The sequence below is a fragment of the Cricetulus griseus genome, chromosome 4, assembly GCF_003668045.3.
Source record: "Cricetulus griseus strain 17A/GY chromosome 4, alternate assembly CriGri-PICRH-1.0, whole genome shotgun sequence".
Classification (NCBI taxonomy): Eukaryota; Metazoa; Chordata; class Mammalia; order Rodentia; family Cricetidae; genus Cricetulus; species Cricetulus griseus.
Window position 1 is genome coordinate 189790139 of NC_048597.1, and position 71975 is coordinate 189862113.

General features: G+C 39.9%; 1 pseudogene; it reads right to left on the reverse strand.

Moving 5' to 3' along the window:
* Window positions 1-49850: 49850 nt before the first annotated feature.
* LOC100753633 lies at window positions 49851-50617 on the reverse strand (annotated as a pseudogene).
* Window positions 50618-71975: the final 21358 nt, after the last annotated feature.

Here is a 71975-nt window from a genome sequence, read left to right on the forward strand (position 1 = left end):
CTAGCTTGGGTGTGTCTCAGGGTGATTTATTTTTTCTTCTTCTGTCTCCTTGTGGACCACCAGTGATTGTTTTAGGATATTTGATTGTACTGTGAAACTCCAAGATTGTGTTAATAAAATTAACCTTGGATCAGGGGGTGGAGCCAGTAATTAGTGGACAAGAATTAGCCATAGAGAGTGTGGAGGACCAGGGATATGGATAGAGAGGCTCAAGAAGGAGTAGGGAGGACTTAGAGATTTGTGGTCTTTTGGTCTGGGATGTTTTGGGAGAAATGCCCTTACTGGACCTCCAGTAAAAAAGGGAAGGTCAGGTGGTTGCTCTTCCTCTGCTTCTTTGATCTATCAGGTTTTCACCCCAATATTTGACTTCCAAATCTTTATTGGTAATAGAACAACCTAGATAAAAAGAACAGGTGATGCATGTCACATTCTTGCCTAATGCTCATTGGATAATAGCATTGTTTTCTGTCACTCTACCTTTGTTGAATTTTTTTCTGAGATAGGATAAAATATTTCTTTTAGTTGCATTTCCCCCAAACCAGCAACTACTGGAAACAGGGAAGGTGCAAGGGTAGACTCACCTCTGTGTACCTCAGAGGGATCATGGCCTACCTTCAGCTCAATTTTGAACTTCCAGCCCCCAGAACATGACAGAACAGTTGTCTGTCTTTTCAAATCCATTACCCATTTGTGGTCATTTGTTACAGCTAATCTAGGAAAGAAACACAGTTATCCAGGTCTGGCATACAAGCTTAGCACCACAAAGTCTGTTAGAATTGAGGATTCTCCTGACTTTTGTTTGGCCATCACTAGGGTGCTCTCTTTGTCCTAATGGTTAGAGATGGAGATCAGGATAAATCTGAATCTAAGCGACAGGATGGAGGTTGCTGAAGGAAGAATGCAAGGGCTAACATCAATCTTATCTCAGGGAAAGTCCTTGAGAGTCATCATAGGAACAGCTCCATGGGATAGAGCTTAAAATAGCAGCTGAGCAGAAGGAAGAAAGGGAGTGAAAAGAGCCATTTGTAGCCAGCTGATTCCAAGGCAATATTTGGAAAATATGAATGCCAACATACTGTCATTATCTGGCACAAATGATAAGACTCCTGTTCAATAATGTCCATTATGATGTGGATAGCAGGTACCTTCTTTGTTGGGACCCCCTATGTTGGGACCCCCTTTGGGACATATGAGTCCTAATATGTTGACAACCTTGACACAAATAGCATAGTTAATGGTCTGTCATACCTTTTACAAATGGCTTGGTTAGTGGTTGATAATACTAAAGCTCATTTAATTGATACCCATAAACATGTCTTTGAACAAATTTCCCTATCTTTTTGCACACACCCAATCTTCCCTTTCAATGCTCCTGTTTAGTTTCTGCAAGGTGTACAGTTCAGTTTTGTTTGCTCTGAAGGTCATCGTATGGATTGTTTTGACTGTTTCTAAGGCAAAAAAAGAGACAAAGATTTAAAAAATGTTCTTGGTACTAAAACAAACTATATTTATTTACACATCTGGGTAACCTGCCCTTCTTTTAAAGTTTACCACTTCTTCTTTAGCCGAGAAGCGAGTATTTTGCACTTTTATGAGTTACTGGCCAAGTGCCTGTTAGTCTCTGACCTCATGTTAAGCATTTTTCGGAACTCTTACCTGCTGTATTGCCTGTTAGTCACTATTATTGCTCTCCAAAAAAGGCCTCAACAGGTCAGCTTTCAGCTATTTGGACAGGATTCTTGTCTCGGAGGGTACAGGGTAAATAAGTCTAGAATCTGAGCAGGGGGATGGAGGCTTTCAGATTTTAGTGAAGCATAATTCCTTGAGATGGGACTTTCAACAGGAAGAGAAATATATGGAGAGAGACCATTCAAAGACTGTGCTACAGTAAATGACTCTGTCACTAATGTCTGGGGGTCAGAGGTTACATATAGGGACTTATAGAGATTAATACTGGGACTTTCCACAAAAGATGATTGTTTGAACAGATCCTCAAGGAAAACTTAGGGAGTAGGACCTGGGGGCAAAGATGCTGCAGTGAGGGAAGTTGATGACACCCAGGACAAGACTCCTGAGTGTACTGGTCCAGGAACTGTTCTCAGAAACATTGGAAAAGAAGCTTGGCCTTCAGGGGATGCAGTAAAATACAAGTCGCACATGGCCTCTTGAGAAGTTGTATGGTATAGGAAACGAAGGGCACTGGAGTGTCTATTGGAGGCTATAGAAAAGGATTTTCTAGTCTAAGAAGACACTTGGTAGCTTTGTGGACAAAGGTAGAGAAGGATAGAATGATGCAATGGACCTGGGTGAGGTTAAATAGAAGCTGACTGGAGTAGAGAAAGAAGCACAGAACTGAGACCCCGACTGTGCCTGCCAGGATCCTTAATTTATGGTGTTGGCCAAGTTAATTGGCTTCCCTGAATGATTTTTTTTTCATTAGTAAAAAAAAGACCACACTGGTGCAATAGACTTTAGCATGACAGCAGCCTAGGGACACGAAGAAAGATACTAGAGCTGAAGGTTCTGAGAAACTGTCTAAGACACTGACTTTATTTTACAAGGAAATGAGACCCTGAGGAGTAGAATGCCTTGCTTGGAGTTCTGCAGTGAGTTGGAGAGCTGGAGTTTACACCTGGGGCTTTTGAGTCTTAGTTTTCTTCCTTTTGGTCACAGTGCTGACTGTGAGGAGAGGTGCACAAGTTAACCATTACCAGGGGAGTTCTATGATTGGCTTAAAAAATAAAATGAGTATGGGTTGGCTGAGAAGGTGGACAGGACAGCTGGTTTGAACTTAGTTTATATGAAAAAGATGTTGTGGATTTAAATTTTCCACTGTAGCTTAAGCCAACAGTGCAATCTGGTGACAGAAGGGGTGATGGGGGAATGGATCAAGATAAGGAGGTCAAACCAGATGAAAAGTACTCCTTGCAAGCTAACCCCTCACCCACACTCCTGTTAGTAACCCAAATATTGGTTCACCAAACAACCAACTCTCTCTCTCTCCTCTCTCTCTCTCTCTCTCTCTCTCTCTCTCTCTCTCTCTCCCCCTCCCCCCCCAACAGAGGGTCTTACTTCCAGAGTCACTGGCAAGTCAGTGTTGAGAGCCGAGGTCTGTGAGCAGGCATGGAGCTCAACATACCCTCTTGCGAAGACTCTTAGGGTTAAAGGGATGATAATTAAATGATTGCAGTGATTATTTAGACTTACTGAAATTTTACAGGGGTAGTGCAGAGCTCCTTCTACCTAACAGATTTTAGGATTGACTCTGAATAAAACCTATCCAGGACCCATAGAGTAAACACTGTTTCAGACTGAAATGACAGTATTCATTCCTGCCCTTCCTTAGGCTCGAACAGGTAAGTCAGATGCAAAGTTAACAGAGGATGGTGTCCCCCACAGTCAGACAAAGGCTGTGAAGTGCCTTAGTGGCCATAGTTTGTAAGTGACTATTAAATTCCTGGGAATGATGCCTCCAAGTCTACTGTTAAATACCCAACTGTTCTTGGGGACAGCCAGTTGTTCAGCCAACCTTACTCATGGTAGCACCCAGATCTTGTTTGCCTTGGATCCTCCTCAGATCCACACATAGAACTCCAGCTTTAGAAACACATAGGTGTTTCTAAACCTCACTGTCCAGCACAGTTCTGTGTCTGCATGCCTTGGCTGCCCTCCCTTGATGTAATTTCCTGACAAGTTTGAGTTTGTAGACTGCTTATCCTTGGTGGCCATTGCTCGATTGGGTGATGGTGTCTTGTGTAGGTAGGGTATCTACTGGATACTGATATCTTTTACTCGTTTGAACCGGAGTGTACATGAATAAATTAGAATGGCATATTTGATGTGATTCTGGGGGCAACAGATTAGGGAGACATCAAAAGCCTTTCTTTGTGATTTCATTATTTCTTCTTTTATTGAAAATAGAGTTTTCATGAAATCTATTGACTGTGGTTGTCCCCCTCCTCCATGCCTCTCACCTCCTCCCCAAACCCCCCTCTTACCCAGATCCATATCTGTTCTGACTCTTGTTAGAAAAACAGACTGGCATCTAAGTAATAATAATAAAACAAAGTAAGATAAAACAAAAACAGACGTATCAGAATAGGACAAAACAAACAGAAGAAAAATTACAAGAAACTGGGGGAACCACACAGATCTTTTCCCTAAAGAACGTTAGGAAGAAGTGAAAGAAATGTGATCACTAAGCAGAGGCTCCGGTTGTTTGCCGGCTTTGGATGTTTGCCAAGGTCTCTCACCGTGTCAGAATGTCTGTGTTAACCGTGTGCCTCCACTTCGGTTGCTGAGGATGAGTCCACAAAAGCAAATGCAGAATGCACTCGTGTGCTAAGTAAGAAATTATAGATGAGGGAGGCTGAAGTGGGAGATGGGAAAGATCTTATAGAATTATGTGGCAATCTTAAATATTGGTGGAGATGGTTTCACAGAGAGTCTAAAATAGAAAAATGTGATATTTATTATAAATACGTCTGGAGCAATGAAGGCTTTATAGACAAAAGTCCTATTCTTGGCAGGAAGTTGCATTCCCTGACCAAAAAGGTCTTTTCCCATATCTAATTCATTTGATTAAATCAAGGTTCTGAGTCATGAGGAAACATACATAGACACTACCGTAATCGACTTGGCAGTTGAAGATATTCTAAAGAGACACCATGTCTCAATCTGATTGTCAAGACTATTGAGACAATGGACCCAAAGAAGTAAGGATCTCCCCGGGAATCTCCTGCTGGGAGAAGGAAAAGGCTCCAGTTAGAGGAGATCTTGTTTCCAAGAAAGAGATTTCATATAGTTCTGTCAACTTCTCAGAACACCTTACAGGATGAGACTGAAGCCCAGACAATGATGGTTAATGGAGGGCAGGGCCACATCTTGACCAAGACTGCCAATCCTTGGCCGTCTATTTTTTTTTATTTTATTAGCGCAAATTAGGAACAAGCTTGCTTCAGATGTCAATCCCTTCTCCCTCCCCCCCAACATCCCACCTGCCCCTAGCTATCCTCCCCTCCACTCCCCAGGCAGGGTAAGGCCCTCAAAAGGGGCTCCCCAAAGTCTACCACATCATCCTGGGCCAGGCTTCGGCCCTTCCCCATGTGTCCAGGTCAAGAGAGCATCCCTTCATATGGGATAGGCTCTCAAAAATCCCGTCTTTTTTTTTTTTTTAGACCTTACATATTTAATACAGTGCGTTACACCAGTACAAATGGGAAAAAAATTAAGTTCAACATTTCTAGAACAATATGCCTTGGCTGTCTATTTAAATTTTGATCTCCTTTTTAGGACCCTGAAGACCAAACCAGACTCGGTATTTGCTGGATCTCTTTGTCACTCTTCTCAATGTAGCCACATTGTATAAACTTTTTTCCCTGCTTTCCACTTTTAATTGGCTCTTTAATTGGCTTATGGGTGGCTGGACCTGAATTGGGCCACAGATAGTGACTGCCAGGTTTAATATCACTACAGCTTCAGTAAGAGACAACTGGGACTACCTTAGTGGATCTTCCTCAGTAGAAGGCATAGAGTCCAAAGAAAACAAGCAACTATGTACAAGGTTTGAAATAAGAAAGGTCTGCAGTCATTCTTCTTGTTACTTTGTATGTAAGGCAACTGTACACTTGCTCTGAATAGCAACACTTTTGTCTATAAATGTGAGATAACAAGCCTCTTACAGGGCTTTAAGACTGCCTGAAAGAAACAAACAATATATGTATATGTATTATATATGTATGTTATATATAAAACAAATGGTGATTTTAAATATTACTAAATTATCATCGAAGATGGGGCCTCAAGGTCAAAGGACAGGCAGGTAGGAACATTAGAATTCCTGCTAAGCCAAACAGTGCTTTGGAGACTTAGTCTGCTCTCTAGAGAACCAGGTGAGCACTGTTTGGCTCTGCCCTTCAGCAAGTGGACTACCTGGTGATCTAAATGGGATTCATTAACCCACCTCACTCTTCAGAACCCAGTTACAAGCATTTGTTTCCATCTATAGCCTACCCATGGCTGCTCAGTGCAGGTCAAATAAGGAGAGCCCAAGTTCTGAGATAGTATTTACAATGTAACTTAGCGCTTTTCCAAAGTCCCCTGGTGTTTCAGATGGTGTTCAGCTCACCACCCATCAGCCTACACCACCACCCAGGTTTCCAGGGGATGCCACTCCCGTGAGTCGTTTCATTGTACATTAATTTCTGCCTACCCTTTATACTAAGATATTAATTATTCCACCTGGAAAAGACATCATCGTTGCTTTGAGGTTTGGGGGTTTCATTATTGTCAAACACAGCCTCAGTGTCACTCTTAAGCACTGACAGTTCCTGCGACAGAACTCCTTCCTTTGAACCATGCAAGGAGAGGCATGGCTACTCATTGTTTCATTTGGATTTTTTTCCCCTTGCTGACTACATTATAAAAAATTGAAGAGCGTGTCTCTTACATTTGTATTCCTTTAACGTCTGTCTTGAAAGTTAATAGGCAATTGCTTGTTCAATGACTTTTTTGGGGGGGGTACAAATATTCCAATTAAAGTATGATATAGTAAAAATAATGTATTGACCAAAACCAATTTATTGACTTGATACAGAAGAAATGTAAACAGAATGAATATTAGTAATTCTCTTTTATTTACTTTGGCTTGGATTTCAAAGGATTTGTATTTTGGTGGGCATAAGTGCAAAAATGATGTTTTCTCAGTAAGGACTGGACTGGTTAATTTTTGTGTTTGACAAAACTGCAGACACTTGGGAAAAGGGAATCTCAACTGAGGAATCACCCCCCCCCCCAATCATATTGGTCTATGGGCATGTATGAGGAGAATTTTCTCAATTGCTAACTGAGGTAAGAGGCTTTCACTCACTATAGACCCTGGGTTGTATAAGACAAAGAGTTGAACATGAGCCTGCAAGCATGAAGAACTCACTGTTCCTCCACGGTCTTTGCTTCAAGTCCTGCTGCTTGGTTCCTGCCTAGGGCTCCTTCCCACAGTGCTGGGTTGTGGCATGGGGGCCACAAGATGAAGTAAATCCTTCCTTCTTCAAAGCTGATTTTGGTCAGTGTTTTGTCACAGTCCCAGAGAAGCAAATGAGGACAGACTGTATCACGGTTCTTTGTTAATCAGATGGGCTTTATTTGAGGTATGCCAACTAGAATGCCCCTGTTCTTGTTCAAAAAGACAATATTGCATTAGCCAATAGATACAGTTGAGTTTAGGTAAAGCAGCTCCTGGCTAGATTGCAATACATCCACTAGATGGCAGGCGACTGCTGGAGGAAGAGAACCCATGGTATTTTAGTGATTGGTTTATTGCCACTCAGTTGTCTCTGTCAACAGGCCCTGGTAATAGCACCTTAATTCTATAAAGTTTCTCAGCATTAGCTTTCTAGAGTTTTAAAAAGCGATTGCAACACACTCCATGAACTGTACCTGCCAGAACATTTTCCACTACCACAACTAACCCTAGGCTGACCTTTTATACACAGTAATTTTCTTAGACCATAATATTGTCCTGATCTAACTTGGAAATCAAAATACAACAATGCGGAAAATGCATTAGTTGAGTAGGTGGAGAACACACAGTTTTTTATTTATGTGTGCACTGCAATTTGAATGTGTCTAGGAGTGATTGCTTTTGAACAATGGAGCATGAATCCAGTTTTGCTCATCAGTGTGTCAGTACTCTTGAGTGGGTGCGGTGAGTACTGGCTCACGTTTGGTAGTGCTTGCACTTGTCCTGTCTAGTGAATGTTTGAGATTGAAACCATGTCTGCGCAATCTCCATCTCTGTGCATTTATTCCAGAAGCAGTCAGAAAGATAGTGCATGGTTTGTGATCTTTCTGGGGGGTGGGTATGGGGTAGAGGGGCTGGCTAAGCTCCCTCTAGTTAAGGATATTTTCTTTCTTTGCTGCATTGTTCATATGTGTTCTGTCTTGCAGGGATGCCAATAGGGTTCAAATATGAGCTTCCTTGTATGACTAATTTAAATGAAATAGACCACATTGGGGAGTGGTGCTGGTTGCCCTGTTATATTTAGAGTTCCATATTTTCTCATTGCTATGAATGACACTTGAGGGAGAAGGCCACTCAATTAATTATCCTTAGCATGTAAGTGTAGTCTATTAAAAGCAGATGCTATTAAGTATGGGCCCAATATGAGCTTTACATCTGCTGCCTTTAACCTTGGCATTTATATCCAATTTAGTTAACTGAAAATGAAGCTCTAAGAAGGGACCATTACATTTTAGTTAACAAAACTTGACAGAAAGACCACTGAAGTGTTTTTGTCAGACAAATTTTGAAATTCAGCAGGATGGATTAATAGCATGGGCACTGCACACCTGTGGCCCAGGGTTCCTCTCTGGCTGTTAAGCATTAAATGAAGAGCAAAGAAAAAATAAATGAGTGTCAAAGGTGTTTCTCATTAAAGGGCAGGGCCTAACCCTTCTTGCCCCCCTCATCTGTTAGAGATGAAAGAACAGGGTCTCCGAATTGGACTTCCCATGACCCTCATTCCCCAGTAAACAAAACACTATTTGATTTTTCTGCACTCAGAAATCAGTTTAATTCCCTAAACTACATCAACTTTCCTTTGAAATCAATGGTCTCTAGTATAAGCAGATGGATGACTTTGTAAAGAGGCTTTTTCCCAGTTGTAATTCCAACAGCAATCGTCTATGACAAACGCTGTAAATTTTTGTATAAGGAGAAATTAGAATAATTGAATGGCAGTTAATTCGATTACTATTTAACAAATATTTATATCATGCCTACTCTTGCAACCCCCAGTGCCACACAAACAAAACCAAAAATAAATACATAAATAATTGAAGACAATAGAAAGTAGGAAGCTTAACGTTCTTGGACTAAATTTCTGTTCTTGTCTTAAAGACTTACTTGACACTAAAGAAATAATGTCATCGGAGTGAGCCGGCCCTGTCTCAGGCCTAGTCACAGTTGTCTTGCTTCACAACTATGTGTTTATAATTGCTGCGGTTGAAGGTGTGTCTTCCCAGCAGTCGGCACAGCCCAGTCACCTTTTGGGTGCTAACTGAGAATGGAAGCTACTGGCTTTGAAGTGGATTCTGTACCTTTGCTCTTACTTGGAGCTTTCGATGGGAAGTCAGGTATATTTTGCTTCATTTGTTGTGTTCTTAGTTTGAAAGCTGATCTCGTCCCGGCTAACAAACCTGCCTCGCTGTTTGTTATTGCGGCTTCAGTGATTTCAGTTTGCTTTTTCTGCAGTTACCAAGAAGACAGAGTATCTTCTTAGGTTGACTGAGCATATGACCATGAGCATATAATGTTTTTTTTTTTCCAAATTAGGATACCTTTGAGAATGAAAGGAGAGTTAATAAGGATAGCAGGCAACAGGTGTAAATTGGAACTGTCCCGAACAAGCGGATGGAAGATTGTCTACATAATTGCCCACACCTGGACAGCGTTTTCCCTCCACTTTCTCTTCATATTTGAGGATAAGTAAATTTAGATAATCAATTTTAAGATGGGAAATGATCTGCTACAGACTGATTTTTCTTACTAACTCATTAGGGATTCTTAGAATTATAAGTAACTGGCCTTTTCCATTTAAAAATGCTCTCATTGAAGTATAATTGTATAATACATGTAACATTGTACAAGTTTAAAGTGTGCACATATTTATATCCAGTCTCTGTCTCTCTCTGTCTCTCTGTCTCTGTCTCTGTCTCTCTCTGTCTCTCTCTGTCTCTCTCTGTCTCTCTCTGTCTCTCTCTCTCTCTCTCTCTCTCTTACACACACACACACACACACACACACACACACACACACACACACACACACACTTCAAGACCATGAACCTCCCAAGAACATGTTTCCTGGTATCTCTTCTGACAGCCTCAGGCAACTTCAACCTATTTTCCCCCACCCTTCCAATTCTATTTAAACATTTTGAGAATGAATACACACATAGCACTAAATTTCATTATGGTATTTTTAAAAAAACATAGTTTTTGTTGATTCTTCATCCTTCTCTTCTACCTACCACCCATAACCTTCTTCCCAGCTTTTATGTCTCCTATGTAATATTTACTCATCCCTCCTTCTTCAGCATCACCCCATGGTTTCATTCCTGCTTTCCGAGCTGTACCCACACCCACGCCAACAAAATGTAGAAATAAGCAAGCAAGAACATGTATATAGAAGAGAACATGTGATTTTTGTTTGAGTAGGAGTTACCTCAATGTAATGCTTTCCAGATTCATCTGTTTCCATGCAATTTTATTTTTATTTACAGATGGATAAAATTCCATTACATGCACATACGTATATACTGCTTTTTCATTATCCGTTCATGTGGGGCTGACATCTAGGACTGTTCATTTCCTTGCTGTTGGGAAAAATTCGGCAATAAACACGGACATGCAGGTATTCTCTGGTAAGAATTTGGGTATATATCCAAGAGTGGAAGAGCTAGGTTATGTGGAAATCCTATTTTTAATTTTATGAGTCATTTCCATACTGATTTCTGAAGCGGTTGTGCCGATTTGCACTCCCACCAGCAGTGAATAAGTGTGTCTCTTTCCCAATATCTCGGCCAGCATTTGTTGTTTCTTTCTTTCTTTCTTTTTTTTTTTTGAATTACAGACAAGATTGAATTACATGACGCTTCCAGTTCCCTTCTCCCTCCCTTCCTCCCCTACCACCCCCCAACTAAAACCCTACCTATCACATATCCTTTCTTCTAATCTACACCTGACTCAACCTTTCTGCTCCCTCATGACCTCTGCACCCTTCCTCTTCTGCATTTGTTGTTTCTTGAAGATAGCCATGCTGACTGGGGTGAGAGGAAATCTTAAAGCAGTCATGACTTGCATTTCCTTAATGACTAAGAACAGTTTTAAAGTACTTATATGCTGTCTGGTTTTCTTCTTTTGAGAACTGTCTGTTCATTTCATTGGACTGTTAATTGAAATAATTGATTTTTGTGTTTAATGTTTCCACTTCTTTATGTAGTATAGATATAACCATCTGCCTTATGTGTGACTGGCAAAGGTTTTCTCCCATTGTTTAGGCTGTCTGTTTGCTCTGTGGATATTTTCTTTCCTGTTCAGAAAGAATTAATTTCATGTAGTCCAGTTGGTTAATTCTAATGGCTAATTCATGTGCATTAGAATCTTGGTGAGAGAATTCTTGCCTATATCTGTATTTGAAGTATACTCCCTATGTTTTATTCTAGCAATTTCAGGTTTCAGTTTTAAATTAAAGTCTTTAATCCACTTTCATTTTTTGTGTTCAGTTGAGAAATAGATATGGATCTAATTTCAGTATTTTGCATACAAATACCTAGTTTTGCAAGATCATTTTTTTTGAATAGGCTACTTCTTTTCCAGTATATTTTTTGATTCCTTTGTAAAAAAGTTAGGTAGCCAGTGGGTGTCCTTCTCTATCCCTCTTGTTCTCTTGAGACAGGGTCACTCAATGGGAAACTCTCCCTGGGGCTAGGATGGCTGTTCAGCAAGCCCCCAGAATGTACCTTTCCCCACCCCTTTAACATTGGGAATTGCAGGTACACTAGGTCATGTGGTAGGATTAGAACTCAGATTCTCATGCTTGTGCAGAAAATGGTCTTACCCACTGAACCTCCTTTGCAGCCCTTCTGGAGTGTAAATTGAGGTCAATTTTTGTGATACTTCCAGCAGTACCATCTCTGCTAAGGGTTTCTTTGGTTATTCACAGTCTTTGTGTTTCCATATGCATTTTAAGATTGATATTTCTAGGTCTGTGAAGAATGATGCTGGGATTTTCTTGGGGAATTGTATTGAATCTGCATATTCCTTTGGGCAGGATAGCCATTTTACAATGTTGATTTACAATCCAGGAGCATGTGAGGTGCTTTATCTAGTATCTTTAATCTTTTTTTTCAGAGTTTTGAAGTTTTCATTTTTGTGTTTTTTTTCACTGCTCCGTAAGGTTTATTCCTAGGTCCTTTGATTGAGAGTGGGCTATTTTTCTTACTTTGTTTCTTGGCAAGTTATCTATTGGTATACATGAAAGCTACTGAGTTTTGCATGTTAATTTGTATCTTGCAACTTGAAGTATTTATGAAATCTAAGGTTTTTGGTGGAGTCTGTAGGGTCTTTCAAGTATAGAATCATGTCCTCTATGAATAAGAATATTTGACTACTTCTTTTCATTATTTTCTGTCTATGACTTCAGACACTATCTTGAGTTATTTCTCTATGACCTCAGACACTATCTTGGGGTGAGAGTGGCTACTGTTGTCTTATAACAGGTTCTGGGGGTAAGGTTTTCAGATTTTTCCTTTTGACAATGTGAGGCATAGGTTTGTTGTGTGTGTAGCATTTATTATTTTGTGGCATGTCTCATCCATTACTAATTTATTGAGGACTTTTTTTTTTATCATGAAAGCATCCAACTTGCTATTGCCACTGTAGGTTAATTCGTGTTTTCCAAAATTGCTCAAAAAGTCATGTGGTATATTATTATTTTGGAGGGGGTTGACTTCTTTGATGGCCTTCCTTATTGGCTATATCAATAGTTCAGTCCCTCATGACATGTAGCACCAGCCCACTGTGTAGACATTTCAGTTCATTTACCCATCCAGATGTGGGTGGTCACTGTGTTGTTTTTAGCTCTCAATTTTAAGAAGTAAAGCAGGTATGGACATTCACATATGTGTTCTTTCAATGAAAAGTGTTCTCATTTCTTTAGGTAAATCCCTTTGTATAGGACTGTTGGCTTATGTGACCAGATTTTATTTATCTCTGGAAACTACTGAACTGTTTTTCAAGCTAGTTCTAGTGTTTGCATTCCTATCACTCACATAAGTAGGTGACATTGCCTCTCAGCCTGATACAGGATGCCAACACCAGAACAGCCAGGAAAACTTCTAGACACTGTAATACAGCTGAAATCATCTTAATTTGTAGTTTTAATTTGCATTTTCCTTACAATTAATGACATTGACCATTTTTTGTCTCCTTTATTGTCAGGCATGCAGAATTAGGCAAAGTGTTTGCTCAATCTGTCTGTCCTTTTATTGGCTTGTTTTTTTTCCTTTTTAAATTTAAATTAGAACCAAGCTTGTTGTACATGTCAATCCCAGTTCCCCTCCCCTCCTCCCCTGCCCCACACCAACAGCCTATCTCATTCCTTTTCTGCTCCCCAGGGAAGGTGAGGGCTTCTATGGGGGATCTTCAAAGTCTGTTATATCATTTGGAGCAGGGCCTTGTGTCTAGGCTGAAAGAGTATTTCTCTATGTGGAATGGGCTCCCAAAGTCCATTTGTACACTAGGGATAAATACTGATTCACTGTCAGAGGCCCCATAGATTGCCCAGGCCTCCTAACTGACACCCATGGTCAGTCCTATGCTGGTTTCCCAACTATCAGTCTGGGGTCCATGAGCTCCCCCTTGCTCAGGTCAGCTGTTTCTGTGGTTCATCAGCCTTGTCTTTACCCCTTTGCTCATCACTCCTCCCTCTCTGCAACTGGATTCTAGGAGTTCAACTCAGTGTTTAGCTGTGGGTGTCTGCTTCTGCTTACATCAGCTACTGGATGAAGGCTCTAGGATGGCATATAAGGTAGTCATCAATCTCATTGTCAGAGAAGGGCATTTAAGGTAGCCACTCTACTATTGCTTAGATTGTTAGTTGGGGTCAACCTTGTAGATCTCTGGACATTTCCCTAGTGCCAGATTTCCCTTTAAACCTATAATGGCTCCCTCTATTATGGTATCTCTTTTCTTGCTCTCCTCTATTTTTTCCCCCGACTTGATCTTCCTGCTCCCTCATGTTCTCTTCTCCCCTCCTCTTCTCCCCTTCTCTTTCTCCTAACTCCTTCTCCCCTCCCCCATGCTCTCAATTTGCTAAGGAGATCTTGTGCCTTTCCCCTTCACAAGGGGACCATGTATGTCTCTCTTAGGGTCCTCCTTGTTTCCTAGTTTCTCTGGTGGTGTGGATTGTAGGCTGGTAATTCTTTGCTCTATGTCTAAAATCCATATATGAGTGAGTACATACCATGTTTACCTCTTGTGACTGGCTTACCTCACTCAGGATGTTTTCTTCTAGTTCTATCCATTTGCCTGTGAATTTCAAGATTCCATTTTTTTTCCCCACTGAGTATCTATTCTTCAGTTGAGGGGCATCTAGGTTGCTTCCAGGTTCTGGTTATTACAAATAATGCTGCTATGAACATAGTTGAACAGATGCCCTTGTTGTATGAATGTGCTTCTTTTGGGTATATGTCTAAGAGTGGAATTGCTAGATCTTGTGGTAGACTGATTTCCATTTTCCTGAGGAATCACCATACTGATTTCAAAAGTGGCTGTATGAGTTTGCAGCAGTGGAAGAGTGTTCCCCTTTCTCCACATCCTCTCCAGCATAGATTTATTTATTGGCTTGTTTTTTATCATTGTGTTTTGTAAAAACATATTTACTAAGCATTAGTTTTTAATGAGATATGTGATATGATTTGTCATTTCTTATATCATTGCTTAACAATGCTTTTTGAAGATGTAGCTGAGTAGTTCCATTTTTTTCCTAATTTACAATTCAGATGTCATTTTGTATTGAACTGGATCCATAAAACGTTACCCAATGACCTAAAATTTGCTTAGTCATTCAATTCTCTACATGTAACACCAAACTTAAAGCTTTTTGTGTGCAGGGGAATTGTATGTTCCTCTGAATATATCCAGTCTTTATAACAAGTAGCTATTAAATGCTTACTGACATATTAAGATTTAAGTCAATAAGAATTCTTCTGTTCTTAAAGAATCCACAGTTGGGGATATAGTCCAGTCGTAAGACACTGGCCTAATATGTTGAAAAGACTGTGTTTAGTTTCTTCGAAAGCATGCATGCACCAGAACCCAGAAACCCATAATCTGAAACACTAGCAACCAAACCCTGGAGCACTAAAGTAACTGAACTGTCTGTATAAAAATACAGACCCTTCCAAAGATTGAGTAAAGAAACTGATAGGGATTGTGCCAATCTGAGGTTCTAGTATTCTCCTTTCCTGTAATATTTAGCTTTTCACTACATTTCCTTATTCTTAGAATTCTATTTTCCTCTATTTGTGCCTTAAAAGATGCAAAACTTATGTTTTGCATAGCTGAAAGACTGGACTTTTTTTTTCTAATACAATGACCAATGATAATCTAAAGATAGGAAAAGCCCAGGGAAGTAGCAATACTATACAAATACGCACTGGGTTGTGTTTTGCATTGCCTTGTTCCCTACCCCTTGACCACGACTGTATAGGTTCCCAAAGTTTTTTGTCTGTTGGCATAAGGAAGCTTTTGTATTGTTTATCAGCATTTGGAACATACTTAGTTTGGGTATCCTGCCCAGTTTAAGGGCAAGTATCAAGTTCTTTTACTTGTCTTTTCTTTATTCATCTAGTCTCTTTCTCTTGGACTAGGTTCTTGGTGTGAAGAGAGAACCACAATGGAGCTGCAGATTGCTAGTACGGGACACCTGGCTTGTCTAGCTTTCCTCTGAAGTCTGGACTGCCAGCTCACAAATGACTCATAGCACATTTAGTTATGCAACGCTAGTACACAGACACAGGAGATAAACCCTGTTCAAATTTAGTTAATGCATGAGAAATTATAATAGCCTGGAGGTTATAGCTACAATTTGCATAAAATTAGTTTGACATCAATCACCACATATACTATCCAGTATCCTGATATAAGCTCCTTTGAATTGATTTGCATGTTAGGGAGAATGTGGCAAGATGTTCTTAAATGGTAGATATCAAAATATGGTCTCTAGGTCCACCTTGTCACCTTGGCCTGAGGATTTGCTTCAATACACGTATTTATGCTCCATTTCAGACCTGCAGGATCAGAACCCTGGAGTTGGGACCCAGATCTTTGCAGATCCTTCAAGGGAGTCTTCAATTTTCTATGTCCGAAAGACTTTGCCTTAGAATAAGCATTTCCATTTTAGAAATGACACATGGAGAGCTGATTGTGTTTAACCTCCGAGTGCGTTGATAATAGGAAGAGCATTGAATAGAAGCTAATGAACTCCAGCTCTTGCAGCAAGTCTCTGCACGCTCGTGAGACATTTTTCCATTGCCAAAAGATTTGGCAGCAATGAGTGAAGTTCAAGGAGGCAGATTACAATCTCTGAACCAGTGAGTAAGTGAAAAGTCTCCTACCCTTGTTGCAGTTCCAGCCAAGAAAAAAGACAGGGAGAGAAGAAAAATTCCCTCAAAGCCAGATCAAAACCTGTAAGAGGACAGGGGCAGTGTGCTCCTTAGAGGGCAGTGGTTTCTAGTCATGGCCACAAGGAGAGAGGAGGCCCCCACCCACCCAACACATGTTGTGAATTGTGAAATACTAACTCTTTCCACATTTGCCTCACATTTACGTGGCTTTTATTTGTGGCTGAATCTGCCTTACAGGTGCCCTGTGTTCCAGAGAATAGAGATCAAAAGAATTAATTTCTCAGGATTCAGCAATGCACAGCCAAGGCATGAAACACCCTTTCATATCGTCTTTTCTCCCCTACAAATGGGGCACTAGGTTTCTCAGGGGGAAGATATTCCCTTCAAACAGACAGCAGCAACACCAGCCATACCAGCAGTAGTAGCAGCAACAGCAACAACAGCTCCTTCTCTGGTGGATGGGCTGCGATACAACATCTACTCTCAAGTGTTCAGGGTTCTTTTTTTTTTTTTCATTTTTTAATTTAAATTAGAAACAAGATTATTTTACATGTCAATCCCAGTTCTCTCTCCCTCCCCTCCACCCCTGCCCCTAACTAACACCCTACCTATCCCATCCCCTTTCTGTTCCCCAGGGAGAGTGAGGTCTTCCATGGGAGGGTCTTCAGAGTCTGTCATATCCTTTGGGATAGGGCCTAGGCCCACCCCCGTGTGTCTAGGCTGAGAGAGTATCCCTCTATGTGAAATGGACTCCCAAAGTCCATTCCTCTGCTAGGGATAAGTACTGATCTACTACAAGAGGCCTGTAGCTTTCCAAGATCTCCTCACTGACAGCCATGTTCATGGGGTCTGGATCAGTCCCATGCTGGTTTCTCAGCCATCAGTCTGGGGAGCATGAGCTCCCCCTTGTTCAGGTCAGCTGTTTCTGTGGGTTTCACCAGCCTGGTCTTGACCTTTCTGCTCATCATTCTTCCTTCTCTGCAACTGGATTCCAGTTCAGTTCAGTGTTTAGCTGTGGGTGTCTGCTTCTACTTCCATCAGCTGCTAGATGAAGGCTCTAGGATGGCATATAAGTTAGTCATCAATGTCATTATCAGGGGAAGGCATTTAAGGTAGCCTCTCCTCTGTTGCTTAGATGGTTAGTTGGTGTCATCCTTGTAGATCTCCAGACATTTCCTTAGTGCCTGATTTCTCTTTAAACCTACAATGGCCCCCTTTATTATGGTATCTCTTATCTTGCTCTCCTCTATTCTTTCCCCAACTCAACCTTCTTGCTCCCTCATGTCCTACGCACCCCTCCTCTTCTCCCCTTTCAATATTGTTAATACACCAAATTCCATAATTATTGCAGAACGCATGAGCTATAATAAACCCATTGGTAGATTCAGTAATATTTCATTTCTCAAGAACTTTTCATTGGTGTGTGCACATATCTTGCATAGCAAACACTAAAGTCCTGGCCTGGGCAGGCAGTTGATGCACCATGGGAACTCCTGAGATGCTGTGGAAGCTTATTGAGTTTGCGCAGGGTGTCCTGACACAGTCAGATTGACCTGGCAGGGGAAAGAGAAACAATTTTTTTCTATCTCTATGTATAGAGTGCCACCATATCCTGCCTGGTGCAGTCTTTCCCTTGCAAGACTGGAAGCTTACTTTACCCCCATATGACCACTTGTTTGGACCTGAGCATACTGGATCTATCCCAACATGTACTACTTGTTTTGTTTTTGCTAAGTCTTAGCATTTCATTTGGGAATTAGAACAATGTTAGCTTCCTCTAGGAACAAGCATTTTTGTTAGCTTTATGGAAACTACATCTGGATGAGGGTTTCTCAGATGGTACTCTTCAAGCTCCTTGTTTTAAGAATGTCTGGTGATATATTACCTCTGACACAGCTCTGGGATTCCTCTGCTGACTTCATGATATTTCTCTATGGGGTGTTGGTGGTGTTGCCATAGTCACATCAGATCCAGATATATCCATCACTTATTTATTTCTGCAGAAGTTGAAGTGTAAAAATGTGAATTTTAAAAATTGAAACAATTACATATACTGTCTACAATGTGATCTTCTGTGATACTTATGAAATGGTCGAATCAAGCATGTTGGCACTTGATCTACTTCTTACATCTACCATTTAACATTCATCATTGTTATTGTTATTATTCTCAATGTGTGGGGGAGAGGGGGCTTCATGGTGTACATGACCACAGCTCTGTGGAGCTAGTCCTGCCTTTTCATCCCTATGTGGATTTCAGAGATGAAAGTCTGATTGTCAGGTTTTTGTAGCTAGCTGTTTCCCCAACTGATTGACTGAGAACACTCCAGACTCCCTTCATGCAACTTTCTGTGCCAGTATTATGATGCTTTGTAGTAAATTTTGAAGTCAAGAAGCATGATGCCTCCTCTAGCTTTGTTCTTTTTGCTGGAGATGGGTTTGGCTATTTGCGAGTCTCAGTAATTCCATTCAAATTTTAGGAAATTGTTCTATTTCTGTGAAAAAATGCCTTAGACACTTTGAGACTGTGTTGAGTACAGTCTTGCTTTGGATTGTATGTACATTTTAACAATGTTGACCATTTCAGTGTGTGAACATAGGATATTTTCCTATATATAATTAGTCCTTAGTATCTACCAGTGATTGGTTCCAGGACTGTACACTTAACAGAATCTCTGGATACTCATTTATTTACATAAAATTTCACAGTATATATAGTCTTTGCATATATTTCTACTTTCTTCATATAATCTCTGAGTTACTTATATTACAAGCACTATGTATCTAGCCATTATATTGTACTCTTCAGGGGAAGAGTGACACAAAATTAAAACCTGTGTGTCCCCACGGCCTGCTAATTGTGGTCTTTGGTTGTTGGAATCCAAGGAGCTTGGGCAGAACCCATGGGTGGTGGAGTGGTGGTGGTTGACATGTATTTGTATTTTCTTCACTTTCTTCCATCATTGTCTATGAATGCCAATCTCCATGGCAAATATATTTGTAAGAAGTCTTGAAAAACACGAGCAGACTGAACGTAGTCGTCCATTAAAAGCATCACTCGCCATGCTGTTCTCTCTTCAGTAGGTGCCGATTCTTGTCCCCACACCCTCAGTCACTGCCATCTGACTTCACAGGAAGTGGCTTCAGTGGACATGCAGGACTTTCACCTACCATACCAAAAGTACAGAATGTGCTCTTCTGACTTCAGCTGTTGGCTTCTCCCCATTGTATTGGCCTTTGGTATCTGGACAGTCTTGTTTGACCACAAGGTTTGCACATCCTCAGCAGTTCAGACTCCAGATCTCTTGGCCATAGCCTCATCATTCAGTGCAGTTTTTCCTGTTTATGATCGTTTAAATCTTTGAATTTCTACGAAGGATCCACACAGAGGTTGACAAACAAGAAAATATACTCTCCCAGCACTGACAATTTTAGGTCACATAGAGAAGTTGTTCAAGGATATTAGTTGTTTGGTACATATCTCCCCTGTGAGTATGAGAATTTAACAAGTGAGGTATCTTAGAACTCTTAGAGTCAATCACAGCAATGAAATGCGTACAGGGTTTTTATTAATAGGTAATAATTGCATAGAAAACCACCTCATCAGAGCTAGTGGGGGAGTTGATTAGTTGTCTGTTTGAAAGACATGGAATTGTTTCTGAGTGCTTTATTAGTTTGTCTAAAAACATCCCCTTAAAAGACGTATACATTAACTTTTGTGTATGTTTTTTAGTTTTTAAGTATTGTGGTAGTGATTGATATAAATTTAGTTCATTAATTAAATTATTAAGCCAGAAACAATTAATTTGTGTAGAGACAAGTGGAATAACGATATTAGATTATGTTTTATGTAGTTAATTGTTCAATTTGTTCTGGGAGAGGAGCAATATTTGGTTTTGACACTGAAAGGCTTTTTTTGATTCTTATTAGTACTCACAGCTACTCACTGTGAATATGGCAAGTTTCACACACACACACACACACACACACACAGAGAGAGAGAGAGAGAGAGAGAGAGAGAGAGAGAGAAAGAGAGAGAGAGAGAAACAAAGAGAGAGAGGGAGAGAGAGAGTCACTTATCTCATGCTGGCTTTGAACTTAACATGTAGCTGAAGATGACCTTGAACTTCTGATCCCCTTGCTTCTACTTCCTGTGTGCTGAGACTAGAGGCATATGCCACTATACTCAACTAATGTAGTGCTGGGGATCAAACCCAAGGCTTTGTTTAGAATGAGGCAAGCACTCTAGCAACTAAACCACAGCTTCAGACTTACTTTTATGTTTTAAGACAAGGTCTCTCTATGCAGTCAAGGTTGACTACACAATCTTCTTTCCTTAGCATTATAAATGCTAGAATTGCAGGCTTGTACTACTCAGCTTTAGTTAAGGTTGTCACATTGAAGCAGTTTCTTAACAGCTTAGCTATCAGAGTAAAGGGCATAGTTAAAAAAATCATAGGATTTATTTGGGTGTTTGGAAGTTCTTGGGGGAAGTTATTATTGTTCCCAGTGGCATGTACTCAGTGAATATTTTGATATTTGAGATAACCATGTAAGGTTTATTGATTGCCCTAGCCCTTTGACCTAGTGCCAAAGAAACCTTATTTCTAACATACACTTTTAGTGATGTTAAATAGAACTCTTTGGAGCACGGATTCTTCTGGACTTCAGATTTAGTGTTTAGTAGAACTGATTGCAGAGAGTTATGGAAGACTAAGGCTAAAAGGGTCTTTTGATCTAATTAAACACAGACTTCATTTTAAAGTTGGAGGAATTGAAACTCGAGAGGTTAGAGGAGTCACTCAAGGTCACACATCTTTTTAGCAGAAGTGAACATAGAATTGAAGACTCTTGAGACTCTGACTTTGCAGCATCTATTGGAAAGGATTAAAACCAAATGAGAAAAACACAGCCTACTGCACTGTAGCCTTAGGTATCTTTGTATGGATTGCTGGTGATGGAGTTGAGACAGAATACGGAAGAGGGATTTCACTCAGTTCCTTTTAGTGTCTTAGCCTCCTCTGATATGGGTCTGCAGTAGCCTGTTCTCTGTGCTCTTAGATTAATACTTGGACTCCTTTGAATGTTATGCATAGAGATGGATGCTGCCTTTGGAGTTAGAAACGGTTTTGTTTTCTGTCAGTTTGTGGAGATGAGAGCAGACAAACGAGTTCAAATGAATGATGTAAAGTTTCTGTGAAGTGAGGGGTAACTATGACACATGCTAAGAAAACATGTCTTTGCTTGATGACGACTGACTGTGCCCACCTAATTATGTACCGAATGTGCGGTTGAGAGCAACGGTCTGGACACACTCCTCTTAGGAAAAGAAAGGCTGTGCAGAGGGGGTGAAACTGAGTTGGGAACCAAGCAGGAGACCTCTAGAGGGCAGTGCTAACTTACACTTGTTAAGAGCCAGCATGAGGATAAATGGGGGAAAGCAAGTCAAGTTGTCTTGGGTATCCACACCTCTTGGGGTTCCACATTCAGGAAGAAATAAATGGTAAAGTGATGGCATTTTGAGCAGTGATGTTTTGGACTCATTTCAGAGTTTTAATCATTGAGGAATAGAGAAAGGATACTAGATGGGGTATCAGCACATCTGGGCTCTTCTTCTCCACAACAAAGGAATTGTGCACCCTTAGGTCTTCTGACTTTAACTGAAAAAATTAAGTAGTTTTATATCTTCTCTCAAAACGACTGAGTAAACCAGTGGCTCTTTCTCCGTCTCCCTAAGTCTTACTTATACTTAGTTTCATGCTAAGGGCTCACCACAGTTTTTACTGCTGGTATTGAAAGTGATATATAACAAGGTATTCTCTCCACAGACACATCTCCCGTGTCTACTTTGGCTACCAGGTCAGACTTCTATTGCATCATGGCTTTCTGATTACATTACCCTTCCAAGGTAGTCATTATGGCTTATTATAATGTGAGAGGACAATCAGTAATTCTTAATGTTGGCTTGTTGACCCTTGTCATGGGTTGAATTGTGGCATGCCCCAAATGAACATGTTGAATGTATAGTTCTCAGTGTGACCTCATTTGGAAATAGGGCTGCTGTAACTGTGATAGCTAAGTTTATGTTGTCCCAGAGTAGATCAGGCTACTAGCTCAATATGTCTGGTGTCCTTTGAAAATGGAGTTTGCATCTACATATGTACCCCAGAGCACACCATGTGAAGGCTGCAGTGATGAGATTACAAACCAAGAAAGGAGAGCTGGGGCAGATACTTAGCATTCCAAAGGAATGTGCTCCAATTGATATCTTGATCTTGAGATTTTAGCCCCTGTCTCAGCCACTTGGTTTGTGTTACTTTGTTACAGTAGCACAAGTAAATGGAAATCACCCTAGCGAACCCTAGTGCCATGTGTTAAATGCAGTTTTCTTTCAGCTGGTTATGACATTATGATGACCGGATCCTGCTACACGTAACCTCACCAACACCAATATCAGTGGGTTTTCCAAAATGACAGCAATTTCCATGTCTCTGAAGGCACATAATAAATTTAGTAGGAGATTGTACCTGTCTGTATTATACCTTTGTGTGACTACATATTGACTTCAGGAGCAGTTCAGTGTCAGTTCAGTATACAGAATAATTTTCATCCTTGTCAGTATTTGGAATGCTGACACTCATTGCTAAACAGAGAATACAGGCCATTTTTAACAGAATAGGACAACTCATAGGTTCTGAACAGAGTAATGGAGAAAGGAATTAACTGTGGTCACTTAAGTTCCTAGAACTTGTCACTTACATCTTTCTCCACAGATAGATGCCAAACAAAATATATTGAGAAAACTAGAACAGAAGCTGTATGCTAGAGAGTGGGACGTAAGGTGTGTTATAGCAGCATGGAGAAAAAGGCTGGTTTGGTCTGGATCTAGATTTCATCTGGAGTCTCATTAACACATATAAACAAGGACCACCACTAGGTCTAGTTCTTAAACATGCGGAATACTTTAAACTAATATATGCTGTCTAGATATACCAACTTAGATATGATTTAGAAATTCAGCAGTTGGTTCAGTTGGCTGGTGCCTGCTGAAATTCTCTCTCCATGTTCAATTAAGTTCATTTCTGATTTCTGCATTACTTTGGTCCCCCTCATACCTCATTGGATGCTGCCCAGTTCCTAGGCAACTGTAGTCTAGGAGGCTGACATTGGCAGCCCAAGAGATTTACATCCCAGGCATGAGCATAACATGGACAGTGCTTTTATTTTTTTCATTTTATTTTTCTTACTTTTCAATTGTGCTTTTGAACTTGAGATTCATTTTTAGTGAGTTCCTATGCCTTACCAGTGGAAAGCAAAAGACAAGCATTAAGTTTGGTTTATACTAAAGAGAAGATATAATTTATTTAAAAATATTTCTAATAAACTATAGACCAATTACCAGAAGAAAAAAGGAGGTAAAATATATTTTCATGCCTTCCCAGCAAAACCAATGAGATAGTTTAAATATATTGTCTATTAATTTAAAATAGTTCTTAAGATTTATTTTTAATTTTATGTATATGAATGGTTTGTTCACATGTATGTCTTTGTACCACATACATCTCTGGTGCCCATGGAGGTTGGAAGAGGGTTTTGGAGTCAGCCCATGGGACTAGAGTCATTGATGATTGTAAGTCACAATGTGGGTGCTGGGAATTGAACCCAGACCCGCAACAACAACAAATGCTCTTAACTGCTGAGCTACCTCACCTGTCCCCAACTGGGTAGTTAAAAAAAATTTGTCTTTGGATATATATGACATAGATGTAAAGTTTTATTTTTCTGTGTTAACATAAACTCCACACTTTTTAAAAGGACAAATGAAGATGTCATGGTTTTCAGTTTTTTTTTTTTAATAAAGAAGCATTGCCATACATTCCACAAAGAAAACATTGAATCATTAGCTATGGTTTTATAGGAAACATTTGGGAATTCTGAAGGCATGCACCATGTTAACAAATGAGGGTTTTATCTAAGTCAAATAAATCTTAGAGACACTATTTTACAAAGTAGGTACAGATTTATGAATTATCAGGTATAAAAGAAGGGGATGCCAATCTCTGTGGCCTGTTCTAGAGTCTGCTTTCATTCCGTGGACTCCATTTGCCTTTGTTCTTCTGTGGGGAGAGACCCTCAATCAAGGGCTCCTGGAAATTGATAGTTAATTATAACCCATCATTTTCAAGCATCAAGATATCCTTAATTGTTTCCTTTTTTCCACACACAAAGTTCACTCTCAGTTATATTAGTTATCCATAGCTTCATAAAAATATCTCATAATAGCTTGGTTCAAATAACACATATTATCCCTAGTTTCTGCGGAACAAGAATGGAAAGGCAGTCTGGGTCTAGCAGTGTTTGCAGCTCCGATGTGGGCAGGGGCTGTGTCACCTAAGGCTTTACAGCTCACTAACTGTAGATGGCCATAGGACTCATTCTTTGCTGGCAGTTGCTTTCCATACAACAGCTTTCAAGATGGCAGTGATTTCCACTAGAAATCTAGAGTCTTTGCAGCATGATCTTGAGAGTGATATATCTTCAGTTTGTTACATTTTATTTGTCCAGTCCTCCACAAGAAACAAGAGGGGAGCGTCACTGAGACTCATTCAGAAGCTTCCTTCCTCATGAATGGTAGACCTTGTGTTAATTCTACTTGTTAAACAGAATGATTCTCAAGGTAGGTTAGTACTTTATCCCACAGGAGCTTTTTAGGAAAGTATATGTTTAACTAACTATTTTCCTCTAAAATTTCTTAATTTTTGTGTGTGTACACATATGTGCTTGTTAGTATGCATGCATGAAAGTTAGTGGATGACTTTCTAGCATCAGTTCTCTCCTACTTTCATGTGGAAGCTATGTCACCTCACCTTGTTTGACAAAATACCATCTTGGCCATCTTGTTGGCCCACTGTTTCCCCTTAGTATTTCAATCATACTCTTTTTTTTGTATTTCATCATTTTTAAGGCATATAAATAGTAATGTCTTTCAAAACTTCATGAAGGAGCAGTTAATATAGTCATTTTGTAGATGACACAGGTGTCATTTAGATCCCATAATCTTTTGTCTATATGGGTAGCAAACAATATGCATATAGAAAGTGAATTCTTTTATTTAGAATTCTTCAGTCATTCTAGTGGCTGTGTCTTGGAACTGGGTTGCAATAGATTGAGGAATATTTTTGTTGTAGATGCTTATGGGGTATACAAGTATTTTAGATCAGGGTATCTTTTCACAGGTAGTTAGAATATAACAAAGATACCCTGCTCCGGGATATCACTGGGGAAAAAAATTTCAGCCAGAAAGGGCTCTTCTGCATTATATTTCTGCTCACATTAGAAGCTTAGAGAATAGGATGGGCAAGATGCAAAGGAATAGGGAGAAGGACATAAAAATTCATAGTGTGTAGACTGCAGAACAAGACCTATGCTGGGCTTCTAGCTATATGTTCAAGATGTAGCTGGAAGAGCCTCTGAGTCAGTCTTGGATGTGGAGTGACTTCTCTGTGTTCTTTCACATGGGTTTGGCTGGGACATATGGAAATAACACTCCAGTCAGGTCAGTTGTAAAAAACTGGGCAAAACACACTGAAGACAATGGATTGTTTGACAGGCTGAGATGGTTTTATATGGATTTTTATTACCATGATGGGTAAATCAGCTGTGTCTGTACAAATTGTCATGTTTATAGTCTACTTGATGAAAAATAGTAGCACATGCCTCCAAAATTATGAGGAAAAAAAACCCTAAACTTTATAGCCTTCTAAAGGTCATAGTCAGAAAAAGGATTTTTTCAAAATTTTTCCTATTTTTCCTCTGAATTGGTTCTATGGAAAATAAATTAAATCTCGTAACTGTGGATGACCTAAGTTATCTCTTAGCAGGGTGCTCCATCTCTCCATGGTGTTGGTCCCTCCTAAGCTGTACCCTGCAGCTGTATTAACTTTGCCAAACACCTATGTCAGTAAGTGCACAGAAACACTTGGCTTCTTGTTCCTCCAAATGAAAGGCCACATTCTCAACATCTACTCAAGTTTGCACATGTGTTAGCTTTCCCACACCTCAGAAGCGCTCAGTAGATGTGAAATCTTACCATACCATACCATAGTCTCAAGTCCAGCTGACTTCTTGGTATTTTGACTTAGAGACTGATGAAAATTTTGTGTGTTACGTGTCCATCACGAGGACCTTTGCTCCATCACCTGTTCTCCCCCACCTTTGCACTCGACACAGTTGGCTTTCTACTTGGTTGCTGTGTTTTAACTCTATGATGGTGTGAAGGTGGTGTACAGACATTCTGAAGTTAGATGAGTTTATGTTGAGCATCACTGTCCACTATTAGGTCAAAATGTTAGAAATCATCTTAATTCCTATGCTTTTGTCAGGTTACATGTTCAATACAGTTAGGAAGTAGCTCCAAACAGGCAATTTGCTATCACAGCTATCATCATGTCACAAGTCCAGGTTACTACCCTCCCTAATGAGATGACTTTCATAGCTTCCTATTTCCACGCTTTCCTTCTTAAATTCCAAATTCTGACACTGAAGAGAAATCTTTAAAAAAAAACTTAAAAATTTCTGTATTTAATTTGACACATGGCATTTGCAATACATTTAGAGGGTAGGATGTGATTTTTTTTTCATTTGCTCTTTTCTTTTGTGTTTTTGAGACAGGATCTTGGTGTGCAGCCAAAGATGGCCTGGAACTGACTATGTTGCCCAGGCTGGCATTGAACTCACAGTTCTCCCAAATCAGCCTCCTAGGTGCTGGATTATAGATGTGTGCTACCATGTGGTACTAGAGTGTGATATTTCATGTTGATGTATGTTCACATTGTGAATTAAGCTAATCAAGGCAATTGGTTTCTCACCATCTCTAACATTTTTCTCTGTGTTGGGAATGTTAAAAGATTTCTTCAGCTGTTATTTTGAAATACACAGTCAATTTTTGCCCATTGTAGTTACCTTATAATGCTTTAGAACACTGAAGTTCCCACTCATACCCAACTCCTCTCTGGTGTCCAATCACCATATTCTTATCCATCACCTCTTTCCTTGTAGCAATGTGGTTATTTCCTCCCAGACACAACCAGATGGACATCGCATTTCCATCTTGGAAAAGAGATTACCTTGACCCAGAAGTCATGATGATGAAGTAAGTAACCAATTGATACACTGATAGATAGTTAGGCCTAGGGCAATCATAATGGAACTGCTGACATTCTTCAGCAAAAGGTTAGAGTCACAGAACCCTCACCTGGGATTCTAGTCATACTCTTTTCTGCTCCTCACCTCCCAGTAGCATGGGATTTTGGAGATGCTAGAGTGTGTGGGGAGTGACAGACTCCCTGGGAAGGACCCCCATGATGCAGCTTCCTTGATGTTACCTATGATGGGGTGGAACATTGCAGTGATGTAGCTGTTTTGGGACCCACATTCCTGTAACAAGCCTTTCATCATACTCCTGTAAGAAAACAATAAATTCACTGGCCCACCAAAATGGAATTTGATGGAACCCTTACTGTCATCAAGGCCCTATCTAGGTCATATCTCTCTAGGAAATGAAATGTTGACACAAAAATTATAACAGATTTTGGATATGACAGGATGAAAAATGAGATTGGGAGTAGGAATTGCAAGGATCTTGCTATGTAAGGCATCAAACCGAATGTGACACTGAACCACATTAGTGTGGAGCATGCATATAGGCAGTTTTGACATGGCCATCATTGCCCATGTGATACGTGGTACCACACTTTTTTGCTGTGATAATGTTTGCTTGGGCCTTTCTGTGGGCATTATGACATGTGACCAAGGTGAAGCCATATGTAAGTGGGGTGTATGTGGAGGGAATACCATGGTGGCCATATTCCTCTGTGTGGTGGCATGCCTCTCTAATGAGTGAGGTCGGTCATATGTATCACTCAGGGGCTGCCCTGTAAATTGTTGAAGCAATAGAGCATACATTACAGTTGCTAAGAACAGTACATATGGAACGAGGTTCCTGGTAAGGTATTGCAGTGGTTGTATGACGGCTACTGTGCGTAATAAGACATGTGACTGAGGCCAAAGTGTCTGTTCAGAGGAATCTTGCTTATCTGAAGGAGAAAGGGGCATGTGGGTAGAATCCTCTATATCAGACTCTGATTTGGCAGGAAAATTGCATAAAAGAAAGGATGAGATAGAAATACTGCCTTGTCATTTCCTACATCGGGGGACCAGGGGCCAAAAGGCAACAGAATACAAATTAGGTCCATGTTAAAGAGACCCTTCTGGGAACTAAAAATTAGAACCTACAGCAAAAATCAGATACTGAAGAGGTAGAAAGTGAGGTGGAAGTGATCGATGATACCCCTCAGGTCCAACTTTCAATGCAGAGGAAGAGAAAATCAATGATTCAGCATAAAGCTGGAGACCTAAATAAAACTATGATGTAAGCAACCATATTAAAGGGGGGGTATTCTGCCTCTGGACTCTTTAGTTGGGAAGGACTTTTAAGCAAGATATGAAAAGGCATCTTCTATTCAGGGTTATGAAGCTTATATTCACAGATATTGGAGTTTGGTGGTAGCTGCTGGGGTTTTCAGGGTCTTCTGTCTCAGAACAAAGAATTGGATAGAAGCCCCTACAGTGGGTACTGAGACATGCAACCAGCACTGAGTCATCTATCACAGGGAAAGTCTGTCTTCCTCTATATGTCATGGAGTAGAGAGCCTGGTTTGTCAGTGGGTTATAATGAGTGAGTAAAGAGATGCCCTAAAAAGGCTATAGGTTTAGGCCAAACTTTGTGGTCTGTATAGTAACATGTAAGGAATCAGAGTGCTAATAGGCTGCACAGGGGTTTCCCGGCCACTACTATGTATAGTAAAAATATTATTTTTGGCTGAGATGGCAAAGGAAGGGAGTAGCTAAGAAGGGCATGCCTGTTGGGGAGGGAGGGAAGGAGGGAAAGAGGGGAGACAGAGACAGAGAGAGAGAGAGAGAGAGAGAGAGAGAGAGAGAGAGAGAGAGAGAGAGAGAGAGAGAGAACAAGAGCAAGAAAGCAGTTCAGGGTCTTTTGATGTTATGATATTATTAGTTTGTACAGGGAATGCCATAGTATATGGGTGGCGGGATTTTATAGTTTGCAAAGTCTAACCTGAGCCTGCTTTTTTTAGAGGCTTCTCGCAGGCATGTCTGGAATCAGCAGAAAGCTTAAGAGATTAGAGAAATAAATCTTACCAGTTGGCTGTCTGGCATGCCAACTGCTCTTGGTGGGTACTGGAGTTATGTAGACAGAACCACACAGACGGTAGTAAGCAAAGCAAAAGAACTTGTTAACAAGAGTTCTGTCAAGGAAGTAAGTCGGCCAGAGCAGAGAAGACATGAAGAAGTTTTGTGGTTGCCAAGTGTGGAGGACTGGAACCTTTATGAGTCATTTGCATACCACAGGCTTTCTCAAGAATGCAGCACCTGTGACACGTTGCAAGGCTGAGGAGTGTTCAGTCTTCCTCTTGGTCATCAGAGTTTGCTTTTCATATACTAATTTTGTGGCTTTTGTGGAGGCCTTTCCAGACCTCACTTTCTGACTCACTCTCTTGCTTTGAGGTGGTGGGACAGAGGGTGTGGGTGGGGCCCTTGTGAGTGAATTAGAACCATAAAACAAGCAAAGTATCCACTCACTCCTTATTGAAATGAAGGTTGAATGTTCCGAGACAACACGGAGGAAAGCAGTCCTTGCTGACCGGTGCTTATGAACCATTGGGAACACTTGGTTGTCACAGCTGAGGTGCCCCTGGGCTGAGCAGCTTGAGCTGTCCCCGTTGAGCCCATTAGAAATGGGAGAAGCATGGCAGCCTCATGGCAGTGTCTAAGGATGCAAGATTATGGAGAGTGAGACAAACTAGTGGAACTGTTCTGGTAAGGGCAAGGATAGATAGAAGAGAGAAACTAATGGCCCTACCCATCAGCCTATTGAAACTGTTTCCCAAGGAATTGAAATTTTCTGTGCCTGATTTACTTCTCTTAATGCCCTACAATATATTCATTTATAATGAGATTTCCTTACTTCAGTGGCTGAACAATAGTCCTGTGCATGCATGAATGTGTGTGTGTGTGTGTGTGTGTGTGTGTGTGTGTGTGTGTGTGTGTGTGTGTGTGTTATTGATTTTTTCCCCATTCATTTACTGATAAACATTTAGGTTGATTCTATATCTTGGATGTTGTGAATTGTACTTCAGTAAGTTGTGCAAATGTCTGTTTGACATGTTGGTTCACTATTATACATCCTTTCTTTTGGACGTATATCCTAGAGAGGAGTTGTTGTATCATATAGTAGTTCCATTTTTAATCTTTTAAGGGATCCTGCTTGCTCTTTACTACCATGACTAGACCAAACCTTCATCCCCACTCACAATGTGCGATAATACCTTTGCACCACACAGTGCTAGCAATTGTTGTTTTTGCCTTTTTTGGTAGTAAGTGTTCTAATGAGGATGAGATGTTTTCTTATTTTGATTTTGATTTGCCTTTATCTGATGGGGAGTGATAGTAAGCATTTTCCCACATCGTATTGTTTGGGTCCTTTATTTGTCTACCCCACAACCCTCATGTTGTTTATCCAGTGGCGTAGTGGCTGCCTCTGATCTACTGATGTTTTAACTGCCTTCTACAGTCCTGTACCCAATAGACAGTCGGTGCCCTGCTGCTCTGGCCATGGCCTAGCAGGATTTTCAGTCCTACTGGCACCAGGTCTGCTGCTGCCTCCAAATGTAATTTTTAACTAAGTCTCTATTGTTCTGTTTACCAATAAAGACTTGAGAGTCAGATGTTGGGGTGAAAACCTGCTAGCTCAGAGAAGCGCTCTCTTTCTCCTTTCTTGTTTTTGTATACTTTTTATTGAGAAAGGTGTATTGTACTAGGAATTACATAACAGTCTAAGGAAGTGTCAACAAACCTTGCTGATTATTAAAGTTATTCAAAGTAGCTCTCACAGATTATTTGAGTCTCGCCTTTGATAGTCTAATGTGGAAAATCTGGAAACTATACTCAATTGGTAACCATGAGAATGAAAACTTTATTTAAAAAATTCATTTGTCTGGGAAGAAAAATGTCTCATTACTACTAGCAGAAAGCTAACACCCAGAAGAAGCTCTACCTCTTGCTGCTGTCAATATCTGGGGAGATCCCTACTTCCCATTAGGTCTATGGCCTGTGTTGGAAAGGGCTTCAGTTCCCAGGGCACATCCATCGAGACATATGGATGAATTTTTGGAAAACGTTTCTTGCTGGATTACACTGAAACCATTTCTAATCATTCCAAATCATGCATTTGTAGTTCCACTTGCAAGGAGGCTATATTTCCTAATTAACCTCATACATCAAGGGTACTTATGGAGAAATAAAAGGGCTCAGTGAAAAATCTATGGTAAATTCTATTTCAGAGTATTATGAGGTAAGGTGTTATATTATATTTATAGTTTTTTTTTTCAGGATTTTGTGCCAACACAAAGTTGATGGCTACTAGTCTCAGTTACTTAACATTTTTTTTTAAAATTGATGGTGTTGTGGTCTGGTGATTACAAACCGTGGAAGCCTAAAATCATTGGGGATCTCAAACCAGTGCAAAGGAAGTTCTTGTTATTTTATCCTTAACTCACATGTCCAGATGCACGTGAGTTTTGACTGTCCAGAGCACAGTGTCTTCCTTTTTTATTCTGGACACTGTCCTTGTTGCTAAAGGTGAAACAGAACCGATTGAAATTCACAGTGCCTGAGGATTTTCAAAGAAGTTTTCCAAAGGATTCATGAATTTATAAATTGTAGACCCAGTCTGGGAAGGCATTTGTTTCCTGACTCTTATAATCCAGGTTCTTTCTCTTACTAAAAAATTCCTTTTGAATAATAAAAGGCATAAAATAAAACCTCATGGTAGTGCCCCAGAAGTGGACATTCTGTTAGCCATTAAACTCTATTCTCCAAATTTATGGACAACTGCTCATTGTAATTAATGGAAAGCATTCAGAAGGTGAACTTGATATAAATGACTAGGAACTCTTAGTATTGCCTATCTACCTATTATCTATCTATCTATCTATCTATCTATCGATCTATCTATCTATCTATCTATCTATCTATCTATCTATCTATCTATCATCTATCTGTCTGTCTATCATCTATCATTTTTGGTTGTGTTTTTAGGGAAATTTTAGACCAAAAAACTTAACACATCATCTTAAGGAAAGAAAGTATCCCGCTGGTTGAAATATGCAAAACATTTGGCTGGGTAACTCCAATTTTGCTGTAAGAATAAATGCTGGATGCTTTTGAGTAATTGAAGATTGTTTGTTTAGGATACTTTAGAGCAACAGAACTTACACAATGAATCTTTCCCTCTCTATATAAAGGTGATTTATTAGAAACGACTTATAGGTTGTGGTCCAGCTAATTCAACAATGGCTGGTGGTGAATGGAAAGTTCAAAAATCTAGTAGTTGTTCACAAGGAAGGATGTGTCAGCTGGTGGTTAGTATACCTGGGAATACTGAGGAAGTAGGCTCTAATGCTAGTGAAGGAATGAGTGTTCTAGCAAGGTGAAAGCAAGCAAGCAAAGAGCAAAAGCTTCCTTTTTCTATGTCCTTAAGTAGGCTTCCAGGAGAAGGTGTGGCCTAGATTAAGGGTGTGTCTTCCCCCATTTCAAGGTCTGGATTAAAGACCTGTGTCTTCCTACCTCAGAGACCCGGATTGGAAGTGGATCTACCTATTTCAAATTAAGCAAAAATTACTCATAGGTGTGTCTCCCAATTTCGGATTTTAGTTAATTCCAGATGTAGTCAAGTTGACAACTAAGAATAGCCATCACAAAGGTGGAAAATATATGTCTTCCTAAAATGTATTTGTCATTATTGGTCTGGTTCTAGTAACTGTGGAGCAGGGTAGTTTATTTTTACAGATAAAAGTTCTTTTTGATGTATGTGTCTATAGTTCTTAAAGGTATTGTATATCTATTATAGAAAACCCAGAAAATATAATTAAAAACTGGCTAAAATATGCTCATTCAACAGTCCACATACAGACAGGTATATGTGCCAACTAGTACGAAAGTCATTATTTTTTATTCTTTCAGCTTACAATGTATTACTGTATTTTATTGGCATAGCACCTCATTTTATATCTTGTTTAATTACCAGCTCTTCCTGTCTTTTCTTGTGGTCTGGACTGCACAGTCTTTTAGATGTAGAAAAATACATTCTAAAAACTGAGGTACTTGGAGTGAAGAAGATACACTGAAGAAAATAGAGCTGATTGGCCACTGAGGTAGAATGGAAAAGATGGATGGGTAGCTGAATGGATCCTGGAAGAATATTGGGAGAGAAATCCAGATTTCTGTATGCTCTACTTATCAGCTGTATACCCTTAGAACAACATGGAATGTTTCAGCCTTAACTGTATTCACCCATGAAACAGGGATGCTACTGCTGACATTCCATATGTCTTCTAAAAGTTTATTTGGTATAGAGTAATTAACCTGTACATTAAGATGCAAGTATTTTCTGATATATTACACTGGGATATGGTATGTGTTAATAGCATATTTAATAATATTTTTGTCTTGTAGATAGCAAAGACTATTATAATTAGTGGTTTAACAATCGATGTGGAGGATCAATAATTATAAATAGATGCTTGATAAAGTCACATTTTGAGCAAATTCTTTAAGCTTGGCTGTGCTTATCAAGAAAACAATCTCAAATATATTTCTATGGATACATTTATTTAAATAAGTGAAAGACATCTACAGTGGAAGACATAAAATGACAATGAAAGAAATTGAAGGGGATAAAAGAAAGAAAGATATTTAGATTCATAGGTTTGTTGAACCAACATTGTTAAAATTTCCATTCTACCCAAGACTCCATGTAATCCCCATCAAAACACCAATACATACTCTTCAGAAAAAAAAAAACAACAACAAATGTTTACCGAACCACCAACGGAACTGAATAATTAGAGATATCTTGCACAAAAACAGGAAGCATATACAATATACAACAAAGTCATATTAGCCAATGTATTGTAATAAGAATGATCCTATAGACCAGTAGAGTAGAATATAGGGCATATATATATATATATATATTATATATATAATATATATATATATATATCACAAACTTGTTATTGACAAAAGTGCTAGGAACATTCATTAGAGACAGGATAATTAGTGCTGGGAAAACTGAATAGCCATATGTAGAAAAGTAAAAGTATGTTCCTGTTTCTCAGCCATGAAACAAACAACTCTAAGTGAATTAAAGACTTAAATTTAAGAACTTGAAGAAAATGCAGGGAAATACTTTAGGACAATGAAACAGGATTTTTTTTAAAGGAAAGATCTTAAAATCACAAGACATAAAACAAAGCTAGACAAATGGAATTGCACTGAATATAAGTTTCTGAATAGTAAACATGCAGTAGAGTGGAGAGACAACTTACAGATGTGAACAAAACATTTACAAACTGTTATACAGCTACCTAGGTGCTGATATCCAGGCTATACAAGGAAGTCCAAAAGCGCAATAGCAGAAAAGCAAACTCCCTAAAAAATGGGCAGCAGACCCAAGTAGATAGTTCTTAAGGGAAAATGTGAATGCTAGATAGTTATGTAAAATCTTGGTGAACATCTCTAATTATTAGGAAACCCAAATCTAGGCATTAGTGACATATTACATGACCCCAGCAAAAATAGTTATTCTAAAAAGGTAAACAAGCAACAAGGCAACAGACTTTGTAACAAGGTGCCCAGCTTTTTGAAGAAGTCAGCACATTATTGCTAGCTCTAGGGCAACAGTCACTGGAACTTCTTGTTCCTATGTAATTTTGTAGCCACTAATTCATAACAAGTGCTCACAAGGATGCAGAGAAAAAGGACCCCTTGCTCATTATTATTATAGAAAATGTATGGTGGTTGCTTAAAAAAGTAAACCAGAACTATCCAGTAACCTAGCATGGCCACAAGTGGGAACAAGCACAAAAAGATGATGTCAGCATGTTAGGGAGTCATCGATGCTTCTATTCACATAGCAGCATTATTCCCAGTAACAGGGAAGTGAAAAGGGCACATGTTAATCAGCTGGAGAGCAGATAATGAAAATGCTGCACAGAAACAGTGGAGTTCTATGCAGTAGCAAACATACTAAAGTCATGTCATCTGTGGCAGTGTGTCTGGAGCTGTAAGTCTGATGTGGAGTGAACTAGAAACATAAGCACTGTTGAGAGCAGAATGGTGATCATAGAGGCTGGGAAGAATGGGGGAACGAGGAATGGGCAAAGGCTGGTTAGTGGCTACAAAATTAGATTGGAATAAGAAGTTCCAGCGTGGTATTGCACAGTGGAATGATGAGGGCTAGCAATAATGTGCTGAATTCTTCAAAAAAGCTACAAGAAAAGATTTCAAGGGCTTTCCCCTTTCTTTTTAACACCCCCCCCCCTTTTTGAGAATTTCCTACATGAGTTCTGTATTTACGTCATTTCTTCCCCCATTCTCTTCCTATTAACTTCTGCTATGTGCCCCTTCTCAAAATTCGTGGACACTTTTTAAAATTATTTTTCACATACACACATGTGCATGCATACACACACACACAGACACAGACACACACACAGACACAGACACAGACCCTGTTGAGTTAATTTAGTGTTGCTTGTATGCATGTCTTTAGAGATGACCACTTGGGATTGGATGACCTTGGAGGGTTGCATGTCCACAGAGAAGACTCCTTCTTCTTTTAGGACCTATTAATAGTCTGCAGCTCTTCATATATGGGCAGAACCTTGTCAGATTTCTCCACCCACACTGGGAAGTTAGCTGGTCATTGTGTAGGTCTTGTTTAGGTGACCATATAATTGCAATTTCATCAGTAGAGTTTCCTGTTATGCAATGAAGACACTATCTCATGGCATACTGGTCCTTTGGCTCTTAAACTCTTTCTGGTCCCTCTTCTGCAATGTTACCTGAGCCTTAGGTGCAGGGGTTGTATTATTGATGTATCAATTGGTGTTGGACACTGTATGGTTAATTCTCTGTGAAAGACCCCTGTCCCTTAGCCCTTTCTTTCTCAAGTTTGTCTCCTCTTCCTCCTGTCGGCGGCTTCCCCGATCCCCACCCCCGGTGGCCTTTCCCCGCCCGGCCCGAGAACAAGCACCGGGTGGGGCCGGCCCGAGAATGAGCACCAGGTGGGCCAGCCCGAGAATGAGCACCGGGTGGGCCGGCACGAGGGCGAGCACCAGGTGGGTCAGCACGAGAACAAACACCGAGTGAGCCGGCCTGGAGCCCTGCCCCTGAGCCCCCGCCCCGCCCGAAGAGAAACACTCCGTCCCAAGGTCTCCGCCCCCAAGGTCAGCCATCAGGAAAAGGGGGGGAATTGAGTCTGCTGTACCAGACACCAGACCTTGAGAATATGCTGATCTGGAATGGCTCTGTGTCTCATTTGAACCATCCAATGGAAATGATTCTGTATTTCGCCTCATTTGAAAGACTCTGTGTTTCACCTCATTTGAATAACTCTGTACTTTGCCTCATTTGAATAACCCTGTATAGCGCCTCATATACATTGACCAATGGGAATAGCTCTGTATAATGCCTCATTAGAATTATCCAATCGAATCCCTGCTCCTAGCTTGCGCCTTTTTCCCTATATAAGGACCCCTTTCCCTTGGCTCGGCGCGCTTAGCCACACTGAAGCTAAGTCGCCCCGGGTACCCGCGTCTCCAATAAAGCCTCTTGTTTTTTGCATCCAGTTCGTGGCCTCGCTGATTCCTGGGTGTGTGGGTCTCCCTCTACGAAAGTGCCTCTTCGGGGGTCTTTCACTCTGCATTTTGACCAGTTGTGGATTTCTATGGTGGTCTTCAAAAGAAGGATTTTTTTTTAAGGTGAGAACTACACTTAGCTGTAGATATAAGGATGGGTATTTAGAATGCAGCTATAAATTATACTGGCTTAAGGAAGTCTAAGTAGCAGGTTTTCCTCTTCATCAGTCACAGGTAGTTGGCTAGATTCACAGTCTCAGTTATGAGTCCCTTCTGATTGAGTGGGCCTTAAGTCCAATTAAATGGCTCTTGGTTATAAGTTGGATATAAGGTGCCACTCTTGTGCCCTTGAGCTTTCTTGCCATTTGACCATTGTGACTCATAGACATTAAAGCTGTGTATAACTATTAATTTATTTTTTCCACTGGAAACTTGTGAAGCATCTTTGGATACTATGAGAGATAGCCCTCGAGGAGGAGATTCCTAGGTCAATTCCAGTTCATTTCCCACAAGTTCTGTGTCTGAAATATGTGGTGTCTTTGGACACCACTAGGGTATTACCTTCAAGTTCTAGGAGGCCACCAATGGCAGTGGCAACAGTCTGTATTGTTTTGGGAGTCTTTTGGAGTCCCCTGATCAACAACACAAAAGGAGGTTCCCAGGCTTTGCACTGGGGGATCTTGTTATATAGTCTATGGCTCTTGGGGGCTGCATTTTCACCCTGATAAAATTTCATATAAGTTATATACAATGTATGTATTTTAAGTAACATAAATGTTTGAGGAGATAGATAAATTTAAACTACTTAAAACATTATACAATGTCTATATGTATCAGTACATTACCTGTTCCCTGTTAACCTGTATAATTTTATGTTGCTGCATATAAGTTACAAAATAGATTTAATTAAGAACTACCATCACCATCAAAACTCAAGTGTTGTTTGGTTTGACTCACCTCTTCCTTCCTTCCTTCCTTCCTTCCTTCCTTCCTTCCTTCCTTCCTTCCTTCCTTCCTTCCTTTCTCTTTCTTTCCTTCTGCCCTTTTTGATTCCTTTCTTTCTTTCTTTCTTTCTTTCTTTCTTTCTTTCTTTCTTTCTTTCTTTCTTTCTCTCTTTCCTTCTGCCTTCTTTCCTTCCTCTCTCATTCCTTTTGCCTCTCTTTCTTTCTTTCTTTCTTTCTTTCTTTCTTTCTTTCTTTCTTCTTTTCCTTCTGCCTTCCTTCCTTTCCCTCCCTCCCTTCCTTCCTCTTCCCTTCTGTGCAAGTTGGTTTTGCCATCTTGACACACAGGGTCACTTGGAAAGAAATTGGGAAGGCCCAGCACACTGTGAGTAGTTCCACCCCTGGTCAGGTGGTCCTAGGTTCGTAAGAAAGCATCCCAGTAAGCAGCAGTCCTCTGGTCTCTACTTCTGTTCCTTATTCCAGGCTCCTCACTTGAGCTCCTGCCCTGCTTTCCTTGATGATGGATTGTAACTCATGAGCTGAAACAACTCTCCCAAAGTTGATTTTGGTCATAGTGTTCATCATAGCAACAGAGAAGCAAATAAGCACTCTTGTCTTCCTTCCTTCCTTCCTTCCTTCCTTCCTTCCTTCCTTCCTTCCTTCCCTTTCTCTTTTCTGGGCAGAATCTCTCTAAGTAGCCGAGATGTCTCTCCAGGTGACCCATCTGAATTCATTGAAAAGGCCGTTGGGCCTAAATTACTACATTTCAATCTGTTCAATAAAAATGGTTCTAGTTAAACATTGTGAACATTTTTATTTGTCTCTAATGAATGATAAAATACATTAGAAAATTTCCAAACTCAATTGGCCATGGGATCCTTAGGTGTGTGTCTTATATTAAAATCCCATAATATGGGGCTAAGGAGATGGCTCAGTTGGGGAAGTGTTTGCTACACAAGCACCAGGATCTTAGTTTGGATTGAGAACTTAGGTGAAAAGCAAGGCACATCAGTGAACACTCATAATCACAGCCTTGGAAATTTGAAACAGGCAGATGCTACTGGCCAGGCATGCTAGCCATGTTGGTAAGGCTCCAGGTACAGCAAGTGACCCCCTGACATTTATCTCTGGCCTTTATGTGTGCTTACATATATACAACACACATCTGTATATGTGCATGCATAGCCTTTTTTCAGACATGAAATGATTAAACAACTGCCCCAGGACTGTGAAGGTATGTCTCACAGGACAGCCAATAAAATACAGAGATAAGAAACACTAATGAACATTGCTCACAGAATCTAAACAAGTCTTGTAATTAATAGTTTGCATTACTGATAAAAGAACATTTGAAACCTCTGCCTGGGGTTTTGATGCTGTTTTGTTTTTTCTTTTCATGGCAGTGTTCACAATTGGGCATGAAAGGGCTGTGGTGTATGGAAAATCACTTAAAGACATTATTTCATGAGGCACTCAGAGTTCCATGTGATCTGATGCGTTTTGTCAGTTGGCTTCTCTCTAATAATGTCTTTACCAGACTCAAATAATCGGTCATCCTCTAGCATCCTGGCCACTGTTAGCCAATACTATTTTAAGTCAAATTAATTCTAAAATGAAAGGTGGTATACTTAATCAGGCTGAATACATAATAGTCCCCCAAACTATATTTTAAAAAGTGACTTTGCCAACCAGCTGGTATCTAAGAGAAATACTGTGTATGAAGTAAACTTGGATTTGGCTTTGAGCAGGTGTGGACTGTCTTCCTTGTCTTTTGATCAAGAATGATCCAGGACAGTGCCCTTGATCCTGACCCTGCAGCAGAGCCCTTTGCACAGATCACTGATGGTGATTAGTATTAACAGTGCTGGATGAAGTTTGCCTCTATCCTGGAGTCCAGCTCCCTCAGGGACTCTGTTACTCAAGAGCAGTTCTGATCCCAAACTGCTACCCCAGCTCCCACTGCTCCAAGTGTGAGCAAATGCTGACCAGGCTGATCATTCCTTATTCTGTATCAGTCTTTCTTGCTCAGGAGTGAGAACAGTTCACATTGGGTTGAGGACACGAACAGAAAAAGGGCAAAGTATTTTTTCTGCTTTGGTTACACATTGCACAGTCTTTCCCACCTTAGAGCTAAGGATGCCCAGCTGCTCTGTCACAGTCTAGAGATCCAGGTCAGAGTCAGAGCATGAAAAGTTTACTTGGTGGCTATTGCCCTCTCTTCATACATTTCATTCAGTATGTATACATGTGTCTCAGACATTGTTCCAGGAGAGGGGATAGTTTAAGGTCAGATTTTGTATTGTGTCTATGTGTGAGTCATAGTTTCTGTATTTTGTAACCCTCAATCTCTAGCCTTCATTAACACAAGGTAGATATGCTTTAAAGACCATATATATATATATCCCTATGCTTCATGGAAAGAGTTAAGACTCATGACATAAGCAACTCCATGAGAACTACTGACAGTTTTGCTGAGGATGTTTGGAACACAGATTCCTTTTGTCTGTGGAGTTTGAGCCCAGGAAGATTTTAACTATGGCTGTTGCTGGGCAGCTGGTGCTACAAGAGACAGGCCGTGTGGAAAGGAAAGACTTCACATGGGCTGCAGGGCCTAGAGTACAGGCCTGGGTTTTGTCCCTGCATTCCTTTATTAAGCCATGGCAGGGCAAGACCTACCCTGTTTTACAGGTACACAGGACAAAACCTCATTTTCTTTCTTAACCTATTAGCAATTGGGTTTTGTGTCATTTTGAAACAAGTTTGTTTCATTCAATGGCTATTTTGAAATAGTACTTTCAGCCCCAAATCCTAATTAATACATAAAAGAATAATTATTTATTTATAGGATAGAGGGCAGTAATTATCAGTGATGAACAAAGGTGAGTTTTTCCTTGTAGGCCCTTAGTTTTGAAGCTTCAAAACATGTAGAAATAGCACCTAAAAATCAGTATAAAACATTTTAAGGATGTTAAACAAGTAATTATTCCTGAAATTTATTGTGAAGTATGCCAGAAACATATATGAATGTGTTGTGTCTTTCCACAGTGTCAGAGCTTATTGAATAACAATAAATTGACAAGGTTTAGTGGTGCCAATAAATTGTTATGAAATAATCTACCAACTTTGGTAGCCTGGCTGGGGTGAATGTAGATTTTAGAATTCTAATCTTATTAACTCATATCATGTGTCGTACAACTGGAGCCTTCAGAAATAGGCTGAGAATGAGTCTTTATTGATAAGCTAATGAACCAGACCTGTGCCGAGAGCTGCAAACTGAAATAAACCCTCTCCTCCCCAAGCTGTTTATGGTCATGGGGTTTGTCACAGCAATAAAAGCCCTAGCTAAGACACCTGATTTTTCATTGTTTATATAACTGATATAAGTTCTACATATATGAGATTAATTTTTGGTCACTGTGTGTTCAGGAACTTGCATTGTCAAATTTATTGTGATCTCCATATTCAGTTGTTGGGCTGTCAGAACTACACATTAAGAAGTTTTGCTATAAACTATGTTCGAGTGCTTGAGGTTCAGACTCCCCTACCCTAATAGCCCCAGATGTTCTTTTGGGATTTGTGTAGATCTCTTTTTTTTTCTCCAGTGGCAAAGCCATCACCACAGGTGAAGCTGGGATATCCATCTAAGGGGCCTCTGTTTGGAGGCAGGGAATGCAGGCAATGGGGGCTGAAGGGAGAGTTGCTCTCTAACCCACTGAAGGTACTTGATCTATTAAGTATCAGTGAATGAGCAGGGCTCAGGCAGGAGGGTATCCCAGCACACATACAGAGTCAGATGGAGCCAGGATATGGAATGGGAATCTGGGAACCTAAATTTAGATGACCTTCCCCATCTTATCATAAAGGGCAGAGAGCAGAATATATTTTATTTAATGGGATGCAAGCTTAGTAAGTAACTCTTTAACATGCTGACATTTGTCATATGGACCCTCATTTATGCTTTTTTTCCCATGAGCCATGTAGATATTAGGGTTGGGTCTGGTTTAGGGCTCTTTTATTGAGTAGACTCAAAGTGGGCAAGAGTATACTAAAAAACTGACTATGCCATCTTATTCAACTTTAAATTAAATTTCTTTGGAAATAGAATAATTCAAGGATCAGGCAATGTGAAATAGGCATGGAAATTAGAAGGTTCTGGGGATTGAGCAGATATCCCACTGGGGTTTAATTTAAGAATTGTAAATTTTATCCCCACATTGATGGAAAGAACTGAAAAAAGATGGCAAAGTTGGCTCTGGTTTTTTACAAGAATGGGTGGGCTGGGGCCACCTAGAAAATTACTGAGGCAGTTGACAGAGAAGTTCTCAGAAGTACAATTAATCAAAGTTGTGATGTCATCAATTGCAGAGGGTGAAGAAGGTGATTTTATTAATTCCAAATCTCCAGTATGGATAAGATTGACATAGTGCTAATGTAGATAGTCTTCCCTTGAACTTATCCAGATTATTTCATCTCTAGAATTTTTCTTCAGGGACAGGAGTGATTTCCACAATTTCTGACATATTGGTTACTTCTCACTTGTCAGTTCTCACAAGAAGCATGTGACAGGACTGGACACTTTGGATTTGAAATGATTTCTTTGGCTGTAGCAGAACTTGCTTCTGTAGGCTTTTTTTCATCCCATTTTCTTTTTCTAGCTATTCCTTTCGAGTTGCATGTATGGGAGTCTTCTTAACTTTGTCATCTTCAAAGACTAGAGAAACTTGATTGGATTTTTGACCATTTCTCTTCTTACTTTTCTCCCTAGTTAAGTTTACTTGCTTCCAAGCTTTAAAGTTTCAAATTCAACTGACTACTTTCCAGTTTACTGTTCCTTTCTTAACTTCTCTGCTGGGTCCCAGTGCTATCTATCTATCTATCTATCTATCTATCTATCTATCTATCTATCCATCCATCATCTATCTTATCTATCTATGTATCTATCATCTGTCATTAACTTAGCTATCATATATCTATGTCTATTTATCAATCATCTATAACCTATCTATATTATATCATCTCTATCATTTATTTATATCAATAATATATCTATCATCTATTTATCATCTATCTATAATCTATCAATCTATCTACCTAACATCTATGTATATCTACAAATCTATCATCTATCATTTATCTAGCTATCATCTGTTTATCAACCATCTATAATCTATATTATCTTTCTATATGTCATCTATCTATCTATCCATCCATCTATCATCAATCAATCAATCAATCAATCAATCAATCAATCAATCAATCTAATCTATATGGCTATTCTACTCTGTTCCGTTAGAGTCCCTTTTAGAAAGTTCTCAAAGTGTTATTGGTCTCTGTGCCTCATTCATTTGCTTTTATGCTCTATTCAGGTATCCTTTATGTCCTTCCTGAGTTCTCTTTCTATCCTTATTTATAGCTCATGTTTTACTTTCTGACTTTCTGTCATTAGCTTATGAGCAGGCAGCCACATTACCTTGGCAGTCCTTGGAGCTTCTTTCAATGTTCATTTATAAATGTTACTGAATCTTTGCTATTATATAGAAATAGAAGTGACTATATTTTTCGCATTCCAGACTTGTATTTCTTAATTTCTCATTGTTTTTCGATTTTTTTTGTGATTTTTCTGCAGATGTTATATATTCAGTGAATACAGATAGTTCTATTTTATCTTTTGTAATCTGCAAACCTTTTCTTTCTTGCCCTTGCATTGTCTAACACCTGCAGTACAGTGGTAAGTTATACTCACTAGAATGGACTCTCTTACCTTTTCCCTGATCTTAGGAAAAAATGTTCCACCTGTGAGTGTGTTATAATAAAATTTTATATATTTAAAAAATTATGATCAGAAACATTCCTCTTTTCTTAATTTACTGGGAGTTACATTTCTAAATCAGGAGAAATCAGTGGATTTTGTCAAATACTGAAATTTATACTTTTGGGCACTGGGAGATGCTGCATGTGAAATTTTGCACAATGTTGGTACACTCTTGTACAAGAACTTAATATAGTTTCTCTTAACAATACATACTCGCTATACTATATATACCTCACAGATGGAAACTTACATAATGTTAATGAAAGACAAATTTTATTGGACTTTTTCTCTTTTAGGTTAATGTTTTCTGTTGGGTGTGAAGTTGTGTAGGATGGATAAGAAGTCAAGATGTACAAAATGTTATGCCATGGCCAATTTTAACTTAATTTTGCCCTGAGTTTATACGTTTTCTTTGAAGTTTTTTAAAAAGCTGAGTTTCAGTCTGTGAAGCACAGGCAACATTTTATTTTGAGATTCTACACAGTGTTAGGAGCTTGCAGGGTGGTGACATAATGCGTTGTTGAGAAATGACTTTGGCAAAGGTGATAGCTCACATACATATGGATTAAGAGTGCATTACACACTGTACTCTTCAAATTCCCATAGGTATCAACTACAGCAGAAGAATGTTCTTGACATTTATTCATTCCAAAAGATCATATTCAACCATCTGTTTCTCTTTGTATGTAAAGATCAGACTTTAAATGAACTACAAGTTATGACTTAAAGAAGATAATCTTTCTTACTGTAATGTGAACTTCAGGACTAATTGCACAAAGAGTCAAGGGAAAGCTTGTCTATAGTGGCTTAATATGGAGTTCTATAAGGTGGAATATACTTATAATACCAATTTAGACTTTCAGTGCTATAAAGTTAGGGAGAAATCTGTTAACTTATGAAATTGGAGTAAAAAAGAGTGCTGTATATGAGGCATGAGCAACTGACCACTGTTCTTTTTCTGCCATATGAGACTTAAAACATTTTTGATTATATTATTTTATGTGTACAATTATTTGGCCTGCATGTATGTGTGTGAACCATGTATGGGCCTGGTGCCTGATGAGGTCAGAAGAGGGTACTGGCTCTCTAGGAACTGTAGATGCAGATGGCTGTGAATCACCACATGGATTTTGGGAGCAGAACCTCGGTCCTCTATAACAACTGATGGCTCTTAACAACCGAGCCATCTCTCCAGACTCCATAATGATACTTTTTTTTAAATAATAGGGAATAAGAACAAAATAAGATTTCTTTTCTTTCAAAGCCATGGGAAGAACTTGGCTGCTGGCATTGAGAGTTTGCTGTAGGAGTTAAGTTATATGATGCCTGGTTATTCATTGCTGACAGAGTCAATATCAGATTTCTTTTGAAATAGTTCCTCCCACTGCCTCAGGTGAATGCTTTCTGTTACACAAGTATTGCAAGGGTGGACAATCGAGAGAGCTCAGGTTTTAGCTTACACCACTATTTGTGACTGATTTCCTGACAGAAAAACAGTGAATGCTACAACTCTTCCTATTATGGAAACCCAGTGGAAGCCATTGGTTATGTCAAAGGGCACTAACTGGGCTAGAGGTCTCAGGTGTTGGGAGAGAGGCAAAAACAGGCAGATAATCCATTAATATTGAACAAAAGAAAAAAGTGTCCAGTGTGGTACAAACCAATGACAAAGAAGCTATTCTTGGTAAAGATTTGATATTTAGTGTGAAGATTTAGAATTTGCAGGTACATGCTGAAGGCTTTGTGTAAACAGCATTCAAGGCAGGCATGGGGTAAAACTAAATCTCAAGATTAGCTCCATAATGAATCATGCAATTGACTATGTCAAAAATGAATGACATCTTTTGTACACTGATGATGATTTCTACATTCTCAGGAGGGCTTTGGGAGTGAATATAAGATTTTTTTCTGTGTTCTTTGTAACTGTTATTTTTATTTAGAAATAAAGTACTACATATTACATTGTACATTATTCATATTCTATAGAGTAGATTTAGTGTTTTTGTAATTTTCATGAAGTCCTGAGCTTATGAACCTATTTGAGAACTGTTACAAAATGTATGTTATGATAGAGCAAAGTATAGGTATAATAGCATCTTGTTGAGCATATTATTCTATTTAAATACTTTGTTACATTTATTTGTGTGTGTGTGCACATACACACATGCAGAGATGATAGGACAACTTGGAGGTGTGGAAAGGGCTCCTGAATGAGATACATTGCAATAATATTGTCTTTAGAGAAACCAAATTTTGACTAAACACATGTGTTACTTACTGAAGCAGGAGTCAGCTCAGCAAGAAAATAGTGTATATATCTCAATGCCATATAACCAAAGTGTGTTGTGTCTTTAGCAATAGAGTCCTATTATCTGTCTATGCAGATGGTGTGCAACCAAGAGCAATGACAATAGCCTCTGGGACCTCCATGGCCAATAACTTGTAGGGATGAATCCCATTTCTGGTTTAGCATGAATAATAAAAATCCAGAGACAGATATTGGGGTTAAACCTAAAGATCAGAAAAGCAAAGCAGCCAGTCACTAGAGAGCTCTCATCTCTACCAATGCTCAGATTGGCAGGGCGATCCACCAAACCTCAAGTTTCATCTCCAGACTGCACTGCTCTCCACCAAGCCTTAGACTCTTAGACTGCACTGCTGCTCAGACTCACTGAGACTCATTTCCCTCCTGTCCTCAACATGGCTGGAGACTAATTGCCACCTCTACCCACTTCTCTTTTCCACCCCTTTAACCCCAATCCCAATATATTGAACCCTTAGCATTATCTTCGTTCTTCTGTCACATATTATACCGCCTCTTCTTCAGGATTACAATATCCCTTCCAAATTGAAACATTTACTTCAAGAAGGAAGGGGTGGCTCTTGGGCCTCATGAAGTAGATAGAAGGTAACATGGCAGGGACTATTTATCCAGTAGTGCTAAAATAACTACACAGGTGTTGGGGACTGACACTCTAGACAACAAAAATGTGGAAGGAAAGAGATGTTTATACAGGGGAGCTGCCTACAAGCTGATGGAGAGATTCAGGACTGCAGTTTACAGGAGTCATCATCTGTTGCAGGGTATTTGATCACACTGTGTGAAGATGTATCACTGTTTACAGGAGTCATCAGTTGCAGGGTATTTGATCACACTGTGTGAAGATGTATCACTGTTTTACCTCACTTGCCTAAGGCACTTTTTGATTGGTTTAATAAAGAGCTGAGCAGTCAAAAGCTAGGCAGGAGAGGATAGGCAGGACTTCTGGAGAGAGAGAGAGGAACGCTGGGAAGAATCTAAGGCAGGATTCGCCAGCAAGACACAGAGGAAGTCAGATATATTGTACTGAGGAAAGGTAATGAGGCACATAGATTAATAGATAGGTTAATTTAAGTTTTAATAGCTATTTGGGGACGAGCCTAAGCTAAGACCAAACTTTTATAATTAATAAGAAGTCTCCATGTCATTATTTAGGAGCTGGTGACCCAAAAAGTACAACTGCAGCCATTAGCCATTACCCATGTTGTGGTGGGTTTGCTGGTGATACAGCAGCTTTTGAGTCATTACTGCTTCTTTTGAGTTACCCCTTACCAATGTTCCTGTTAGCATCCCTAACTAAAAACCCATTGGCTCACTAAACTGGATATTGGTACAATCAGTACTTTGGTCTGTCATAGGTTCCCTTGCTTGGGTATGTCTTGGTTTCCCCAGGAAAAGTCTGTCACACAACACATGTGTTCTATTCCCCCCTTAATTATATTTTTCACTTGGGCTGAAAGATAGTAATTCTCACATAGTTTCTTTTCACACACATTTAACACATCCTTAGCCCCTGATTTCCTTATATCCCTCCTCCTATTCTTGAATCTTTCTGGTCTTAGTGTTTCTTCTCATTACTTCCATTGTACGTGTATTTTACTCTCTCCTTGATGAATGTTTTCTGCTGCTCCCCACCTGGTGGCTTCCATATAAAGTCCACATTAAACACACAAAACTAAATATTTGAAGCTAGGAACCACATGTTGGAGAAAACATTCGATATTTGTCTTTCTTGTCCTGAATGACCTCACTCGGTAACATTTTATTTAAAAACATTGATTGATTGCTTAAATCTTCTCATTGCGGACCTGTTAAAGGCTGAGGTGGGACCAGGGAAGACGAGAGCATAAGAACTGATGAAAACTGAAGATACTACGATGACACCAAGTTATCCTTTAGGTTGGACGCTGTTGAACTTTTGCCCAAGGGGTTGACTGCGATGGTTTCAATGAACACTTGTAAGAATTACTCAGGCATCTGGTGGCTCATGGTGATATTCGTTAATGTCTGCATTGTCCCACTTAGAGACATCATTGACATCCTTTTCCATACTCTTACATATACTCATCGATCTCAACAAGAAGGAAGTTCCTAATCCTCCTACCTTCTTGGCCATCATTCAGACCCAGGAGTATAGAAGGGTGTCTTAAATATGAGCTTCTTCTGAGACAAAGATTTGAGACACATCCGTTTTACCTAACAGTCCAGTGTCATTTTGTGCTATTATTTGCATCATTTGTAAGACCCAAGCATTTAGCTAGTGCTCTGGTCTTTACATATGTTCTTTTCCTTGGCTTTTGGTAAGGGATGCTCTTGGCTTTCCACAAAGATCTCTCTAAAGACCTCTCCCTTCTCCATATGTTATCCTTTATACTTAAGTCACCTTCTGTTTCTGGTTGTGTGTGCAGGGACTTGGGGTTTACTGTAAAGCCAAATTTCTGAGTTAGTCTGTCATAGTAAGCCCTGTGGGAGGCCACAGCATTGTAGAACTTAGCATCTATTATCCTTAGCTATGGGCCTTGGCCTTGGTTTCAGGAATGTAAGAAAAAGTTTACTCAACATCCTGTTATAATCCCTGATGGGAGATTAATAGACATTTCTGAGCCAAAAAATGGTTGTTGTTAGTTATTTATATAATGTACTAACATAATATTTTAAAATAAATTATTATAAATGAGTCTACTAGCTCATCTCCATCCCCTTGTGTCAACTGCCAACCCATAGAAACACTTTCTACCAGAGACCCTCCAGTGGCTACACTGGACTGGAACTTAGGTAGGCAATTTTTACTATCTTCCTATTGTCCATTATGGTATCTCCAGACTTGTGCCTATTCTTATGTCAACCTACTAGCAGAAGCACCTCCTTCCAGCCCACCTCTGTTCTTGGGAACTCTGCCTCCTGGTATGGACCCTGATCCCCTAGCTCTTTCCCAGAGCTCTTCTCAGCCTTCACTCCTAGCCCATCTCCATTTGTCTGCTACCCATTGACCCACAGAGTCACTCTCTACCAGGGACTTTCCAGCCTTCACACTTTCCTATGATCCAGAGAGACAACAACCAAACAGCAGAACACCCACCCGACAAAGACAAGACTAGGTATCAACAACAAGAAATACTTCAAACATCATAACTCCAGTTACCTAGATCCTAGCTCAAAAACATAAACATGAACAGCCAAGACAATATGCCTCCACCAGTTACCCTATTGTAGTAGCTCCCAAGAAATTCAATATAGTAGAGGCACAAGGGTGTCAAAATTACAGTTATGAATATGTTTAAGGGCTCTAAAGAAGGGTCTGTGAGTCTATGAAAACCCAACTAATAGAATGACACAGTGAAAATGATTCAAGACATGAAACTAGAATTAAACAAGGAAATAGAGTGACTAAAGAAAACCTGAATGGAAATAAAACTGGAAATAAAAAATTTAAATGTCAAACACAAACCTCAGAGGTAAGCCTTATGAACAGATTCTAAGACATGGAAGGGAGAATAAAAGACATTGAAGACAAGGTAGGAAAAATAAAAAGCTTAGACAAGGAGCCAAAGATGTTAAATCTGAAAACAAAACAAAACAAAACACCCAGATATAAAACATCCAGGAAATCTGGGACATTATAAAAAGATATATATTATATATATATATATATAATATATATATATATATATATATATTTGAGCTTAAGAAACATGGTTTTATTCCTTAAAGACAAAAGCTTTTTGGTTTTAATACACAAGTAAGTGAGTTCCTTGGCGGACTCCTGTTCCACCTTCTGGCCAGGCCACTCCAGGGACCTCAGGTCACAATTTCAGCCACCATAGACAGAGTGATGTTCAACTGCACTTCCAGTACCCAGCAGGCCTCTGGAACTCAGGAAGCTGGGATGAAGAGAAGGCACAGGAGAGGCTGCCCAGTGTCTCTGGGGACAGGAACAGACAAGGCCACTTCCATTGGTGCTGTCTATCATTGGGCCAGGAAGGAGGCTGGACCCAGCACACATTGTCAGTTCACTGTGGGCACTGACTCCGGGGGTTGTAGGACTTGAGCCTCTGGGGCTGTAGGGAGGCACAGAGCTGTAGGGGGATGATACTGGCCAAGACAAATAAGCCGGGCTCAGCGCTGTAGGTCGGGGAGCCACAGGCTGCTCAATGACAGCCTCCTGGCCATAGGACTTGAACAGTGAGGCAGAGCGGGTAGCCAGCATGGCACGTTCATTCCGGCGAAACTTGGCACGGCGGTTCTGGAACCAGACCTGGACACGGGCCTCGCTGAGGTTGACACGGCTGGGCCAGCTCCTCATGCACAAAGGTGTCAGGGTAGTGCATGCGCTCGGACACACTCTCCAGTGCCTGTAGCTGGCTGCTGTTGAATGTAGTTCTGTTCCGTCGATGTTTCTTCTTTCGTTTGGTGGCACTGCCACAGCCTGGACTGGGACAGTCACATGGGACAGTCACCTGGCTCCCAGAAGCAGGGACACTAAGAAGGATTGCTGCATTTCTGGAGTCTCAATTCTCCCACCATTGCAAATTCCAGGCATGAAGGTGAACTTGAGCCAAGGCCTATGGAAGCCTCCATTGTGTCAAAAATCCTGCCTGCACGGGGCTTTCTGCCCTTCACCCACCTCTAGAAAAATATATTTAAAGATTATTTTTATTATTTTAAATAAAATAATGTGTTTATGCGTGTGTGTGTGTGTGTGTGTGTGTGTGTGTGTGTGTGTGTGTGTTTATGTGGGGGTATGTGCACATGGGTGCATTGTCCTAGGAGGCAACAGGCATAGCATCCCCACAAACTGGAATTACAAGCGATGGTGAGCCAGCATTTTGCTACTGGGATTGGAATATGGGTCCTCTGGAAGAGCAGCAAGTGTTCTTATCCATTGAACTATTCCCTCATCCCACAGAGAATATCTTTAATAAAATTAGTAAACCATTCCTCAATCTAGGCTGTGTAGTTAGATTTTTTCCATCCAGCCAAAAACCTTTGTAAGCCAATGTGTTTCGTTTGTTGTCACGTCAACTTATTTAGTAGTACTTTCTTGTATGATAAGTTTTATTACTTTTAGTTACTAAAATTGGGATGTGGGAAGGATAAATTTCACAGTACTAGAGTAAAATTTAATGTATAGACTAATTCAAAATTTATAAAGTTATGTTACATTAAGTTTGAGTCAAGTGGAAATTATTGAGATTGAAGTAAAAATGAAAAAAAGCCAAATATGTATGTGTACATACAAGAAAATGCTACTTAATGAATGTCTGACCTTTTCCATTTACAAATGCCACTAATTATTTTGAAGTATTCAACATTTAATAAAGTCCAAGATCATTGTACTCAGTGTTTTCTGTTTTTATTTGTTTTTACACCATATGCAGTTTTTTTTTTAAAGGAAAATTTAATTCACATGTTTTTTGACTCATTTGGCTATGTCATCAAAATTCCGGGTTTTAAAAACTATGTTGCATCCAAATAGTGTTTTAGTGTATTTTAAAATAAATCTTTTTTATTATGTCACTTTTTCCCCTTGTTAAATGCTATTTTTTTTTGTTCTGTTAGAGGAATTCAAACACACATATTTGTTTTATTACCAATTCTGTAACTCTGGATACTTGATTGCTTATTAAACAATTACCTTTATATTATAAAAACAATCCATTTTGCTTAATGTTTGCATTTAGAGATGATTTCTTTTTTTCAACTTTTTAAAATTTGAATTAGAAACAGGATTGATTTACATGACAATCCCAGTTCCCTTCTCCCACCGGTCCTCCCCTACCACTACCCCCCCAACTAAAACCCTATCTATCACATATCCTTTCTGCTCCTCCTGGATGTGAGGCCTTCCATAGGGTGTCACCAGAGTCTATAGTATCCTTTGGGATAGGACCTAGGCCCACCCCCTGTGTCTTGGCTCAGGGAGTATTCCTTTATGTGGAATGGGCTCCCAAAGTCCACACCTATGCTAGGGATAAGTACTGAACTACTACAGGAGGTCCCGTAGATTTCCGAGGTTTCCTCACAGAAACACATGTTCCTGGGGTCTGGATTAGTCCCATGCTGGTATTCCAGCTATCAGTCTGGGGAGCAAGAGCTCCCCAATGTTCAGGTCAGATGTTTCTGAGGGTTTCATCAGCCTGGTCTGGACCCCTGTGTTCTTCACTCAACCTTCTCTGAATCTGGGTTTCAGTTCAGTTTGGTGATTAGCTGTGAGTGTCTGCTTCTACTTCCTTCAGCTTCTGGATGAAGGCTATAGGATGGCATATAAATTAGTTACCAATCTCATTATCAGAGGAGGGCATTTAAGGTAGCCTCTCCTCTGTTGCTTAGATTGTTAGCTGGTGTCATCTTTGTAGATCTCCAGACATTTCCCTAGTGCCTGATTTCTCTGTAAACCTAAAATTTCTCTCTCTATTATATCTCCATTCTTGTTAGCTTCTATTCTTCCCCTGACTCAACCTTTCTGCTCCCTCATGTCCTATGCATCCCTCCTCTTCTCCCCTTCTCATTCTCCTAGCTCCCTCCCCCCTCTTCCCATGCTATCAATTTGCTCAGCAGATCTTGACCCTTTCCCCTTCTCCAGGGGACTATGTATGTCTCTCTTAGTGTCCTCCTTGTTTATTAGCTTCTTTGGCAATGTAGATTGTAGGCTGGTATCCTTTACTCTATGTCTAAAATCTGCATATGAGTGAGTACATACCATGTTTGTCTTTTTGTGATTGAGTTACCTCGCTCAGAATGGTTTCTTCTAGTTCTATCCATTTTCCTGCAAATTTCAAGATTCCATTGTTTTTTTCTGCTTTGTAGTACTCCATTGTGTAAATGTACCACATTTTCTCTATCCATTCTTCGGTTGGGGGCATCTAGGCTGCTTCCAGTTTCTGGCTATTACAAATAGTGCTGCTATGAACATCGTTGAACAGAGGTCCTTGTTGTATGAACGTGCTTCTTTTGGGCATTTGCCTAAGAGTGGAATTGCTGGATCTTGTGGTAGACTCATTCCCATTTTCTTGGGGAGTCACCATACTGATTTCCAGAGTGGCTGCTCAAGTTGGCACTCCCACCAGCAGTGGAGGAGTGTTCCTCTTTCTCCACATCCTCTCCAGCATGAACTGTCATTGGTGTTTTTGATTTTGGCCATTCTGACAGGAGTAAGATGGTATCTCAGAGTTGTTTTGATTTGCATTTCCCTGATGGCTAAGGATGTTGAACACTTTCTTATGTGTCTTTCAGCCATTTTAGATTCCTCTATTGAGAATTGTCTATTTAGTTCTGTACCCCACTTTTTAATTGGATTGTTTGGTGTTTTGGAGACTAGCTTCTTGAGTTCTTTGTATATTTTGGAGATCAGCCCTCTATCAGATGTGGGGTTGGTGAATATCTTTTCCCAGTCTGTGGGCTGCCTTTTTGTCTTGCTATGTCCTTTGCCTTACAGAAGCTTCTCAGTTTCAGGAGGTCCCATTTATTAATTGTTGACCTCAGTGTCTGTGCTACTGGTGTAATGTTCAGGAAGCAGTCTCCTGTACCAATTAATTCAAGGGTATTTCCCACTTTGTCTTCTAATAGGTTCAGTGTAGCTGGATTTATGTTGAGGTCTTTGATCCATTTTGACTTAAGTTTTGTACAAGGCGATAGGCTTGGGTCTAACTGCAGTCTTCTACACGTCTGCAACCAGTTATGCCAGCACCATTTGTTGAAGATGTTCTCTTTGTTTCATCGTATGAATTTGGATTGTTTGCCAAAAATCAGGTGTTCGTAGGTATGTGGGTTAATATCAGGGTTTTCAACTCTATTCCATTGGTCTACCTGTGTATTTTTGTGCCAATACCAAGCTGTTTTCAGGACTATATCTTTGTAATAGAGCTTGAAGTCAGGGATGGTGATGCCTCCAGAAGTTCCTCTATTGTACAGGGTTGTTTTGGCTATTCTGGGTCTTTTGTTTCTCCATATAAAGTTGAGAATTGTTCTTTCAAGGTCTGTGAAGAATTGTGTTGGGATTTTGATGGGGATTACACTGAGTCTGTAGATTGCTTTTAGCAAGATTGCCATTTTTACTATGTTGATCCTACCTGTCCAAGAGTATGGGAGATCTTTCCATTTTCTGGTATCTTCTTTAATTTCTTTCTTTAGAGACTCAAAATTCTTATGGTACAGGTCTTTCACGTTTTTGGTTAGTGTTACCCCAAGGTATTTTATGTTGTTTGTGGCAATTAGAGATGATTTCTTTAGTGACAATGATTGGCAGGACACTCACACAACTCTTTTGTAAATTGCAGTTCTGAACCCAATCCTATTTTTGACACATGAAATAGGACCTAGACAGAATTGTTGACTATAATATATGTTAGGTAATAGGCTCAACATTTTACATGTAAATTAAAATCTTAAAACTATTGCATTACACTATTTGTAATAGCCAGAAACTGGAAACAGCCTAGATGCCCCTCAACCAAAGAATGGATAGAGAAAATGTGGTACATTTACATAATGGAGTACTACTCAGCAGAAAAAAACAATGGAATCTTGAAATTTGCAGGAAAATGGATGGAACTCAAAGAAACCATTCTGAGTGAGGTAACCCAATCATAAAAAGACAAACATGGTATGTACTCACTCATATGTGGATTTTAGACATAGAGTGAGGGATTACCAGCCTACAATCCACACTGCCAGAGAAACTAGTAAACAAGGAGGACCCTAAAAGAGACAAACTTTGTCCCCTGGAGAAGGGGAAAGGAGAAAGAAAGAAGATCCCCTGAGCAAATTGAGAACATGGGAAGAGGGGGGAGGGATCTAGGAGAATGAGAAGGGGAGAAGAGGAAGGATGCAGAGGTCATGAGGGAGCAGAAAGTTTGAGTCAGGTATAGATTAGAAGAAAGGATATGTGATAGGTAGGGTTTTAGTTGGGAGGGTGGTAGGGGAGGAGGAGAGGGAGAAGGGAACTGGGATTGTCATGTAATTCAATCGTGTTTGTAACTCAAATAAAAAATATTGCATTACATTTATTGATTTTATGTCTGTGGCAGGAAGGGGAGTGCACATGCCATGCACACTTGTGGAAGTCAGAGGACAACTTGTGGGAATTGGTTCTCTCCTTCCACCACCTAGGTCCTCTGGGCTGTCAGGCTTGGTGGGAGGCACCTTTACCACTGAGCCATCTCACTGGCTTAAGAATGCTAATTTTTAAATGTCTTTTTGAGGTGGGCATTTCACAAAACAGAAAGTACCCATTCAGTAGGGGGTAGGCATGCACACAAAACAAATTGTAAAACTGGGATTTGATCTGGATAGTACACATCTGAAGTAGAAAGTTGGTAGGAAAGAGTTCATGTCTGTTTAATTCATTGTTCTGAAAATAGAAACATAGCTTTGATTTTCTTAGATATTAAATGAGTTTGAACACAAAAAGGCACACCCCTCATCTATTATAGTTTAGAGATTCGAGATGCTAATGAACTTGGTCATAACATTGTTCTGAAATTAGACAACTTCTTTTTTAATGACACAAAATTGGAGTCGATTAAGAAAAGATTTTTAACACAGATTTAAGCATGGGTACTAGCAGAAGGGGAGAGAAGACATGGCTTCACTGTCTTCACTCCAGACAGTGGCTAGAGAATTTTTTAAAGTTTGTTATGTATTTATTGTGTGCCTGCTGTATATAAATAAATTACTGAAAAAAAGTCTTACTGAAAAAGTCGTCCTTGAACATTCTGCCATATAACCATTCCATTGAAGACACCAATTAGCTATATAAGAGGGATAATCTGCAGAGTAAACTGCAAGACAGTAACCATAAGTGATGTCACCCTATGGAAGGAGAGGTATGTTTAAATGCTAATCAGAACATTGTCAGAATGGCTAAGACCAGTAACACAAGCGACACTTCATGTTGGCGAGGATGTGTAAGAGTGCAGACTTGAAAAGCCACTGTGGATATGAGTGTGGTGATCCTCAGAAAGTTGGGAATTATGGTTGCATACAATAACCTCCTCCTTGTATGCTCACATGGTGGAGAAGGAGAGAGAGAGGTCTCTCTCCCTAATCTATAGACACTAATCCCATTCATGAGGACCTCTCTGAGAACTCAAATGCCTCCCAAAGTCTCCACCTCCTAATACAAGCCACCATGAAGATTTGAGAAGGAGTGGGGCCCAAATATTCTCCCACATAGGGACATGGTGAAGAACTGGGAGTCACCTGAATAGTTGTCATAACAACAATCCATTTAATACTGAGAGGAAAGACCATGAGGTTGTCCTTTCTAATATATGTCCTCTATTATCTAATTGACCCCACATTAAAAAATTTAGGGCATTCAGTTATCTAACTGAAACCAGATACATACGCTATCCCAAAGTACACAACAAGAAATTATACTGCTCATGTCCATGTCACATGGGCCCTTAATGAAGCTCTTTTCTGCTATCTTTATTAGTCCCAATAGATGAAGTTCTTAATTATACTTGCTTAAAAAAAAAGATAGTTGGGAATTAATCTACCTCAAGATCCAGATATACCATTCTGGGTATACCCAAAAGATGCTTCATTTTCCCACAAGGATACTTACTCAATCATGATTATTGCTATTCTATTATAATAGCCAGATAATGAAAACAACATAGATGTCCCTCAACTGAAGAATGGATAAATGCAATGTGGTATATTTGCACAATAAGAATTACTCAGCTGCTAAAAAAATGACATTGTGAAATTTGTAGGCAAATGGATGGAACTAGAAAAATAAAAATTCATCCTGAGTGAGGTAACCCAGACCCAGAAAGATAAATATGTTATGTATTTGCTTATATGTGACTATTAGCCATTCAATAGATGATAACCAACCTACAATCTGTAGTCCCAGAGAGGTCAAATATACAGGAAGTGTCTGGAGGGTGGATAGAATAGGTTTTGTGGGTGGACTGGGGCAGAGGTGATAGGAATGGGATATCAGATGGGGAGGGGAGAAAAGGTGGGATTGAGGAAGGGATGGGGGGAGGACATCTGGGATTGATGGGTATTTGAGGGGTTTGGAAACCTAATGCAGTGAAAACTTTCTAAATATATGAAGGCGATCATAATGAAGTCTCCAAAGAAAGAAGATGGAGACCCAACTGTCTATCTTTTGTCACTAATCAAAGCTTCCAGTACCAGGACTGGGTTACATTCAATTGAGTTGTTGGCCAAAGGAGTCCCATGGAAATTTTCAAACAACTCAGACTGCTGCTAAGATAATAGGTTGCTCTCTGCAAATGGACAGAAAGATCCCCTTGCTGAAGACAACACCCACACATTCCATTGACCAAGGAGAGATGGAGCTGATACCTGCATCAAACCTTTACCCCTGTGTTCTAGTGTCATTGATATGGAAAGGTACTCTCCAGGCTACCCAAAGAGAAACATGAACACAAACCTAGGCACAAAACCTTTGATCTACAATCAATTCTGCCTCCAAAATATGCCAGGGTAGTGGTGGCACAAAATTTGTGAGAGTAGCCAACCAATGTCTAATTTGACTTAAGGCCCACTCCATGAGATGGAACCTGTACCAAACATTACTTGGGTGTCCAAGAACAAGAGACTATATAGTCCAGAGACCTAGGAAAACCAAATACCACTTGTCTGAAAAAAGTATATATATATATATATATATATATATATATATATATATATGGAAATATATGGAAAAATATATTTATATACAATCTAAATTACATGGGAGACAGGGCCCCTTCTGGACATAGCTCATCACCAAATGAAGCTTCCTGCATCAGGAATGGGTTTCATCTGATCAAATAGTTGGCCAAAACATTCACCCATGAGCCCCCTAATAAAGCTATTGCCAAGGCTATTGTTTGCTTTCCACAAACTGATGGTATGGTGCTATTGTTGACAACACCTACACGATTCATTGAACACCAAGAATTTGAGCTGATGTTTAGCTAGAGCCTTTGCCCTTTGGACTAGTGTCAGTGGCACTGGATGGTACTCTGCAGACTATCAGAATAGAAAGGTAAACACCAACCCAGCTACAAACCCTGTGATCTACAATGATGACCTGCTTGTACTAAGTGCTAGCACAATAGTGGCACAAAACCAATATCTGATTGGAATTAAGGACTATTCCATGAGATCAAGCCTATACCCAATACTGCCCAGGTGGCCAAGAACATGAGGCCAGATAGGCCAGGGACCCAGGGAATAAAACAAATACGATTATTCTGATAAAGGAATTAGAAATAGTTCCTAATAACATTCTGCTATGGTTACCTATCATTCTCTTACTCAGCCATCATCAGAGAAGCTTCTTCTTTGTTCCTTTGATGGGAGCAAAGCCAGACAATGTGTTAAGAGCAAGAGACCTTGGAATAATCAATCCTAAATGGGCTCAGGGAACCCTGTTGGAGAGATGGAATGATTTTAAGAGCCATAGGGGATGAAGGACATCAGGGAAACAAGGCTTTCTAACATTGCAGGACCAATGCACACATGAACAGAGACTGTGGAGGCATACAAAGGGCTTGGATAGGTCTCTGCCAGACAAGGTCCCAGTGCTGAAAGGAGAAGTGGACACCAGCCCACATCCCTAACGCAGAATCTATCTCCAGTTAATATCTGCTTGCAAATGAAGTTTTCTCCAATGAAGTCTTCCTGGGAATGCAAACCACTCTTAAGGTCAGGCCCCATGCCCAGCAGTAGATGGCCAACTCAAAAAAAAAAAAAAAAAAAAAAAAAAAAACTAAATGGCACTGTTTTCCCTCCAGGGCATTTATCTTTTTAACCTTTCAGGTCATTTGCTTATACATTACAGTTTCTGTTTTTTTTTCATTTTTATGGGATTTACATGTATTTGAAACTGTGTGTCCCTTCGTCTATTTGCATTCATTCCCCTTTTCTTTGTTTTTTTCCTTCTATTTGTTTCCTTCTATCCCAGTTTACCTGTCTTTGTTTTATCTTATCTTATTCTTATGCTCTAGATGCCTGCTTGTTTTCTGAGAGATATAAAGGTGTGGATTAGGATGGGAAGGGAGGAAGGGACAACCTTAGAAGAGCTGGGGGTGGAGAAACTGTAATCAGAACATGGTGTATGGAAAAAAAATCTATTTTCAATGAAGGAAAGTAAGAAAAAAGAAGGAGTCGTTTCTGGAAACTGTAGGGAAGAGTGTTGTGTTAGCTGTAGAAATAGCTCTATGCTTCTTCAACAAAGCTTCCCTTTGACATCCTTTGTGCTTCTTCATGTTTCCCATGTTAGCCTGTCCGATCACCCAGCAGGATCGTGGTGCTATTACTGAAAAACCACTCTGCTTTCCCAGAACAATGGAAATGCATGTTTTGATTTAAGTAGTGTGTAAGTCTGAGTCTGCTTCCATCCCCAGGAGAAAGTAGCTCTAGCATGATGTGGAGACTCAAAGGGAAACACAGTCAACTCAGCATCATTAAGTTCAGGGGGCAAAATATTATGAATTCGTTTGCAGAGGAAAATCAATATGAAACGGTTTTAAGATGTCATCTTACAGTGTAGATTGTGGGTAGTGAAAACATCCCTTGAGGGGAACAGTCAGGTGTGTGGGAGTTGGCACAGGGACGATTGTTTATGGAAACGGTTATGAAAAATACAAAAATGTTTGAATAAAACATGGGAGGGAAATGATGACATTTGTTATTTTAAAATTTCTTTATTAGATGGTAATTACTTTCATCTCCTCCCACTGTAATACAAACAATTACTAAAAGTTCACTAAGCGACTTGAGAGTAAAGTACGAAAAGCAATGACGAGAAGACTATAAATAACTAAAAGGGAACCAACTTCTTAAGGCTGTATGTTTTAATTAAAAAATGTTCTTGACATGGGCCCTGACAGCTGTGTTTGTGTGTGCTGTTCATTTGCTGCAGCAGCTCCACAGTAAAGCCTTTGGCAATTGTTTCCTTAAAGGATTCATTCTGAAAAGTCTTGTAGAAAAATAAATTTTCAGCCATTATGTTCAATTAAAATCTGTAAGACAAATTTAGATCCTGTTAATCCAATAGGTGACTAAGATAATTTAATTGACACTGCATTCTTCAGATCTCCCATTTCTCTCTGTTACTTTGCTAATGCTGTGACTGAACACCCCAGCCAAGGCAACTTTATAAAATATTTAATTTGGGCTCTAATGCTTTCAGAGGATTAGTGTCCGTGGCCATCATAGTGGGGATCAGAGCAGCTGGCAGGCAGACATGGCGCTGGACTGGTACTGAGAGCTCCCATCTTGATTCGCAAGCACAAGGCTGAGAAAGCTAACGGAATGGTGTGGGCTTTTAGTTGATTCCAGATGCATTCAAGTTGACAGCCACGATGAGCCATCACATCCTTACCTTGGGTTTAAGAGAAATTAACTAAGCGCAAGGGATTTCTTAGTGGACTTAGTGTAGTGAGTAGATTAAGATTTTTTCTTTCTCTTCTTGATGTTTTAAGATCTTCTGTGGGTGAAACTTTTGCATGTCCCATTGAAAAGTGTTATTTTGCTTTTGGTTTGTAAAGTTAGTTTTGTCACTGTTACCTATTAGTATGGTGGTGACAAGTAGGGAATCATTTATATAACTAGGGTGTGTAGACTCTTGAGGGTCCCTGTTGATTGGCTGAGGCTTAGCGTCCCTCCATTGTCCTTCAGCTCACTGGCTAAGGCTTTTCTCCTACTGAGAGACAAGTAACTCCGGAGTAGTGGAACATTCTGAGCTTGTCGAATTACCTTTCAGTGAGGGAGTTGATAAAATACTTAAATTTCCGAAAAAAAAAGCGGGTGGAATATAAAAGCTATGGTGAGTATAGCAGAGAATGGAAGTGTAGCCCAGGAAAGTGGGCTTGAGAGGCGCTCATTAACACATTGCTGATTTCCTGAGCATGCTGAAAAGTCATTTTATGTGTTCATAACCAGCTTCGAAAAAGTAACGAGAAGACCAGAAAGAAACTGCATCTAACCCAAGCCTCACTGTCACTTTCCTCAGTAGATGGAAATCGGTGGGTCTGGGTTGGCTAACTTCTTTTCAAAAAGGTAAAACGTGTTTTCAAATACTTCAGTGTCTTAAACTTTGTTCCTTTTCATCTATGCAGCGAACGGCTAACTCCTGAGTCAATGGGCTGTATGTTTTCTGGGAAATGGGTCCTTCCAGCAGTCTACACAAAGACTGTAAGAGTCTGGCTAGACGCCCACATCTCCAAGCACCTGGATGCCGCATGACTATGATTTTACATGTTTATAACTCAACTGCTTTCTAAACATTTGTTGGTTTCTTAAAGGAAGTGCTAGCCTAGACCTTTTCTCCCTGAATTGAGGCCAGGCATTTTTTTTTTTTTTAAAGCTGTTTAAAGGTGTGTGGGTGGTTATCAGCATCACTACTCGTCACCTGCCACTTACAGCCCAAAGCAAATGTTTCGTTTCCTGTCCTCAGACCAGGTGAAGTCCCCATGTGAGATGGGGACCTCCTGGTGCTTACATGTTGCTATCATTAGCTGGCTAGGAAGCGTTCAGGAGCTTGGAAGGTGACTGAGACGTTTCCCAGATCCTCCAGATGCTCTTGAATAGCCTCACTCCTGCCTGAGAAGGAAAAGACCCCTTTGGAACTGGGCCATTTTCACTGCTTCTGCAGCTGCTGAGCCTGAGGGGCTGGACACGGTACTGGAATACTCTACGTTTTGCTTTCCGCAGCTGTAAGGGATGTAAGGGTGTGTGCCTTTCACATTCTTGATTGTTTTGTCTTTTTCCCTCCTTTTGGGATTTTAAGTAATTAAATGAGGGGAAAAGTTCACAATTTTACTTTATTTGAAAAAAAAATTCTAAGAGTCATTAAACTAGAAGATTTCTCAGATGTCCAACTTTCTGTTTTTGTCAGCAAGAGAATTAAAGGTAAATAGAATAAGGTACCACCAGCGATTATGAAAGAAAATTTGCATAGGGGCACATGATTTTGTCTGTGTTGACTTTTGAACAGGCCTTTAAATAAAAATCTTACTTTGGCCAACACAGGAAATCTGACTTTTTATCATTTTTTTTGTTTGTTATAATGTTATGGTTTATGGTATGCAAATGTTCTGCTTGTTAAATGCAACTAGAATATTATTCTTGGAGCATTTTTAACAGAGTCCAGAATCCATTTGCTCAGCGCACCCAGCTTTAATAACAGAACCAATTTCTTTTGTCTTTCCTTCATATAAAATTTTCATTCCTGCAGGTAGCAAGTAGGCCTTGGATGGGAAGCACAATGTGGCCTATAGTTCCCAAAATGTGCTTTTCTCGTTTCTTCAGTACTGTTCCAGAGTTACCACATAGGGCCTCTCAGGGACAGTGCAGCACTCAGATGGCAGACTGAGCTGTGGCAGGAGCTGTTCCACAAAAGCATCACTTAGTTTTCTATTAGACCTCAAGGGATGACCTCATGTCTTGTGGGCTTCAGTCCTGTGTGTTCCGCTTTGCTTGTTTTTCCTGCTGTGTCTGCTTTCTCAGCTCGCCCTTTCCCGTTCTTGAGTGAAGGGAGAAGGAATGCATTCTTCCCTTGTCTTGATTTTATGCAAGTTATTCCTTAAGATGGTTTACCATGATAGAGTCTTATGTCTTTGCGATGAAATAATTGGACAATTAACACTATCTTGTTAATGTTATCAAAACTGCATTAATGACAATTGCTAAAACAATCTTATTCGCTTAGTCTATGAATCTACATGGTTTCTGCTCTTTTAAAATTCATAACCCCAAATAAATTTATTTACTGGTTAAATTGTTGATATTTCTTTTGTTTCAATATATCCACCTATAATGTGTGTGTGTGGTGTATTTGCTAATGTGGGTGTGTGTATTTCTACTTGTGCATGTGGAGGACAGAGGTTAACTTTGAGCATCTTTCTTTGACTGATGTTCACCTTTTTTTTTTTTTTTTGAGACACAGTCTCTAACTGAAGCTCATTTATTCAGCTCATTTATTCAACAAGTTTCAGAATACCCATTTGCATCCCCCTCTGACACTAGGGATGTGGTGATATCTTGTTTGTAAAAATAAAGCTTGTCTGAAGATCAGAGAATGGAGCTTGCCGTTAGCTAACCATAGAGGTTTGGAGGTCTGTGCAGACAGACAGGAAGTGAGATGGCTGGGCACAGACAGGAAGTGAGATGGCTCAGTGTAAGGATGATATAAGCGGGAAGAAAAAGGAATTCACTGTCTTGTCTGCTGAGATGCTAAGTGGGTAATGTGTGGCTGTGGCTTGCTTCTTCTTCTCTCTGATCTCTCAGCATTTTCCTCTATTCCTGAGTCTGGCTTTCTGTTACTTAGAACAATTAAGAATTCCCATTTACAAGGTTTGGGCACTGTCACACTTAGGTTTTTACATGGGTATTGCAGATCTGAACTTACTTCTTCATGTTTGCCACCATTTTACCAATTGAGTCATCTTCCCAATCGTCTACACCCAACTATCATTATAAAGGACAACCTGTTCAAGATTCCAGTTACATGTGCTGTCAGACACTAAGACAGAAATAAATATCACCTTAAAACACGGTGCATTGATGTGTTTTTGAGAAATGCTCAGAACCAGAGAGAAAACTTCTCTTTCTCCTTGGCTCTGTGAAGAAAGGTCTGAACATTTTTATTAAGGCATGTTGAACAAGAATCTCATTTTTGTTCACATCTTAAGGGGAAAAAATAAACCTTTTAATTTTTCAGAAGTTCCTCTCTCTCAGGACCCTTAACTGGAGAGAGAGAAGAAGAAGCAGAAGCAGAAGCAGAAGCAGAAGCAGAAGCAGAAGAAGAAGAAGAAGAAGAAGAAGAAGAAGAAGAAGAAGAGAGAGAGAGAGAGAGAGAGAGAGAGAGAGAGAGAGAGAGAGAAAGAGAGAGAGAGAGAGAGGCCACACCACAACTTTAAAGTTACAATTTTAAACAACTTGTTATATTCATATAAGTGGCCTAAAAACTGGGAGTGGGCTATATTCCCAAAAGTATGCCAATAACATTTTTAAACTCATAAATCATTTCTTCTTAAGAGGTTTTTGGTTGGACAGTGATCACTATAGCTTCTGGGGGCATGCACTTGGCAATGTAAATTAAAATGATTTTTGCCACTGTAGTAAGAGTCAGTGATTTCAGTCTTGGACTTTATCCATACACACACACACACACACACACACACACACACACACACACACACACAGAGCAGTAAAATGTCTACAGTGTATGTATAAATGTGCCAGTCACAGGGTTCCAGGAAAGAGTGAATCATTGAGGAAAGTCTAGGTGCCAAGTAGCACCATGTTTGTGCAAATCTTGAGACATTAATTTAGTGGAAAAATAAGAAAAAATTTAAAAAGTGGTAATATAGTTGTACCTTTTTATTTCCAAGTTCTGTTCAGCATAGAAATGTTCTAACATATTAAATAACAAAATAGAATAAAGGCTGTGTATGCTTTTTAGTTTAACCTTGGAGACTATATATGCATCTGTGTGTGAATACACACATGTGAACTCTGGGTGACTGTGAACCAAGATTCCCAGTGATTGTTTCTGTGTGATAGAATTAGAAATTATTTTCAGGGTCCCTTGCCAGTTTTTGCATTTCTTATCTTCATGTAATAGATACAATGCATTTATAGCTAGAAAAAGCAATAGTGTTTGCAGTACTTCTACTGACAGATCTTTTTATTGCTAATTTTCACCATCAGTCTACAGACTTAGAGAAGGTGCTAGTAAAGGCTGTCATCTGTCCCCAGAGGGTATAATTTCTCTATATTCTGAGGTTAAGTTCTGGGCAGCTAGAGCTTTTAATCTTGCAACATGAGGAGCCTGGAAGGAATGGCTGAGAAGCTGTGAGTCTGATCATGATGACAGCCACCTCAATGGCACAGCACTCTGGCAGACATCCAGAGAAACCCTCAGAGAAGGAGACATTGTCACCCATCAGCTGAGTGTTCTTCAGGCAAAGGCTGTGTCCTAGACATTACCACAAAGCGATATCAACCCTAAATTAAACAAAAAGCTATTTATTTATTTTGTGGGCAGTGCTTTTTATTTTTTATTTTTATTCTTTTTTGTTTTAAGGGCAGTGCTTTTTAATTCATTAGAAAACCTTACTATATACAAAACAAAAATTTTTTTCCCAAGAATTAAAAGCACTATTGAGAAATTTAAAGTGGGAACATGGATGACATGGAACTGTTTTCTCTTTAAAACACGGACATAAATACATATGAACACTGAATTTATCACACACAGGTCAAGATTGTTGAGGACACTGACAGGACCTTAGGGTCCCCGGCACATGTCACAGCTCCAATATGGCAGACACCGAGGATGTTGGGGAAGTGCCTTTGGTAAGAGCTATTTATTTTTCAGCTAAATCCCTATGTCTTTTCTTATGAAGCCCATTATGGGTTCTTCTGAAGCATACTTTCTAGTATAACTTTCACTGCCTTGAAAGGTGAAATGCTCCATAGTCATTCTGAAGCTTGCTATTGTCCAGATGTATAGTTTTATGTCTTCAAGCAAATGATTCTGGGAATTATTTCCCTGAAGAAGTATTAGATGATATTTTTTCCATGTTGACTCTTCCTGGCTGCACTTTAAATCTCGATAGGAGGTAAAATAAGTAAGAACCAGACCTTGCAACAAGGGCCTGGGGCAGCAGCATTCTCAAATGAAGATGGCATTTATGTGTTTGTAGAAATGTATCTGTATTAACTCCCATCTATCCATATTTCTATCCATACATATGAGTGTGTGCCAGCACACAGGGAAAAACTATCTCAATAAAGCCAAATAATGTGTTCAACTGTAGCTGAGTCTACATGACCACAATCCTGATAAAAATAATCAGCAGAATATAATTAAGCAGATTTTCTTAAGACAGATTAACCTGTATATGATCAAGGAAATAAGAAACAATGCTATTGAGAGGAGGTTAAAAACCTCACTCTGCCGGTAGTCTTTGAGGAAAGCTTTGGAAAAAAGTCTTTTTGGAGGAGGTGAGGAGTGGGTAACTGAAGAGGAGAGATAACTAATTCTAAGTAGGGAAACAGTAGAGAGAAGAAGATACAAAGGTAAGGTATCTGGGGTTTGGGAGTCATGGAAGGAAATCTGGCAGGCTACTTTAGGATGGTTAAGTGCTAGGAATGCCATAGTTATTTAGAGAAACAGAATTCCAGATTGGTAACCAGCCTTGGCTGCTGGGATGTAAGAGACAGCCATGGTGATAGCCAAACACGGTTTCCAGACATCCTGGATGGGAGGTTTATCATCCTATCTTAAGAGGCACTGGCCACATAATGGAACTTCTGAATGCTAGGATGAAAAGCCAGGTTGTCATCATGTTTGTGTGTGAACTTGTTCTGTTATTTTCCCACTTTCATGTTGGTATATTATAAAATTATATTTCTATTCATGATTGACAACTCATCCACGTCCTCTGTTGTCTGTGGTGCAATTCAGTTCAGAGTTAATATTCCTGTAACATCTAATGCATACTGCCTTTACTTGGTTTCTGTTTATAATTATCTTTATTTACAGCAGGCTTGGGTGGAACTTAGGGACACCAGGAGGCCTCATCAAGCATCTGGAACAAGTTTTCAAAAATTTTGGATTTGCTAAACCCAAAACATTTTGCCAATCACCTCTTCATGCCCCCTTCTCTAACCTTGAAAACACATATATTTTTAGGGAACATTGATTCCATGTGTTTTTAAACTTATTTTATTATATATCATCAGAAGTATGAAGTAGTTGGCACCAGGAAGCCCATTGAGCCTTTAAAACAAACTCTTAAGATGTTAAAAAATGTCAGATAAATATATTTAGGCAGCAAAAGGATGAACTTTGATAGAGGCTGATAAGACTGAAATTTGGCAGAATTATTGTCTACGCTGATTTGTAGTGCTCTATCCAACTTTCAACCCACAATCTGGATTAGTTAATAATAATAATAATAATAATAAACCAAACTACTGTATCAAATTCTCTATATACAGACATATAGCAGAGAAAATATAAACCAATGTTGTAAATGGATTATTACCTCTTAATTTGGGGAGTTTTACTCTATGGATGGCAATAATGGTTTAGGAAACTTTTAGGAAAACATGAGAACTAATAGAACAGAAATTTAAGGAAGAAAATAAATTTAATTAGTTCCCCTATTATTGTGGTATAAGTCAGCGACTCTTCTGTTTTGGGAGAGACTGAAGTTAAGCTGATGTTCATTGATGACAAATGTGTAAACACCCTATCACTCACATATCCACATTCATAGGGTTATGCTAATATTGCTGGTCATACACTTATGGATAACTCCCTACAGCAACTGAGACAAATATGCTGACTGACCCACAACATCTGAGAGCCTTGTTGAGATCTGTCCACCTGAAATCATTGAAGATAACTTTTAGGAAGAGTATAGAAATCACATCTGAGGGCTTGAAAATAAGAAGTCTGAAGTTATTGCAAAGAGAAAAATATAGATGATTTAACATAGTGAAAGATGTTAAGTTTTTCTGGTATAGAAATGCAAGATTGAATGAGATGCCATTTAACTTCACATCAGAAAAGATGTTTCAGATGAGCAATTTATGATCCTCCATGTTTTTCCTCCCTGTTACTCAACGTCTTCAATGAGTCCATTCATGTATTGTCAATAAAGAAACAAATCAATGGCTATCAATGGCCTCAAATGCCAATAATTTTAAATCCACCAGTTCCATTTTTGAGAATGAGCCTAAACACACACACACACACACACACACACACAGAGAGAGAGAGAGAGAGAGAGAGAGAAAGAGAGAGAGAGAGCAAATAAATGTTGGTGAAAACTCATAATAAATTGGAAAATATTTTATGTAAAGCAAAATGCAAAATGCTACATAACAATATTTTGAGTTGCATAGAAGAAATATGATCTATGTAAAGTAATGAAAAAAGTAGTAATGATTTTATTTTACCATTTTTTCTTTTTTAGTATTGAGTGGATCTTGCTTGTAGAACTCAAGTATCTCCTCCCACCCCTTTAAGAAAATTGAATTGATTATCAGCCTTTTGACTAAGATGAAGTGGAATATTTTTTTCTCATTTTATTTAACATATGGGAAAATAGGCACCATTTTTCATATTGTAGCTATCAATTAATTACACACAAACTTGACTTCCTTCCTTAATAAAAGGTAACTATGAAGCTAACAAAAGGAGCCAGGTTTTCTCACGGTGCTTGAGATAAAATGTATCAGATTACCTTTAGAAGCATAAAGGTTTTGAGTAGAAAAAAAATTGAGTTATAATTAATCATTACAAATCCCAATTTCTCCAGTAAAAAATCAAGTTTTTCGTCATTATCAGGTTTGCAGTATATTGGTGGAGCACTGAGTCTGAGAACGATGCTGACCCTGATGAGGGCAGGCAGCTTTTGTCAATAGAGGAAGAAGTCTTCCCCTCCAAGGCCATTCTCTCTCTCTTTGCAAATTACTCATGTAATAAAAAATTAGATTTTTCTCTCATGCAATACATCTTGACCACAGTTTCCCCTCCCTTTGCTCCTCCCAGCTGCGTCCCCATCTCACGTCTCCCCCAAATCTGCTCCCTCTCTGTTTCCTTTTTAGAAAAGAGCAGTCCCCCAAGAGAACATAAGCAGGGCTCACAGGGGCTCACAGACGCTGAAGAGGCAAGCAAGGCGTCTGCATGGGGCTGCACCTTCCCCCTTTTTATGCTTCTATTTTCACTACCAGGCCACATAGGGTCCTTTGCGCAGGTTCTTAGTCTTGAAATAAGATATTTTAAAGTAAATTTAAAAAGAAACACGAGAATAAATGTATTTGGAGTCTGAGAGAGAAAACGGGGCATGGAAGGTGGGGATCTTGGCTGCCGTGGGAGCTGGAGAAAGGAAGAGAGAAAACCTTGGGGTTTGAGCTTTCTGAGTTAGATAGAGGTCAGGAAAGCTGCCTTGGAAGCCTGCAAACAGCTGCATGGGGGAGGTGTCCAGGAAAGCAGGTTTAGGAATTTGGCCAGACTCCAAAAGGGAGGTATAAAAGACAAAAGTTACTCTCTGGGTCGAAACTCTGAAAACAGGCCGGCTTAGCTGCGAGGGTCTGCCTTTATCTGCATCCAGGAAGAGGCTTCTGGGGTATAAAGCTCATATCATGTGTGGGCGGAGTTACCCGGTCCATCCTGATGTGTCTTCCGCAGTATGACGTCTCTTTTCACCTTTGCCTTCAGGCTGTTCTCCTGAGGTTATAAATTAGGCTTAATGAGGATTTGCTCCTTGTCACAGGAGGTCTTGGATGGCTTGGCTATTTTCGTCAAAGGTTGCGTGCCAATAGCAGCCATGCCAAGTAGAAGGGGTTACTGATGGCTGAGATAACGCAAATCCAGAGGATGGTCGATCCTGCTGCTTCTTCCTTTTCTCTTTATTGATCACTGTTTTTCATTTGCAAATTAATGTTCTTACCAGGAACAGAGGAGGTGGGATCCAAGGCACATTATATCATGAGGGAGGAGTCCATCATGGATGATCTTCAAACATACTAATTGCTAATTACCTGCCTAATTCTATATACCTATAATCTGGAGAGAATTAAAAAAAAAAATTCTGATTCCATTTTAAGTCTACTGGCTGTCTAGAAGGTTCCACATGTTTTTTGAGTAAAAGTTGGCTTGGTGAGTTAAATGGGAAACAGAGAAGTGAGGTAGAGTCCTGGTGTTATAACCCTTCTGACACTTTAATGTGTCTCGCCTGTCTCTTTGAGAGGGCTCCCACTTTCTAGAATACCACACAGCTGATTTTAAAAACAATGCCCCCTAAACTGACTGGTGACTTCAGTGTCAGAGTTCTTTCCATTTCTGAGCTGAGGCATCTGTATCGTCTTTATGGGGACATGGTGTCCTTGGAGACACCAGGACAGGCTTTGCTGCCCATCACTAACTGGTGAGCAAAGATAGAGTTAGGATGAACAGATTCAAGCTTGTGAGCCAGGCTAACTGGGAGTAGCTAAACTGTCTCCTGAAGGAAACAAGGTCAAAAGAATGGAAGACATTTCTTGGGTTCAAGCTTTCTAAATCCAGAGGTTGGACTACCTTACCAGCTCCAATCCTCCCAAGAATGGTAGAGCAAAGTTCCATTTAAGTTCACAGGAATTTTAAGCCTCAGAAGGCAGCGTCTCCGATGTTTCATCTCTGTCAACATTCTGTGCTACCATGATTAGAAATAAGTTTTGGGGTCACAAAGACAGGGTCAAAGTGAAGGAGAGTGAGAGGGACATTGGTAAATTAGAAAAGGAAAAAGAGGGTTTCTTATGATGGCTGCTTCCTTTTCCCAGAAAACACTTCAAAGAGAAATGGAAGGAAGGCAGGAAGGTGGGTGTGTAAACTAGAGCACATGGGGAGGGGAGGACCCTGGGTCCCTGTAAATTACCCAAGCTAGCTATCATTTAACAGACTTCCTGCCTTAGGCCTCTCTCATCCCAAGTGTACAAAGAAGTTACTTTCTCTGTCTCTGAGGCTCCATCTGCAGTCTTTTCTGGATGTTTAATTCTCTGTCCATGTCAGAGAATAAAGTCAGCCATCCTCTAGCCAGTCACCATCATGCCTATTACAAGAGCATTTTGTATGTCCGCCTGAGTCTTCCAAGAAGCAAATGCCAATATATAATTAGATATGAAGGATCCCATTACGAGGAATGCCTACATAGGAAGAAGGCAGAGAACAGAGAGAGGCAGAGAGGCAGAACACACTGCCAGTCTAACCTCAAGCAAGAGAGAGACAGACACAAGGTTTGGTGTACTCTGAAAATGCAGGGTGGTCTGAGGAAGGTTTTTTGAAGCTTCATCAGTGTTCTGAAGCCAAAGTCAATGAAACAAACAAACAAACAAAACAAAAAGGAAATCCTTGGTAGCAAGAAGCTTGGGGAGGTATGGCCTTGGTTCAAATGCAAGGGATGAACTTCAGAGAACAACAAACAGGGCCTCAATCCCGACATGACTCTTAGGAGTGAAAGGCCATCAGACACATTTGCATGGGGATTGCTTTCTAAGACTCAGAAGGACAGATGACACCTTGATCCAGCCGTTTTTTGGCTTCTCTCTATATTCTATCTTTATTTTAATTCTTTGTTAAGACTTTTCTTCATTACCGTTCATGCATTGGGCTCAGGACATCCCAAGACCAAACTCTCAGCACAAAGGAGGGTTCTTTGCTTCAGAGGGACAAAAGGCAGGGAATAAGAGACAGAGACAGGAGATAGAGGGAGAAGGTGAAGGGAACAAGGGAGAGGAGCAAGACATATCAGCCCCCCTCCCGGGCAGGGGGGGGCAGGGAGGAGTAAGGGGCACATGATGGTGACAAAGGACTGCCTTTGGATAGAGTGGAGACAGACATGGCCCACAGGCAAATGGCAGTTTATAAAGGTAAAAGGTGAAACCCATGTTAGGATGCAGTGTTTAATTTTAATTTGGGCATGTTAATTAGCTTTTGATAGCTGGACTTGAATACTTTAATAGTTGGGCCTTGGTAAATCAGCCAAATAAGGGAGTAGACCTTGGTGACTAGATTTAGGAATGCAACCTGGTGGTTTTTAGCAAGGCAGAGGGAATGGGAGAGAAGGACAAGGCCACAAGAGCCATGTTTGCCATGCTCATTCTGGCTAGAGTCCCTTCAGTCTCTTCCAGCCATCCAGCCTGCCTTGACATCCTTGAGAGAAAGTAGATAGCAGAGAAGGGCACTATAGTCCTTTGTGTTCCAGAAATTCTTTGTTTGCTAATGTGAATGGACAGATTCCTTTCCAAGAACTCTGCACATCCGAGCAAGCACTGTTTGGAGAAATAAGGCAAAGGCCCGAGTCCTTCTGATCAAGCTTGAGGTTCCCTGTGACAAAATCTGCAGAAGGATGTCTCAGATGACTTTTTGAGTGCCTGAAGAGAGCATCCAGCTGCTTGTTGTACC